The following is a 71804-nucleotide window of genomic DNA, read 5'->3' on the forward strand; positions in this document are numbered from 1 at the left end:
CATAGAGGAGGGCATGGTCTCCAATCAAAAGAATATCCCGGGGAGCTTCCCGAGGAAGAGGACTGCTTCTTTTATGGCATCATTTCTAGCTGAAATAATTAAAATATTCCTCACTTTTATACGGATCCCTCTCATCCATGCGCACCTTGAATTTCTCCATTTATCTCAGATGCAAACCACCTGAATTAAATACAACATATATATCCTGATGATAGCATCATTTATTATGTTTCAATCACATTACAGCAGATACAGAGATTTTCCACAACAGCATAGCATACAAGCTATGAAAAATAAGCGGCTGAAATCAATAAATAGAAATAAATAAGAGACCCTAAGCCTACATTAGCAACATTTAGAACTTCTTTAAGCACATGTATCATGAATGTATCAGTGAGTTAGTTAGACTTTTGGCAGCCTACAGCTTTGATAAAGTACAAAATACATATGATTCTTTTTTTTTTCCACTGACAGGGATTATTATGCCAGTATATGCTACACAAGAACATTTCATGTACACATTCTCCAAAATGTTCGAGGTTTTTCTTTTCTTTTTTTTTTAAACACTACTTATGGATCAGATTTAACCTAGCCTATTTTGTGTAGATACAATCACTATCACCAAATGTCCAGTTTTATGTACACTATGTTCATATTTACAGTGATTCTGACTCAACAGTGTGGAGACAAGGCGCCCAACTTATGGCAGAACTGAATTTACACTTTGGCCATTAGATGTGGAGGTGAGAGTCCTTTTCATGATTTTTTTTGTTTTTATTTTTTATTGATAAATCTGGATGGATAGATAGATAGATAGATAGATAGATAGATAGATAGATAGATAGATAGATAGATAGATAGATAGATAGATAGATAGATAGATAGATAGATAGATAGATAGATAGATAGATAGATAGATAGATAGATAGATAGATTCACTTTTTCCTTTGTTTTAACTGTGAGGATAGAAACTGTAGTAACCAATGTCCTTTGTGCAGTTCTTCTCACACTCTCTCGGTGCCAGCAGCTCGGATTTTAACGGGGACACTGTCTCTGAAACCGGCGTGGCAGAAGGTGAGATTCTCCTGCGTTTGGCCTGTTCAAAGATCCCAGAGTCGCTGGAATCGATGGACTTTATGGAGGACGGCGTCTCTATCCAGCTCGACTCGGACGTCAGGTCTTTGGGTTTGGTCTCTTCCGACGCGCCGATCGGTGACCTCTCCGTCGTGATGGCGTCTCCCTCCTCAGACAGGTAGTTGGTGCCGGCCCTGCCGCCGATGGAGTTAGCGGGCCAGCAGGAAAAGACCGAGCTGGATTTACTATTTACACCACAGTACTGCGGCGGCGTGCGTCCTCCCCAGCCAGACGGGTCTGCGTAATAGCCAAGAGGCCGGTTGGAGCAGCCTGCAGTCGGCAGGGGAAGAGCCTTAACTCCGGCCGCTGCGTAGGACAGCAAGGTGGCCGCGTTACCGGCGAAATCAGCGGCGTCGTATGCCGAGGCAGCAAAGTCCAGTCGGTTGTTGGCAGGGGTGACAAACCATCGCTGCGGGGGGGTGGCAACAGTGGGCTCCTCGGTTTGCTGCGGGGATAGCAAGCTGTTGCCGAGTGGGACGCTGCGCTCCGTGCCAGGACCAGTCCCCACGCCAGGGTGAAAGCGAGATTTGGCATAAGTGCTGACAAATTGGTCCTGCAGGAAAGAGCTAGGCATGGCATATCTCGCACCCGGCACGATCTGTGAACGCGGAGAGTCACCCGGTGATGGAGTTAGGCGGTCAATGTCGCAGCCTGTGTAGACACTGAAAAGATGGAGAGGCAAACAAAACAATTCAGAAACTAAACCGTGCGCTCTAGTCGGTTCTAGGAAAAAAAATGAAAAGATTTAGGTCAACGGAGACTGTATTTCTATCCAATTACAAGTTTAGTTTGGAGCCTCACATGTCAGAAGTTGAAGACTTCAGGTGGAATAAATGCAGGGTTTCAAAAAAAAATGCGCAGCGATCTTGATGCAACATTAAAATAGGAAAAAATGTTGAAATATGACAAGTTGCATTGCCAAAAACGCATCCCTTTGTTAGATGCGCAATTTTCTGTCTTAATTCCACAGTTTAATACTCTGTTCACTGATCAATGTGCGCAGTTCAATGAAAAACAAGCGGAATTCAAATGTAGAACACAGTCGTTTAGCTAGAATATAACATGATTTCAACGAATATTCAGACACCTGTTTTTAATTCTTGTCAAAAATTTATGACATTTCTGCCTCTTAAAATGAGAATTCTGCTCCAATTGCAATCAGTACAAAAGCACATTTTTAAAGCTCATGTTCGATTCTAAAAAAATAATCTCCTTTGATTCTTCTAAATCACAGGAGAATTTTCCAATTTGAAAACCGATTCCATGAATATTCTTCAGAATTTTAGAAATGCATGTAGTTTTTTTCATGAAGAAATTATTGCATTTTTCGTGTATTGAAAGTCCAGCAACATGTAATAAAACGCACAACAATCACAGCCGATTAACAAAGAAGAAAATAGACTTTAATATAATGATCTTACGTGTCGTAGTTGTCCCGAAATCCTTTAGCAAACGGATTGTGGTCAATTTTCAGCTGCGTAATCTGTGGAGAAAATGATGCAGAGAAGAATGAGGTGTGTGTCTGGATTTCAGGGCAAATTAGGGTAATTTTCACTAATAATTGGTTTTATTAGGCACAGTTATATTTTATGCGCTGAACTGTGCCAACAGAAAGGGATCGTCTTACTAGAATTTGAAGATTTTTTCCCCCTTAATTGCCATTAAACCCTAATTTTTGTCTGCTTCGTTTTAAGATAGAAAAGTAAAATAATGCTTCTTTTGAAAAGCACAATATTTTATGTATTGTTTCAGTAATTTAGACATTTGTTTGAGTGGATATTTGCTCTGTGGGGTCAGATAGAAAGTGCTCGTACATCGGTGTTCTGGTAAGCTGTGACGGCGATGAACTGCGTTTCTGTGAAGGTGAAAGTCTGGACTCTCCCCGGCTGGCTGGTGTCCTCTGTCCCATCCTCGTTCACTTCCACCACATGGAGCCTGGGCTGGTACTTGTGGAGAGACTGGAGAACCACCATCTGGAGATATTCAATTAAAGACGCACATCAGAAAGTCACTTTCGAAGTTTGGAGAGACGATTACAGCAGGAAAATAAACGGATTTAGCTCGTATTAATATCATTTCATGTTTATTATAGTAACACTAAACTACTGGTGCTGCGATGTAAATCCAAATATAGAAACATAAATCAGTACAGAAGGAATTACTAGTAACTAGGCGATGCAACAATCAAGAAATAAAGGAATAAAAAACATTCTATTTTCCAACTGTCAGCTTATTATTTAATTATTCTAAAAAGTATTCATGTTTATCATTGAAATATTTAATTTCCTGTAAAAGTACCTGTCCCGTGTTGTTCGAGGCACCTTTGTTGTTTGTCAGCTTTAGCTTTCCAAATGAGATTTCTTGACGCATCCAGTGCGCACCAGTGTTTGGTGAGTCCGGGTGCATGTAAACCCTATTCCCTGCAAAATTACGCAGAAAGCAAAAAAACAAATAAACAACAAATAGGACTAATTATGCCATTTTAAAATAAATTCGTTAGAAATTTGATACATACTGAGGTGGAAAACATGAAAGAAAGAAAAAAACACTGACTAAGGATTGTGTTTTTTTAGCTGTTCAATGCATAATTTTTAAAAAATTATCTGATACCTATCACATTTGTGTCTGCTTTTCCACATGGCACCCACTTTCCTCCTTGAAAACGCCAGTGGTTTGGATCAGCGAGTATTACATCCACAAATATATTGTAGTGAGCAGTTGGGTCGAGGCCAGAAATGTTGAAGCTTAAAAATGGAAACATTCGTCTGCGGAAAAAAAAATACAGATTTAGAAAACGCCTCTCATAACGAAAAAAAATAGATTTCCATTTTTTTCTAACAGTCTTCCTCGTTGTGTTTTTAAAGCCCGTTATTGTTTTTATTAAAAGAAAATAGCGATTTGATCGTAATGCACCTGCTTTTTAACTTTGGATTCAAAACGTTCGAGCCAAATGAGCAGGCGTTTGGACGGATAAACATGTGCGCGTACTCACCGTCCTTGCTTTGTGATGATCATCTCCGTTTGGTGCCTGTGAAACTTCAGCCACAGGGCCCTGTTGCACAGATACACCTGCGCTTTCCCCGGAACCAGTCCTGCCTGCGCCGAGGAGAACTGGTAAAAAGCCCCTCCTTGGTACGTGTGTCCATACTGTTGCGCGTAAGGGTAGCCCGCCGCCGGGTAGCCTTGCGGAGACGTGTTGGTTAGCAGGCTGTTGTAAGCTCCATTAGTTATGACCGGGTGATGGGCCATGTAGCGGCTGGGACTCCCGATAGAAAAAGCCGGGTGCGCTGGTCCATGCTGGCTCGGGTACGGGAACATGGCACTGGGAGCTGCTGAGACTGACTGCGGCTGGGTGGATGGTGAAAAGATGCACCTTTCTCCTGCAGATCCATCGAAATTATGACGGATGTCAGAGACTCCGTGAAGATCAGGAGAGAGTTTGCCCCTCTGGACGTCCCCTGATGCGTCCTTGGAGTCGGGGAAATTGTCTGCCTCTGACTGATTCGTCATCTCCCTAGAGTTTTTTTTCAGAGGTGAACTTCTCTCCAGGTTGTCACTTGCGGATATAATAGGATGGTCCTGCAACGAAAGCTCTGATCCATTGGAGCTCGGAAAGCCACTGCCCACATTCATAAATTTCTTGGAGAGATCACTCGCCGGCGAGATGCAATTCTCGACCTGCATAGCTCAATAGGAAGCTACTATTAGCTCAACCTATATCACAGGCTTTTGCACACGCCTTTTCCTAATGTAACACTACGAAAACGCCTTTGCGATGACTTGAGGTACCGAAGGCAGCAAATTAGCCAATTGACACCATCCTGCAATCAGGAAGGATTTTCTTTCCATCACTCTGCCTGCTTCGCTAATGAAACAAGTATTGCCATTGGTTAACTCGAGGCTGTAATTTAATTAGACAGCTCTTAATTAGGACAATCTGAAGAGCGCTGTGAGCAAAGTGATTTGTTTGTAGTGTGACACGGGCCTATATTTGATTAAAACATATGGACTCCAACTGTTTCTCCTGATGCACAAACAAGAAAACACACATTTAAAAAAATAGAGAAAAGGAAGTAATAGTTATGAAGATTGTTTTGCCGCTGCTGCCGTTATTTACCTTGATGCGCGTTATTTACCTATTTATGCGCCATGAGTGCCAAAGTATGTCTGCGGAAGAAACCAAGATATATTATTAACACGCCAAAAATGACAGTCCATGACAGGCAATGCATCTGATGCCTTAAAATGGTTGTGATAGCGTGAAATCATGGCGTCCCACTGAAGATGTGTTTATCAGTCCCAGGGCTGGTAAATATTTTATGCACTAAACTTATGAACCAGTGCACTGATAACAGGGCTGCTGGGGCAAATAGAGCTCACTGAGGGATCTTACAGCACTAACTGTGTCTGGGACTGATGCTTTATAATAAGAAAGTACAATTTATTTAATTTGTATCTTTTTGGAGAATTGATTATAATATAAAAAAGGACTATTACAGAGGAGGAAAAAAACAATTTCTGAAAAAATTTGATTCCAGGATGAAGTCAGTCAAATAAAACAGATCATACAGAACCACAAAATCTCCCTCTACCTGCAGTCCAAGCTGCACTGTGATGAATCAGGGCTGATTGAGAGGCTGTAATGAAGTGTGAGAATAGCTACAAGTTTGAGTGACTCAGTCCCTCTCCCAGAATTATGCTTTAATGCAGCCATAACAATTCACGGCATACATTGTTGTCAGTAGTATCAATCAAATTGACATAAAGAGAGAGCAGCTGCAGCCCGAATAAACACCTTCTGGCTTAACTTACTAACAAGGTAATTACCAAGTTAACACATACCGCTGTTCTGGGGGAGTGGTTGGATATACATTTCCTCACAATCCATGTTATGTATTTGAGAGGCTTCTGGAAATGACACTAGATTTTGAAGCTTCTGGTTCACTGGTTACATCAGAATAACACTGTAAAATGCAATCTTACTGAAGCTGCAACACTACGGTCATTTACTTTTTATGCAGATCTATTCAATTGTTATTATCAAAAAGGTGTTCTGTCATTTTCATGCATGCATATTAGAAACAATGTGCAATATTAAGGTGACTGTAAAATCACTAACTGATCATTTCTGCTTCAGTGAATAACTTCTGCTGTGATTAAGCAATAAGTGTGCACAGAACATTCCGAACCAAATAAAAATCCATTTTGAATTGGCGGTAACAACCAGTTTGTATCTCTAATGAACAGCCATGAATCTCTGAAGCTAACAAGAAGGGTCATTACAGAAGGGCTACTGGGTCCAGCAATCTATTCCTGTGAAACATGCAAGCACAGGCTTGTCTGTGCCCAAGGAAAAGAGGCCACTCGCTGCTCTACTCATTACAGGATTATGGTTCATTTCCATCACTGATCTTTAATAAGCAAAGTGGGTTTGCTTGTTTTGTTTTGTTTTTTATTTCCTTCCCCTGAACAAACCAATTGTTGAGTCACCTGTGCAGCAACTCAGTGATGTTTCCCCAGGTGCTGTGCTGCCTGTTTATCAGACTAACTTCTCTCCTCATTGGCTCAGCCAGCCAGTGGACATAACCAAAGAGGAGGGGGCTGATTTGTTATGCCGGTGGCCAGCATTGTCCCTCGGGGGAGATACAGTGCACTGTGGGTTAGGATCTCTGCCTCCTGCCTGGTACACACCCTCCATTGACCAGCTGAGCTTTTAATGCAGTGATTCGCTCTGATCTGAACATCATTTATGGCTATTTTTTTCTATTTCCAAAATATTATTTAAATGCTAATATTAATATGGAGGCATTTACAGTTTTTCTGTGTAGCATTAAAATGTATCCAATAGAAACATCCCTAAATAATCTGTGAAAATATAAAAATAACAAATGCTGATTCTAAAAAGCATTAGCAATGTTCATTTGAGCATAGCACAATGTGTTTTTTTGTTGTTTTTTTTCAAGCACTATATCGCCATTTTTTTTTTATTGTTGTGCCAAAGGAATCTGCTTGCCACCTGGGTCTAATCCAATCAATGTGAATGACAAGGAGAGAAAAAGCCTGAAAGTGAGCACCAGCTTAGGGACTTTACCTAATGCCCAGCACTGTCACTTCAATGATATGATCACAGCACACAAAATGACAACAAAATTATAGCCAGCAAGGATATGAGGACATAGTGTGCTACTCCAGTCAGGTGAAATTGCTTTTTCTGACTATGAAATGGCTTGTCTCTTGTCGGATGGGTAAACATTTCCTTGTCAGGCCAGTAATAAGGAATGAGGCACACTGGGCTGAACTAAGAGGATAGAGCCAAGGTTATTTGGGATTCATGACAGGTAGTGGCTTATATTACAGCAGCACTAAAAATTTCATGGGAATGCATTTAAGATGGCCTTTAAGTTATTTATATGTTGTTTGCTAGACGTCACATTGCAATTTCCATCAATAAATCAAAGTGAAGGATTTCTTTCCTTCCCCTTGGCTCCTTGATTTTTTTTTTTTTTTTTTTAACAACAAAACCTGTATTTACCTTAAGTCTGTAATTAACCAGCATAATCCGATCAAGTGTGGCGGTGCTTTGTGCAATGCAAACATAACCATTGTCCCCCGTGGTTTCTTGCCATCGGTGATCTGCTCTGTCAGAGGGAATCAGGGTGCTCTCTGACAGAAAAGACAGCTGGAGGCCTGCTAAGGGGCGGAGTGGACAGTTGTGGCTTTTAAACCCTTATTAGTCGTCCTCCCTGGACACACTGAGACACGTGTCTCCGCAGAAGTGCACTCCTACACCTGCTCATTATTGATGTCCTTTAAGGGTCGCCCAGTCAGACCAGACTCCAGCGTGATTCTTCACCGCAAAGCGCACAGCAAATTAACCTCAGGACAGGTGATCATGATGGTTCAGTGGAAATACACGGCTCCTGTTCTAATACCACAGCAGAACAGCACTAAAGGGATTTTTCACCGAAAAAGCAAAATGCATATGTGTTTTTATCTGGAGGAAAATTAATCAAAAGTGATACAATAATTAAAGGTTATTGAAAGACAATATAGATTTAATCTTTTTATAGCCACAGTATTTAGTACATCCTGTAATTTCCTTATTTATCAAAAGTATAAATTTATACAGTTTTCTCTTGCAATTTAGCTTTTATAACAGCAGAGATAACAAAGATCTCTGTAATGTGCATAATTTTGATTCATTTCTACAGTGCATCTATTCACATTTAATATTACTTAATATTTTAAACATTACTGCAAACAACTAAAATGAATTGCATATATATTTTTTTCAATATGCAAGTTGTTGCAAGGTCATTTCAGCAGCCCAGTGTGACAGATCATTAATGTGCTCTTTCATAGTCTGTCCAGTTGTTTACCATATTTATTTATCTCTGAAATTAGGCAGATGGCAGCACACATATTGTTTGAGTTATTTTTAACTACCATCTTTAAATCCCTGACAGTTGTTTCTACATCGCAGGAGAATGACAGCCTGTCAATTAACACGCTCTTGTGGAAACAACAGTATGATTCTATGGAAAAATCAGCCACCAGCTATAACATGCTGCTCTGCTCAGCTTCTCCTTTATAAATACTACAATCATGGGAATCAAAAGGATGGTATGTAAAATTCATACATAATTATACATGCGTGAATTCTGTGTAATACCATTTCTGGAGCAAAATAACACTTGTGAAATATTGTACTCCTCAGAGTACTATGATCCCTGAGAGTGAAATCCTACAGCCACCTCACGCCCTCTGATGTGTATTTTTTGGTTTAGCAAATTGCGAGGATATAATGTCAGGAAGCACAAAGTTAATGGAAGGGCTAATGTCTCTACCAAAACTTCTTTTATCACCTGCTACTGACCTGTTATCAACTGTTTGGTTTGTTGCTAGTCTCTTTAATTTTTAAAGAGCCTGTGTGACCCAGGGAGTGCAGTTGGGGTTTGTGACCATTTTGTTATTTCTGCTGCCATGCACTGTCAGACGTCTGCAAGTGAAGAACATGGCCACTGTCCCCAGTAAGCCCATGGCATAAAAAATTCAGACTAACTCTACTTTTTAAGCCATTTCTGATGAAAAGCACACAGAAATGAAACTGACTTATGCCAAATGAATATCACTGAATCACTGTGATTGTGAGGCTGATGTTTGTAACTTTGAAATTATTTATAAAACATCAGTTCCATTTTAAGAGTGGCCATGCCATGAAGTGTGCACTTACTCCTCTGAGATTCCTCGGAGGTTTTCCCGTGCACTATACGCCTAAATCTGAACAATAGAAAACCGAGGGCTTCAATCCAATACCTAAAGCTTTGCCTCCTTTTTTTTTTCTTCGATGTGAGCCTACAGTACAATGCTTAGACAGGAACTACTAATTACCCAGTCACAGCTGGGTCTGCAAATGTACTGTTTAATCGATGAGTAGGTTGACAAGGATGATGCGTGTTTAATAAAAAAAAATTATAAAAGAAAGAAAGACAAACACATTTCAGAAATCAGCTATTTGATTTAGCACCTAAATATTTTTTATCTTGAAATTATGTCAATGACAAACTAATGACTGACCTGCAATGGAAAATATGCTGCACAGAACGCTTGAAAGGAAACAAAATTCTCAGTTTGAAGAGAAAATATTTGGGGGAGAACAGGAGCAAACAGGCGACGGTCGTGTTACAAGAATAATCTTCATTAAAATCACAGGCAACAACACCAGGCCAACACACAGCTCATTGGGAATGCAGTGTGAAAAGAGAGGCCCACAGATTATCACTCTACGTAACTCATGTTTAATTTATCCAGGAGCAATATTGTCAAGAGCCCTACCATTCCAAAGAACTAGACGCTGATAAAAGCTGGAATAAGACTTAGGGAAGCCCAAAAATAACACAGGCTTCGAGTAAAATGTCGCAAAATGTAGTGAGCACACTGGAGAGGGAAAGCATTAGAGACATATTGGATATGTTTAGCACAGCTTCACAGTAGAGTAATATAGCTGGTTTAGGATTGTTAATATTTCAAAAGGTGACTTCTAAATGGAGTTGAGGATAAAGTGTTCACACAACAACCAGACATGATACAGTGCACTTAACCTTTGCTCTGATTTCAAAGTATGCCACAAAAACCTGCACATTGGCAGCAGAGTCTATAATCCTAAAATCTGGGAGCGAAAAAGCAAAAGCAGACGTACGTTCGACTATAAGAAGTAAACCTAAACCAATTTCTGTGTGCTCTATGGTGTGCTTTTTTTCCTCCTCCTCCTACCCCTCCCCATGGCTGAGTGAAATGGAATTGCCTCTCACATTCAAAGACAGCTCTAGGAAGGTGATAATAGAGCTACTCCCTGCTGTCTGCAGGCAGGAAATAGGAAAGTGGCATATGGGGCCAGGAACCAAATAGAGAGGAAATGTGACCAGGCAAGGGAAGGAACTAAAGGAAAGGTTAATGATCAGTTCTGAATTCTACAGGGAAGAGAACTATGTTCCAAGTTGAGAGGAAAAATAAATCTGACATGATTTACGTCTCCACCACTCACATCTCGGCTGTCACAAACAAACACATGGAGACTAGTTTATCTCCTTGACCAACTTTGCCAATAGTAAGGCTCATAGGTAGAATAAATATTGATCAATTTGTTTTGTTGTTTGAATTTTTAATCCATTCATACAGCTGCAAGAACAAGAGGGCAATGTATGCTGCAAAAAAAAGTTATAGAGCAAAGAATACAGTGCCATTGTTTCACAATCATTAAAAAGATGAGAAATACAGACAGTACCGTACACTCAAGGAAGAATCCATCTGCACAGCCTCACCAGTATACTCCAACAAGTGTGAACTACTGGCCGATGTCCTACTGTTGCCTTTATAGCAGCCCAACACGCTCACTGGCCTGCAGCATCTCCAAGAGCCTTTAGGAACTGATCCACTTAAAATGACCACGAAACTAAGCCGCTACACTGGGACTAAATTAGATATTGGACACCGTACACTGATTCGTGTAAGAGAGAAGGAAAAAAAAAGGAAAAGATAAATCATAGAATGACTAAAAACGGTTGCAGGGAATGTGAGGGGAAACATGAAAATTGTGAGCGCAACGCAGTGGGTGCATTATCATTTGGGGGATGTAGGACACATTAGCAGGGAGGGAATTTTTGCTTTCAAATTTTCACCCTGTTACCACACCTTGGTTGAAAGAGTTTGTGCCCTTTCACCACAAGGCAGGATTCCCACCCTTTAACTGTTCGTTGCGTGTGATGAAAAAAGAAAAGGAATCAAATTTGAAGCAATTTGCACTTGGTTTGTGCTGTTACAGAGCTTCTGATAACATTTATTATCAGCTGTCCGTTTAATTATAGGAGGGAATGGGTGACAGAGAGGACAGAATAAAATGAAAACTGACTGAAAATGTGGAGTTAAGAGCAAGATGTCACGTAAAGCGGAAATATTGTATGACTATTTGTTGAAACAGGTGCGCAAACACACAAAATGTAAAATGATGAAGACGTTTATAAGTAGAGCATCGCATATTAGCAGATTAGACAAATCCTGACATTTACAAAACAAGGTAAACAGTGGATTGGAACATCTTGCTGGCACAGACTGTTGTAGCAACAGCTGGACATTAGAGACAAAGCAACATCACAGAGGCCAGCTTTCTCCAGATCTGACAGCTAGATCATTTGAAGCTGACAAGATAACACTTAAATGCAAAGGTGACATGACAGTGTCTTCAGAGCCAGATGGATCAATACTCAGCTTGGCTCATCAGGATCTGAGCAGTGGTTCTGCAGCCATGATTTTTTTTTTTTTTTTTTTTTTTTTTAACGCTGCCGTTTTGAAAATAGGCTATCACTGTCTGGCACAATGTCTGGTATGTTATCAATGAGCAGATTTCCTTTCTTATGTTGCAACTGAAATATTGATTCATTCAATTTAACAAAACAGCCCAGGATTCCAGAGGAGACCCAGAACCTTTTACTTATTTTAAAAAAATGTTAGCATACTCCTTAATAGCGACACATGACAACGTGAAGCTGAGCTGTAGAAATGCAAGGTGTGATGATGAGAGTAGCAACCGGTGCAGCCACAAGACAGACACATGTCTAAGTGACTATCAAATCCTAAACTAACTGGTACGCATAATTGTGAAACTGAAATGATCAATGAGCTGTCAACTCGTAGTCGCAGTCAAAAGGCGCTCGAAGTAGCACACTTTTCCAAAACGTCCCCCAGTGATACAGCCAAGAAGTCCCGTAGATCAGTTAGAAAAACTCGGCAAGTTGCCTTGGTGACCATCCAGGCTGCACCGACTGGCACTATCTCTATTTTTTTCCCCCTTCACCCATCTCCATCTATACACTTAAATAAAAAATCAAACCTATCTTTCAAATATTCAACAGTCCCTTTTCCCTGGGAGAGGTAAGGAGCATTGTTGAATAATGCAGCCAGACAGGGATCTCCCAGAGCTGGTCTCTACAGGCATCACTGAGTAGGTCTGATCCCACTTGAGTAGCATCTATCGTAGTGACATCATCATTCACACAAGGAGATATGATAAGACAGTAGTACACTACTCTAATACTTGAGCCAACTCTAAAGCAGGCAGTGGTGTTACTCATTTAAACCAATCTACTGGCCATCTGTTGATGCTAAAATCACGGTCTGACTGCCATTTCTAAATCAAACACCATCAGTATGCCTTTATTGCTTTCTACCGAACATGTTTTTGAGAAAAAAAAAAGAAATGGTAGCTTGTGAGACAGTCACATATTCTCTTTTACCTTGTGTGATTCTGGTGGGTGTGTAAATGCAAAAACCACAGGGACAAGCATCTACGGAAAAGAAAAACATCTATATGCAGCAGCAGCAGCAGCAGCAGCAGCAGCAGGTCTCTACCTTGCAGATTAGGGCACTGGGAGCACTTTGCAGGTTGTTGTCACAGGTATGACGAGGGAGAATTGGGCCTGCTATCCCCAAGTTACACAAGGTGTGAACAAAATATGCAGCCAATTTGTTTTGTGCAGAATTAGAAGAGAAAAAAAACAATGCAGGTCTATGTTTTGTTTTATCTATATCTGTCGCCTTGCTTGCTTTAGATGGATGTTTACGATGTGTAATTCAGGGATATAAAAAAAAGGAAGAAAAAAAACTGTTGGAGGTACAGCTGAACACGTATGTTCTGGTTCAAACGGTTATTTTAACCGGACTGCGAGTGACATCAAATCAACAACTAAACACCAGACACAGCATCAAAAAGAAACTCATCCAATCCAACAAGCTCAATCAAATCACAAGGACAAAGAGAGAGTGTGAGCATTGGCACAAGAATTACCAATCTTGGGGGAATTGGCAAGACCAACAGCAAGCAAGTGTATTACATATGGCGTGCCATTTTCACAGCTTCCACAAAGAGAACACAAAAAGTGTTATATCTCACTATATAAGACTAATAAACAACCAGATATGCTGAATCTGTTCGATGCTGTAACAAAGACTTGAGGTAACCGGAGCTCGCGCAAGACTTTTCGCTCCATATCTGAGCTTAGAGAACAGCGAGACGATAAGCCGTTTTAGTCTGAGCTGAGCAAAGGCAGCAAATTAAGCCGTCCTCCCACTAATTCTATGAGGTGTCAGTCAGGAAACTGGCCTGCCAGGATGACTTTCAGCTCTGATCAAGCCAGATGGTTTCTTAACACTGAATAAATGAATTGATTTGTATGTAGCATCTCTAACAAGGTTCATATTCTTCTACACATGACACTAAGGTGGTAAGCATGAGAATAAGAGCTGTGATCTGCTAACCTTGAAGAGGTACATTGTGAATCTCTTTAGTCCTGTTAACATGAATATGACTAACATCTTCGCAGTGTTTGTATCTGTTATGTTGACAAAGTGCTAGGACAAGGCCTTTCTTGTCACAAATGTACACAAGCTGACACCTCAAGTGGTATCATCTCCATCCCAACCCACTACACTTTATTGCTATCATTAGATGGATCACTGCACTTTCCCTATGGTGTGAACTGCTATCAATTATGTAGTCATCTTTCAATTATTGTATATTGTGAAAGTACCTGCTAATGAATCGCGAAAGTACTGTGTTATGGTGTGATTGTACTGGGCAATAACCAGCTACTGTACACTTAAGCACCTTTTTCAATTAGATCTGGGTGGTGTTTTTTTTTCAGTCATTAAGCGCATTTGGTGCAAGGAGGTCCACCTTACACTTAGCCAAAGGTGTTTCTGCAGTTGCTGTTAGCCAGCAGCATCTCAGCCCCAATGCAAAAGCCACTGCTGTATGTAAGAGGACTCCAAAGACAACATGAGAGTACCCACTGTGATTTTCACTGGGGATTTTGATATTCACACCTGTGCTAGGTGTTGTTTGGGAGTCTGATAAGCATGTGTGAAACCAGAGGGGTGACTAGACTGGGGACCTTATTTGGAGGAAAAGATCTTTTCCTGATATATCTATCAAGGACAGTACTGTTGTCTTGTATTTTCACGCGCAACAATAAGAAGGGACAAAGCAAATCAAGCACAGTGTATCTTAGATACCAGCCATGTGTCTAATTGAAGCTGCACATGGCCATATGGCTGTGTGCGAAAAATAGAATGCCCAATAGCTGCATAAGGATTCAAGCAGCAGGTGGAAAAATAAAATATTTCCAACTTCATTGCCAGTCTGATAGTTAAACAGCTCAGGGTTTATCTCAAAGCCTTTGTAACAATTCATACAGAATTCTACTCAAATTTACCAAACGGTGTATAAGGCAAAATAATAATCTGTATATGAAGAAATCACAGACCTCATCATTACAGGATCAGAGGCTGAAAAACAAAGCATGAGAGTTGCTCCTCCTTTCTCCACACTGGTGATGTTCAGAGGCAGCCTGTTATTGGAGGTGTTAATTGGCAAATTCAGTACAAGTCAAGAGCATGTTCCCTGTCGTCCTCGCCCAGGAAGGCTAGGTCATTAAACCGAGAATGGATTCTTTCATGCTGCCTTAACCCTTGAATTGCAAGTTACCATTCCGCAAACATCCCCATGCTCAGTCCCACCCCCATGTGACAAGAAGAAAAACAACCTACACTGATTTAACTGTGACAATAAAAAAAAAAAAAAAAAACAGGAGGATGACATCTCAAGAGCCAGACTTTCGGTTGTACGGCAATTTCAAATTGGCAGCCAAATGTCTTCAAAAAGTTCAGAAGTGTACAAATATCAACACTCCAGCCCTCCACGAGTTAGAAAATAAAAGCAGTCCTCGATGTGGTGGCTGAACAATGTGAATTTCAGAACAATGGCATGATCAAACTCCACTGATCAGTGCTTTTGTGTTTTGTGTATTGAATGGACCTCTCATCCGCCTGAAATGTGAGCCTCCTTTGGGGTTCTGGGTGCGATCTCACCACTGCCTCTGTCATCACTTGCTGTGACTGCCAAATCTCTGCTCCAGAAATCAGGGCTCTCAGACCAGCACTGAAACAAACACAATGGAGAGGGGCTGTTCTGAGACTTTGCACAGGCAACGATGGCTTCAACACATTTAATCGAACACAAAGTCAGCTCCACCACTTCTGCACAGAGAGCAATAGGAGTCCAACGCATGGCAAGACAACTGTGAGGTGATACTCTCAGCTCGCAACGCCATGAGAGTTGGCAGTCTCTCATGCCAACGGTGACCAGTGCACGGGCAGTTGAATATGCTTCTCTCCTAAGTTGTTAATTATCTAGATGACACTGATGTGAAGAGGGCATTCTAGCCATGTGACCTTAATCCACTTGCTAGCTCTCTGTTGTGTTTCCATTTGATTAAACCCTTTAACAATCTCTTTTTTTCCCACTTGAGTTATATTTTCTTGGCAGTTACACAACCTAACAAACACTGCTTCAACATTTAAAAGAGTAACTGTTGAAAATAATGATTTAGTGGAATGATGCCTCGTCTGTCCATCGTCTACCGCAATTATAATCCAATTACTGGCCAATAAAGAAAATGTATGCTTGTTAGAGCTGAGTTAAAGACTGAAAATCACCCCAATAAACAGATATTTATAAAAGACTGTTGAAAACCTTTTTTTCTTTCATTTATATATGGGTTTGTAATGTTGTGACCATTATCAGTGTAAACAAACATCAGAAGCAATAGAAAATGAGTTGTTATCCACTGTGACAGCTTGTATTTAGGCCTGTCGAGCTGTTTTTTTTTTGACATACTAACAGGTTTCAGTGTGGTTTGCCTACTTTGTTTTAGGTTTTGGGGCTGTTTTTTTGGTGCACATCTGGATTGCACAATAATTTAACTGTGCTTTATTAAAATCAACAAATGCAGGTTTTTGGATGTTCTTATTCAAAACCAAGAATCCACAACTGTATATTATACCTTTAAACACTATCACTGTTGGCATCAGCACTGTTTGTAAGCAGATATGATATTTAATTCACTCTAAACACAGCTGAATGTGCCTAGCAGAGCAAGTGGCATCCTAAGAGATGTGCCGCACATAAATAAACTAGCTTTGTTATATGCATGTCATTTTCAGGATACAGTAATGCTAAATCCATTCTGTTTCATTTTTCATTCAATGACTTTGACAGAATTTACAATAAACAGCATCACATTTTTAAAACATTTAAAAAAAAAACATATATTGTAGTGTTTTGGTTCTTTTTTCCTATTCATAAGATCTATTTATATGCTTGTTGCTATGCGTTTTCTGTATATTTTTCCATATTTCTCTTTTTTCTGAGTTAATTTTTATCCTTCTAACTTCAAAGTTCCTTCTTAGACAGCATGTGCATTTGTAAAATATCATTAAGACTTTTGTAGTATATGTACAGTAGCAGGCAATAAAGTTACACTAAAACACAAAAACTTTTTCTGCTTCCTATTTATTATTCAAACTTTTAATGACACTCTCTACATTTATACTGTGCATTACACCACATGGTGAGCTAATATTCTGCTCAATGTACAGAAAAACACTCTCATCACTCCCAGTGCAATCATTTTTCAAGTACAAGCTGATAACACAGACCACAGAGATCAGTCTCTGTAGGATAACCTACACGCTCAAATAAGAAGTGGTAGAGTGCCAGCAGCTAAACCATGCATCAGTTTCCTCCCTCTCTTCCGGACCATAGTCCCCTGAAGCCAGTAGACTTCCCTGTCTCCCCGAACTCTCTGCAGCACCGACTGGTGGTGCAGAAGCACTGCTGATTAGCATGCAGTAATGATGGTGAGCTGGGCTCCATTGTTCTAACACCTCCCCTCTCCTCCGCACCAATCTGTCACCATTCAGTGGGCTAGAGCTGCCTCAAATGCTTCTCTCCACAAATGAGATGGATAATTAGTTGCCCCTCACGAATGCTGCACTCTTCTCACCCCTGATTGCTTTCACCTTCTTGCTCCTGGCAATTTTGACACCTTGTAATCAGCCTGCTACTTCTCCGTCTCAATCCATATCCTTCTCCTTTTTTTTTTGGTCCTCTTTCATATTTTTTTTATAGCTCTTAAATCTCAAATCTCTGGTAGCAAATGTCCCACGGACAAAGATGGATCTTATACTCCACTGAGAATGATGGCAATAACTACGCCTTAGAGCAAAAGTGGAATTTTACACAAACTGTTCACATTACTATATACACAAGTAAATATAGTGTACGGAAATACACACACACAAAAAAATCTAGCTGTCAGTACGAGTTCCCTCTTCCAAATAACAATGAATGACAACATAATTATGAGCAAGCAGCTGTTCATGATCCCAGAGAGAAAAGCATGCAGGCTGCACAATGTTCGACTGTTCACAGATTAACCAGAGAGGATCATTAGGGATATGTATTTGCCAAAAAAAAATCTGAATAAATTCTCCCCTCAGTGTTCATGATGAGGTGAAATGCAGAATTATTTGGTTTATGTCACTCCAAAATAAACACGAATTATGATTTGCACATTACGTTAGATCAATATGTAATTTTCACCTTTGTATATCCACCAAATGGCATGTATTTTCACTACTTGCATTTAAGTAGATAATGTGTTTGAGTAGTGCTCTTCTATGTTAGCCTAATGACTCATTAATTGAAAATAGTTGACAGAATTATAAACTGACATTTTTTACACCCTTCTGATCTATTTATGAAGCACAGAGAAAGACCCAGCGGCAAGTGTCATTTATGGTTGAAGTAAGAAATCAATCACTCTATTAGAGGATATTTGATTATTGGAAATGAGTAGTGACACTCAGTGCTTGTAAAGAGGAAAAAAAAAATGTTGTTTGTAGTCTTCACACCAGCTCATCTACCCAGCGCAAGTGTTACCAGCCCAATGCTGAAGGTCTGCAAGGGCCTCACTGCACAACAAAGTGTTCCAACACACAGCGTCCCCGTTTCTTCAAACATCATCGCACCGAATGGTGAAAATCGCGGCAATTTCTTGTGAAGGTGTGAACAAATGCTGCAGAAGTCGTAAGTCGATGCTACTGTTTAGGAGACAGATTTAGTCAAACAACAGGGAACGTACACACAGTGAAATGTGCACTTGACACACAGTGAGCATTCTACGTACAAATTACTATTCTCGTGTTTCACTGTGCAATATCTTTAAAATGTCATGAAATTGTCAATTTTCCATTTTTTTGCAGTGTTGCTCATAATGTAATTTAGATCTGGCATACTCAGTTATTGCTTTAAATAGCATAACTGGAGTAAAATCCTCATATCATGTTCTTATAAATGTGCCAACATAAATACAGTCAAAAGCTGCCTGAGATAAAAACCACATCTATATAGCTTGCAAGCTAATTTGATATCTAATTGAACAAGTTTTGTTGTAGACAGTCTTAATAAGCAAGCACATGGCATGCTAACTTTTAGACTGATTTCGAAGTTGGAAATATCTCAAAACCAAGAATGAACTACAGCTGTTTCAAATTATCCTGACTGACGTATTTAAAGTGGAGGAACAAAGGGAATTCACCTGAAAATAGTGCTAATCAACATGTCCACCATTCTCGAAAAGCATAATGAGTAGTTTAATGCATATTGTTGGCATTTGCTCTACATAACATATGGTTGTTTTATGACTTATAAAATCCCAAAGCCAACATAAACGAGGAGCAAAATGTTTCTGTAGAAAATATTGCAAATTTGAATGCATCAACTATCTCATCAGTGTCTTTTGAAGGAAATTGTTTTGATTTTTTCAAATAAAAATGCATAAAGATGTTTAAAAAATAAACCTGATGTATTTATGTATTGATACATTCACTGGCACGCCAATTTGTTATATATTATTACGTTTGCATGTTTGAAAACAATTCAAATGCTAAAAATTGTTGCAAGAGTAAATGTTGGTTTATTTGCTCTTATATACCATATGCATCATTGTAAAATCTCAGCGTGATATTAGAAAAATATAATGGGCAAGAAAGTGTACCATCAATTCTTCAATATTAAATAAATGGATTCAAGTCTTATTGCAGTGTCATTTCAAATCCAGTACAGCGCTTGTACTTCATGGCAGGCAGGACTAGACCATGAAAACAGTAAAGTCTTGAAGTAGTTGAGGGCTTCGCCCATCAGTCATTGTTCCACTGTCAATCGTCGGCTTCATTATTAGGGGAGAAATGCAAGTAGAGGTGGCTGTTCATTCGGTCCTGAGGAACCACAGCATGGCAGAAAGCACATTTATCCGGACTGCTGCTTTGAGGCGTCGCCAGCTCTGTCCCCACGTCAACTGCATCACACAGCTCAGGGCTCCAGAGAGGCTGTAGAGCAGGATGAACGCAAAAAAAATATTATTTATGCTCTAAACAACTCTTACAATGAATCTATTAAAATATGCTGCACCTATGGGCCTTAAAGTTGAAGTATCTGTTGCTTTTAAGAATACAAATACATAGTCTGAACAAATACTCAGCAGCAGCAAATGCAAACTGCTATTCGCAAGGGTTTAATTATCTTAATATTTATGTGTTCATCCAAACAATAAATGCCCATGTTGGTGGGATCCACACATTGAGCCATATAATGAAAAACTGGACCAGCTTTTAGATCTTACTGCAGGTCATTCACAATTTTTTCTTAGGCATTTATACACATCAGCAATAAAATCCCACTTAACCATCATATTTGTTTCATCAGATTCAGACACTGTAATGTGCTTCCATCTGGCTCTCATTTTCCAGCAAAGATGCCAAATATAACCAGAGCATCCACGCTTAAGTAAAAAAAGAATCAGCACACACTACACAGTAATACGTTTCAAGTTTAGCCAAAGGGATATTTTTGGACTTCACACTGTTTCACTCCTCCATTAGCAAAGACCAATCAGAAACTGATAATTTGCTACTAGTTTTCTCAGACCTTCTCCTGTGATTCTCACCTGCTGGGGTCCCCGCACACTCTCCTGGGAGAGCGAGGATGATGTTGAATGGGAGGGGGATGGAGGGTAGACAAAAGGCATGGGCAGTTCCACGGGCTCCTCCTCTGTCAGTGTGGAGGAGACACTAGTGAGAGGCCGCTTCATGGGCATGGTCAGACCAATGTGTCGCTCCGGAGCACTGTTCAGGAAGTCATATTCACTGTCCGCAGAGGGTGGGAATTTGACACTGAGTTTGGTGAGAGAGTCTACCAAGTCCCTGTCCTCCTGGCTGGCGCCTCGCGATGCTAGAGATTCAGGCAGGAGTGGGATATCCACGGCTGATCTCAGAGCTGTGGAAAAGGGTCTCTCTGCCTCTGCGGTACGATCTGTGCACTGGATGGGCATGGAGAACCGCTGATCTGTCAGAAGGCCAAAAAGTATGACATTTTACACAGTTCTTTCGTTCTCCTGTCAACATGCAGATGCAATCCACGTCTGGCTTTAAGAACATTTGAACTTGACCCCATTCTCACAAGCTGTACACATAGACAAATAGCTGCAGATCATTCCTATACTAGTCCTTTTAATATGTAGGGGTATATATATTTTACCAATCTAGATAATCAGTTAGATTCTACAAGTATAAATTAATAAAATATTTTCAAACATTTTAAAATTTTATTTGAATATCCAAGCTATATTATACATTCTACAGCTACTATCCAAAGCCAACATCCTGCATTTCTCAGTGGAATTATTACATTTGTTTATCCACATTATTTTCAGAGGTGGCCAGCCACGGTTCAAAAAGGCAATCAGGCATTCATGTAGTCCTAATTAAAGTGTTGTTACCTCATTAAAGAACAAAGCAAAAGTAAAGTCATAAGCTGTTACAAAATACACAAACCTATTTCAATTTGACAACTTTACTTTAAAACAACTGAATTAAGAAAACAAAAGTCTTTAGGTTCAGACTGTGCAAAACAGAAGGTAATATGTAGTAAATATTAATATTACCGTTTGATGTATCATTTCCTCCATGGAATCTCTTTAGATGATCTTTTTGTCTTCTTGTTAAAGACCGAATCTGTCGGAATTTGCCTTGAATTGCTTCAAATGCTTCCAGCATGTCCTGACTGGCAAATAAATAAGTAGAGTGTGAGAGGAAAAATCCATTCTTCAATTGTAATGTCAATGATTTTTTATTTTTTTTCAAAAGAAGTCTTGCAAGGAGAGACACATACTAGTCAACGCTGCTGTTGACTGGCAAATTAGGAGCAACAGCAACAGTGCCCATATTCTCCTGAAAAAAGACACATTAAATTTATAGTGATAATTAACAACAATTATCCAAGAGCATATTGTTGATACATCTGCAGTTCTATTTATACATCACAGATTTATATTGACTGATGAAAAAATATTTCCTGGCTGGTTAAATAATAACAGCAAAGCTCAGGCTGCTGAACGGTGCGGCGATATTATCCTCTAGCACCATCTGGTGAGGTAAAAGTGGATACACTGTGTGCAGAGAAAAACAGAGGGTGGATACTATTACAGCAGCAATGCAGGCCACATCGAATGCTTGTATAATAGGAAAATAAATAATTGGAAGCATGGAGAAATTATGAAAATGTTTGGAGATTCCCTTTTTATGTAAACTAGAACAAGAACTGATTGTCCCTTAAATATCCTAAAAGCATCTGCAAAACGCTTTCATAAAGAGAATAAAATGTCGTATTTGTGCTTGTGACCTTACGGTCACAAAGAAAATGCTTAAAAGTTGTTTAACCATACAGATTGCATATGGATAAACAACATTTTAAGCTTCATAACTGATGCAATACCCACTTGGCACCAGCATTACAACATCCTTTTGCACTGACACATATGCAGTAAATTTATGCAGAAGTATCTTCACCGTCTATGTATGTGAGAGGAAGCTGTATGTATGCACATCCTTAAATTCATGGGGGGGAGGCCTGTTTTGAAAGCCATCATACTGCTGTTGTCACATTGCTTGCTGTAGAAAGAGTATAACTGTGAACATACCGGATACTGTATTTTCCTATAAGTGCTGGCCCCATCAAGGAGATGGTTGCAAGGCTCACATTTCATCTCTCCTAAGAATCCAAAACAGTGAAAATGAACAGTTTGCACAGGAGGTAAAACTAGATCAAGCTGACTCAGCAGAAATTCAGATCCGTTCCAATTTGCTTATATTTCAATGCCCAGATTGCAATGCAGCGCAGGACTAAATGACCTTGTCAGCATTCAAGCTGAGAGATCATCTAGCACATTTCACTAACCTGATGGTTGCCTTGTTGCTGACAACTTTGCTTCCAGTTCTGTAATCAACCGCTGCTGGTCTTCTATCTGCTTCTGAAGCTCTTGAGTGTATTGCTCATAATATTCAGTCTGTAAAAAATGAGGTTTCTGTTATTTTTCTGGAACGTGTATATCCAGTCAGGTCATTGCTGAAACGTGACACATCTAACGATACAAATATAAGCAATAATCATGCTATTTAACCAGCAAAAAAGGAGCAAACGTACTTTCAAGTGAAGGTGACAATGCAAGCTACCCCGTTATGCTTTCTTTGTGCTATAGCTGTTAATGAAAAACATGAAAAAGCCGTTTTCTTGTCATTACCATTTTCTGCAGCTCCTTTTTGGCATTGTCCTTTTCGATGGAGACCTGGCGATAAGCTTCAAAAGCTTTGTTGAGCTGGTCTGCGATGTTCCTTTCCATGCCTTGTGCTCCACATTCATCACTGACACAGCAGACATGAGCCCTAGGAGGGAAATTACACAATGTCTTACAACGTACAATTACTTACAAATGACACATACTACTAATGACTAGTCTAGTTTGTTAGAGATTACGACTTGTTTACTTGTTTTATAATGTTTCTGCAAACAACTTTTCTTCACAGGCTTAAAACAATAATAAGGAAAGTTAACAAATCCTTACAGGGCTGCCAAATTATTTGGCGGATTTTAAATAAGCTACTGAGCCAACAAACTTGAAAATATCTGCTTATTAGCAAAAACTATTGGCAGGTCTGGTGGATTAAAAAAGGCTGTATTCACATTTCGACCACAGATACCTCCTTCTAGTTCTGTAAGAAACGGCGATGATGAATGATGACAAATAAATTAAGTTGTTCAATGCCTGTGCAGTATATTGCACCACAAAGTACAAGGCAACAAACAGAGTGCTTAGATTGTCTTTTCTTGTTAGGGCTGAAGTTCAGACAACATTTTACCAATTTTGGGACAAATGTAGCTCCACATTTACAGCTGTAAAAAGCTGTTTGAGATGATGCACAGCAAGAAAGAGTCAGGTGGCAGTTTCACCAAGAGCTGCTCATCAATTATTGAGCAATCGTCTTACTAAATGTCATAGTAACACAGTACCTGAAAGTGATACTACACAGCAGCAGCAGCTCCTGGAGCAGCACTACGAGCTACAGGCTGAGTTACAAAAACGACAATAACACTACTTGAGACGCAACAGAGGGTCATTTTAAAGTGTGAACCTTCTACACACAGTCCCGTATTCATTAAACAGCTTAGCCATAGCTCATTCAACCGGTGTTTGATTAAAACAAAGCGACCTAGCAAGAAGTCCACACATCAGTTTGCCTCGCTACCAGAGAGCGCGTCTTCCTTACCTTCATTCGAGTAACTGAAAAAGTCGAATTTAATGTTTCGACACAACCGCTGCGTCGTCCTCAGACGTTCAGATGCAGAGTTACGAAGCTCCGGAGAGGATATGGCAATAATGTATGTTTTACATAGCCTGGTAGAGTTGGGAACTTCCCTCGGGGAATCCCCCTGCTCTGTAGACTTCCGCCTTTACTCGATGCGGACCAATCAGCGCGCAGCTCGGAGCGGCGCTGGTTCAGGGTTCTTCCAGCCTACGCGTCTGCAAACCGACTGTTGTGCACAGAAAAACTGTCCCCAAACTTCAGCAATGCTGTGCTCTTTTGTTTTTACTTTCCAAAATCTTATTTCTTACACTATTTAACAAGTGTGACTGATTTACTGCTTGATTTAGTGTAAACAGATCTGTATCTGGCATCAAGTCCAGTCAACTTTATTGACACCCCAGTTTTACACACAACATATAGCTATGTAGAAATTGAAACCCTACCAAGATCAATACAAGAAATACAGAGAATGCACATATCACCAACACAGAACATGTGTCATAAAAGAACCAGACATCAATTCATATAAAAAATGTGAGTGAGTAGCTTGGTCTCCTAGAAACTGCTGTTCAGTGCTCCCTATTTTGAAAAAGGGAATAGTAAAAGGGCTGAGCTATATGCTACAAAACCTAACTTAAAAGTATTGCAGCACTGCATGTAAAATAGTGATCAAAGTAGTTTTCTGCAACAGAAAAAATAAGGAATAAATAGAGCTAAGAACTGCAGTTCAATGCTCCCTGTTGTGAATAGCAGCTAGAAGTAGAATCTACTTGCTATAAGATCAGAAGGTTCACAGTCCAACGTTTCCTGCTGCAACTGGTTGTACGAATGCGGTGTAAAGAGGGGGACAGTTAGGATCTACCATGAATATAAAAAGGCTTATTTTGGAGTGGTTTTATTTATGGCGCCATACTATATGAGTATGAGCCTATAAACATGACAAGATATCAACATAAGATAATATGGCAGAGGATGCTTTAGCTGATATTGTAGTTTAGTGTTCCAATCAGTAAACAAATGTGCATTTAATTAAGCTGATTTGCAATAAGTTTGAGGTTGTGGAGGTCTTTTGGGGGGCCTGGGGCACTTGGGCATTTGTTTGCTTTGCCTGCTTAGTGGCTAGTCCAGCCTTCAACAGTACATCAATAATTCAAAATGCACTACAAAAGTTATAGAAAACATATATATAGATGAAATAAAATATATACATATACGTCTAAGTGTGAAATAATAACTAAGTAGCCCTCAGAGGCCCCACTAGGCCTAGTTCACTATATTTCAGTAATTTTGTTGATTTGATCGAACTTTTTATCAGTAAAGACAAATTTAAATGAACAATATGTAAACAAATGAACACACATGGGTACACATGTACACATGCACATCTTTATGTATAATGCATACCTATATATGTTGTAGATAAGAACGTGGACACTGTTTGCACATATACAGGATGTGCACACACAAAGTCACATGTAAATTCAGTTAGATATGGGACAACAATTATGCACTAGACAGAGATAAAGCAGATATTGATAATCCAATATGAAACATAGGTGTATGTTTTTTTAGCATGAGCATATACTGCAATAACATACAATATTGATGTGCCACGAATTTATGATTAATGTCCTTCCTGTTACAAGACAGCTACTGCTTCATCATTTCTCCAATCACTCACTGCTTCATATATTTTCCATATTTCAGATCTGCATCATCTTTGGCCTTGACTAAATGCACACGTCCCAGACCGGCCCAAGCAAAGAGCGACCCAACAAATACCAGCAGCATCTGAAGAGTCACCAGTAGATGGCAGCTAAGAAAGCCTTTTTGAGCTGATGTGCACTCTTCACTTCTTCATCTGGAGGTTACTGAAGACCCTGAGAGTACAGAGGAGGCTTATGATGTGAGGCTATACACACTATATAAATATATTTTATGCACTGACTCATGGACACGTGTTAGTATCTCTTGAGATGTTTTTCCTGCCTCATTAGCTGAGTTTCTAACACAGCTGGGTGTTACCTCACCATGGCCTGATGCTGGAATTACTGATTAACATCTTCACTTCTTTCCTGTGAGAAAATTTATCTGGTCTGAAGTTTCACTTTTTCTTCCCAATTGTATTTAAATGAGCCTTTCACTTTAGTTTTTACGTTTTTACAGATAGAGAAGTATGCATTTTGGTAAATGAGCTTTCTCAGTGTCTGATTTAATCCAGAGGTGCCAACAAATGACAGAGCAGGGTAAGTGCATGAGCATTTCTTGTCTCCATTATCGGTCTGAGTATGAATTAGTGCAGACCTTCATGTGACCTGTCCATCACGGTGGGACTCCAGCGAACAGGCTCCTTAAAAGGTCATTTCCCTCAGTCCTTTTCCTGAGGTTCTCATCTCTGACCCTCACTGACATTCCAAACCTCAACCTCTGCTCCTCCTGAGAATGACTTACAGACCCAAAGTGCCACAAACAACCCCGATTCAACTCTCGAAGACTTCCTCGAAGAGAACACCAGGACATCTTAAGGGTTTCACATATTTTTTCATGGTTGCTTTGAACTTATGGCAATCTGACATAACCCCTGTCTTGTGGTTCTTGTAAACAAAAAAATGTCATTGAGACTGTGGTATACTGATAAGCAATGATGTTACTAGAGAACACTGAGTAAGGCATATGAGTCATTTCAATGACCACATAATCATTCACCTCAAGTACCATTTTCTCTTTCTGTTCAGTCCTCAATTCTCATTTTGTTCATATTTCCTAAGGAGGACATTCTATTACACGACTGGCTGCTCAAGGCATTAATATGTTACAGAAAACATCAGAAAACAACTGAAGTATTTCTACAGTGTATTCTTTGCTCTTCACCAACTCTGCACAGCGTGTCTGAGTGAGAATAAACCACACTAAAGATGACTGCAAACATGATGAGACAGACTCTGTTCCCTTTCATATGGTGATCTGCTCTGTTTGATTTCTTTTTCTCTTTCTGGCTGCTTGCTCCAAAGTAAGTACTGAACGCACTTTATTCACTCTCCCCCTATGCAACCCATAAATCACAATTGCCTCCACAGAGCTCCACAATGCATTACTGTTTTCTAGGCACATAGGCAGAAAGGCGTGCACGCCGTCATTTATCTCGCATTTCACAGTGAAGAATTTCCGTCAACTATAAGTGCATTTCCTGCATTGCAAGACCACAGTATAAGTGCACTCCACAAACCCATAAAAGCTGAGAGAAAAGTAAGTCAAAGCGGAATACAAAGGTGCTGGGTGTTGACTGTAACCCACTGATAACCTTCAGACCTGTAATCAGTCTCTGTTACATGCAGCCATTTAAAACAGACATATACAGTATACCATAAAGGGAGCAGAGACATGTTTTTGTGTTGAGAAACGGATGTCCTAAAGCTATTTTTGCCATATACCCTGACCTCACTACTTACAAGGGGGCATCAGAAGTGCAGAGAGGCCTCATAAATTTCAGTACAAATGATCTCTAGGGAGATGTGTTGTCCTTCTCGAGCATCACCAGGGTATATATTTTTTTTTTGCCCTTTGTCCACCATAGGAAAAAATTATATATGCTTCATTGAATTACATATACCGGTCATCTCTGCAATTAGCAGGATCAAAAGATTATTTGTATGCACGATACCCTGGTGCCGTAGCTGATGAAATCATCTAACATTATATGCCTGAGGTGGACAATCTCATTTCCCTTTGTGATGTGTCAGTGGTGAAAAGGATGCTAGGCATGCTGTTATAGGGGGGTATTTGAAATACACACCACACTGGAGCCTGGCTCAGCAGTAAATCTTGAGCCAATGAAGGGTCCATCCATGTTTCCTCCATGTCCAGGAAAATAAACAATGTGCTGTAGGTCTGCAGAAACCTGAGATCAGACAGAGGGCAGAGCTGAGGACTCTGGCATGCAGTGGGAGGAGGGGAGAGGAGGAATGTAGGGGAAACACAGATCAGATTTCAGCAGCCCGGGGAGAGGTGAAGGAGAGTGAAAAGAAAACCTGGCTGTCAGGAGACCCACAAACTATAAAGGAAAGGAAAATGATCAAGCTGATAGCGACAACAATGCCACAAATATCTTCCTAAAAATGCATGGTATTGTGTAATTTAATCAATCAAGGCACATTGTTTAAACTATTTATCTCGTCTATGAAACGATGTGTTTTTTCCTGAAATACGTGAAAGTAGGTGTGTAAAACATCAGAGCAGACCAGTGAGCCATTTTCCATCAGAAGCTAAAGCTGCAGACAATACTGTTTTGAATGCGACTCTTGCCTCAGGGGCTTCCTGCTATTTGAAGATGGTGGGATGAATATGTTGAAAATCTCTGAGAAGATTCTGTAGTTCGAAGAATTTTACACAATTAGTCATTATAGTCCCAATATTTACAGGGTCTTTTATGATTGTCAGCTGCGAGGACTTTAAAAGACCTGATATAGACTAAAGGATTTATTGATATAATATACCAAATCCCTGGGACAATCACAAACAGACAACAGCTCTAATAGAAACATCTGGTCGTAAATCCCAGTACTTGTTTCTGCATCAGTTGCGACCTAAATAAGATGTTGCTCATAACAGTTTTGACTACAGAAATAATGCAAGAAGACTTTCCTGCCTGCTTATAGTTTCCTGATTGATAGCAAGAGCAAGTTGTCTCCTTGTTCCTGTGCACACAAGAGCTAAACCACAAACCTCCCATTGAACAATATGTAGTTAGCACTTTGCGCAAGTTAAGAAGCTTGAATCAAACTAAATTTACCATCAATAGGTTTAATCCAGCATATATTCTTTTTCTTCAAGTATCACTTAATCAGTTTGGTGCAAAAAAATAAAAAATAAAAATCAAAGCATGTGTTACTTTTGATGACACATTTTAAAACAATCTTGTAATTAAATCATATTTTAGCTTATTTAAATGTATGTCAGTGCTTATTTTGAGCAACATTCAGTCCAGGTGAGCCAACAATTTATTACCTGGCTCTGTTCAAACACATGCATTGATTTTTAATTCGTCAGCATAAGATAAGGCATTTTGGACGTTCAAAATCAATAGTCATGTGGCAAAGGACGGTCACGATGGTGTGCGTTCCCATGGAGGGCGAGATTCAGCTGATATGGATGTGATGGGAATATTTGAAGAACTGCATCTTCATGGGAAAAGTTGGAAGAATTAACACATTTTCCCACAGTATTAGTATTTGGAACACCTGCAAACCAAAAGTGTGCTTGTCTGAACATACTGTGGAATATTCTCAGATGGCTGATTATATATAGACGTAATCCCATTAAGCTGTAAGAGCACACTATGCAGAAACCTGGGTTTTAATTTTATCATTAATATCCTACATACAGTATTTGCTCTTCTTTGCTCCTGACTAAATACTAAACACATATTGGATGACTGGTGTTGGTATTCGGTGATTTTGCCATTATTTTCGGAACTGAGAACATTCAACCTATCAACTAAATGTTAATAGTCCTACTGGGCAGCATATACCTCAGTAATGTAGCTTTGTAAGGTAAAATAGCACAAAAAGTCAATGTAAATGGTCCAAATCTACAGAAGTGAATGGGTAAATGAGGTTAAGGAGGGCTAGGAAAGTCCCTGGCCGACCTGTGGGCATTTCGGCTCACATAAAGAGTCCTTTAATGCTCCTTTCTATTCCAGCTCATTAAATTTTTATCAATTGGAGACTTGGACTCCAGATAGACATTTTTTACAAGCAACAAGAAAAACAACATGTATTCATGCTACAAGTTATCTGACATTGCAAACAGCGTCAATCATGTTTATTTGTCGATTACAGTGCATCCTAACACTAACTTCTGTAGTGGACTTTATAGAATGCAGATCTTATGATTCTGATTAAAAGAGATGGTTGGACTGATCTGAGATTTGTCAGCTGTTTACAAGATGACCAAACAAAGCTTGCAGTGTATCAGTGAAAATATAAAAATGTTGGCTACAAAATCAATTTTTTTATTTATAATGCTATAATATAAAAATTGCCTCAAAGCCAAATCGACTTTGGGGATTTTTGTGTTTTTAACCAAAAACAAATATGTATTTATCTTAATAATGGATTTGACTTCAGCGTTTTTGGCATAAGAGTTTAAAGTCACTGGAGAGAGGACTGTGCTTTTCTTTTTTATTCTAGTTTTCTCTTTTAAGACTGTTGTGATTTCAAGCGTGCCACAGATGGGAATTGTTCAGAAACAAAAACTTTTAGCGAAGTGGTGATGGCTGATTGTTGGCTACTTCCACCAAAGTAAACTTTAAATCATTGTCAAGGTGAAAGCATTAACTGCTGCGGTGAGAATGTGAACAATGGCATTATGCTGAGGCTGAACAGCACCATACAATGTTTACAATAAAGTTTGAAGAGTTGCCTGGCAGCAGAATGTACACAATGGATCAGCCCAGTGGCGCTGCTCTTTATGTCGGTGTCAGGCCTGAAAGAACTGCCTTTGTACACATATTACTCCTGTGGGACATTTGACATGAGCAAAATGGAGGCCAAGCGCCACAATTAAACTATTCTTGCTTCTATTTCCTCTCTAATGCATTAAAACAACCTAACAAAAGTTTCAAATGTGCGCATAAAAATGTCAGTGACAAGTATGAATAAAAAAAAAATACTCCTACAAACCACTGTATGTGAAGCTGATTTTAATAACTAACATAAAAAAGATTACGTGTGATATTACGTAGGCCTATAATGTGTCAAAACATTTCCAACTCTGTCTTTATGGTTGTTTTTATAGCACTATAGTAGTAATAAGGAAAAACTCATGTCAGGAATCTATAAACCTGAACTGTAATGTATCATCAAGCTTCAGCATGTCTTTACAGAACGCAATGACCTGTTTATGAGATGTAATAATGAACATTTCTTGGTGGCTGGTTGCAGTGATTTTCAATTTCTTGCTTCTTGGAGTCATAATTTGCTCTGCCTCATGTTTTCTACATTAAGTCAAGCCTGCAAATGTCACTCCAAAATTAATGAGTATGTCAGACATTACCTCACATCTGCAGTAAATGGTGCATAATTATGAGCCTAAGCTGCCTTTTTATATACATAAATAAATGGGCTTCAAGTGTTCTAATGTTGTGTGACCCTCATAACTGTAAGCATTTGCTCACCTTAACAAAATGATGAACACAGTATTAGTGAAATGGACGTGACAAGGGATGACATTGCTGTAAACAACAGCGTGATGGTATTCAAGTCCTCTAATGCTGTAATTAAAGCACAGATTATGGACCACATGCTGAGAGATTTCAAAGGATTCTACTAAATGCTATTAAAGACTATCCAAAAAATCTACATGTATAATCAATTCAACCATAACGTATGATGTATTTCTTTTTTTTCTTTCTTTTTTTTTTTTTTTTTTAAAAAGATCTTCTCCAATTCTTCATTGAACCACTAAAGTCATTCATTCATTTTTGGATAACAGAGAGGAGCTGTCATGAACACCACCCTTCACCAGCACCTCAATTAAAGACCATAGAATGTCGCCCTTTTTCTGTGTGACACACACTTAGGCACTCACAGACATTTTTTGTGGGTAATTTACAGCCACGAGTCAGAGGAAATGAATCTGCTGCTGGCAAAGAGGGGTTACACACCCTGAACCAACCTTTCTGTCTAGCCTGAGAGGTTCAGAACTGTTACTAACAGCTTCCTGGAGCTGCTAAAACTCTGTGCAACATTGACTGTGGCACTGCCACTTGTCAGGAATCTTACACGGGGAGGAAGTGAAGACAAACGTCTCTCAGCCTTTCACAGATTCAGCTGTGAGACTGTAATTGCTGTTATAATTTGCGAGGACAACACAGAGAGCAACACTTTTTCGTATACCTGAGTTGTTTGCTTGCAGAGACTGTTTTCATTAGTTCAGGAAAGAGTGAGAACAAGTAGCGAAGTAGCACAATGTCCTAAAATAACCCTACTCTCTTATTTCCCTTGGAAATACCCAGAGTATATGGGTGTGTGTGTGTGTGTGTGCGTGTGTGTGTGTGTGTGTGTGTGTGTGTGTGAGAGAGAGAGAGAGAGAGAGAAAGAGATATAGAGCGTGTTGTATAGCTATGTGTACAGGTTAGGCCTTAGTGATCTTGTAATCTTTGCATCTATGCGTGTTTCTACCCGTCTCAGTTATTATTCATGTGCAATCAAAACCTGCACTATAATGAATGGCTGTTTCCTTCAGGGGAATTACATGCACTCTGGATATCTGTTTGTTCCTCCATTGCCATTTCACTAAAAAGGCACCTTAAAATGAGTTAATGGTATATTGTAGATATTGTAGCCTTTACATTTAAACAGGATATTAATTTCAATTTTGTTTTGCTAAATGACATTGACAATAGTTTACTTACGGATAATATTAGGTTCATTTAGGGATTATTACTTCTACACAAACACGGAGATCATAGATAACCTTTCTTTTTATTGTTTCATAGAAGGTGGTTGCTCAATTGCCTCTCTGTCTACCCTGCCCCCCGCCTTTAGTATCCTGAGGGGAGTGCTGAATCAGACCTCTCTCCCTTTTCCTCTAATGCTGACCTGTTGACTCCTGTTGGCCTGGTGAACTTCTCTACAGGACTGGTGACCTTTGGTTTCATTTAGGTTGACTTACCAGATATCACATTTATGAATTTACTTTGGACCAATGCCTTCATTAACCGGATACTGATATCACAGCAGGTTCACAAGGACTATTTCAGTAATGTTTAAGGTTCGGGGCCCCATTTTTATATTATATATGCAACTAAAGCACAGTATGTCCCAGCAATGTTCTCTATAGTAATTGCTCAGTAGTTTAACGAGTTAGTGAAAGAGAATACAAAACAGCTGCTACCCAAACCGAAATCAGGAGACTCTAGGAAACTGTTTAGGCAGGCTATAAATGCAGAACAAGACAGTGATTATAGCATTGTGCTTGTACGTTTTTAGAAGGTCGCCATTAATTCACATTTTCTGCCACCAGTGTTGGTTTTCCAATCAGAGGCTGACAGTGGTGGGTAGATTGCCTTTGATTTATAGCACAGCCTGCCCCTCTTACCTGCTCCAATAAAGACAAACCCACACACACTCAACTACCCCCACAACCAGCCATCGCTCACATTAAGAGGGTCTTACTGCACGAAATCCATAATAGAAGCCACCTCTCCTTGCAAAATTATACTCAACCACAAACGGATTGGTTCATCAACACAAAGAAAAACATATTTGATTAAATTCCTCAAGTGCGACATATTCTTAGAGGTTTTGCAATTTAAAGATCTGGTGCCATGATTCTGTTGCTCCCAGTGAACGTAGAATTTTTCTATCTTAAAAGCAAACATGAAAAATGTCCTAGTCAATCTGAATTATCTTAAAAAAACAATCATTCTTTTTTACTGCTAAATTTAGGTATTAAAACTGAGTGCTGCGAGTGACTGTGCTGGATAGACACAAAAACTACACTTTACTGGGGAGGTGGGACAATAGGAGGATGGGCTTTTTCTTTAAAGGCAAATAAAATCTACCTTCCTACATACCATCCATTGAATTAATATTTATCACCAATGTCTAGTTGCAATGATCTAAAATTAAATGCCACAGTTTGCAAATTTTATATTAAGGATAGATCAGTTTGCATAATGTCATGAGTATTTTTTGTTAAACTAAGGTGCTGTCTGTTTTGCCACTGTGATTGGACGCTTATCCAGATGTGTGAGGAACCGTGAGTTTTATTTCTGAATGTGATCTTTTCTTTAACCACATCTCATTTTATGAAGACAAGAAATGTAGCTATGCCTGTTTACACCTGATACAAATATGCGGCTCAAACACAATATGACATTAACTTTCTCTGATTTGCGGCTTGTTTGAAACCACATCAATCGCATGACTCCATAATATTGGCGCTCGTGTTATTCATATATTGCTACACATGGCATCCTTCACTGTACTTAATAACTACCATTATACAGAAACATGGAACTTGATTTTACTTGCCCGTCTTCATGCAAAGACAGAAAAAAAACTGACAAAACTATCACATCCAGGACCGGCGGCACGGTGGAACGTTTGGTATGCATCCGTTAATACACAAACAACAACAGGGGTGGACGACGCCTCTAAATAGCGTGTGTTTGAAGAACAAAGGCAGTGGAGATAGTTTGAAATACGAGAAAATGAGTTTAAATATGCGAAAATATATTATTTTACAATTCGTTTAACAAAAGATGTGAAAGTTGCAATTTATTTTGGCAAACAAGTGTATCGCTCTCCCCTACAGCAGAAGACGGAATGGTTTTTCCCACCGTAGCAGCGCCCGTCCTGCGCAGCGCCTACTGCAAATCAATGAAGCCAGTCAAACGGACGGGGCTGGGCGGTCGAAGTTGGGACAATTTACGGAGGTTTCTGTTGCCGGATAGTCGACGACAACAAGGATATGTATACAGCGAATATGCGTAGAAAGCTATTTTCTTGTCCTTTAGCGGAGTAAGGAGGATACCCATTTCAAACAAATTCCTACTTATGCGTGTAGTTTGATGTATTTCGATAGAAATTTGTAGCTTAACAAAACTAAACCTTCCCCTCCACCTCCCCGTTCCAACTGAGGATGATTTTTGCTAATACTGGAAACCCGCTGAGGACTCCGTATCGCAAACAGGTAAATACACAAATATTTACCAAAGAACAGACTGTATGTCCACACAGCTGACTCCGTGAAGTCGCAAAATGGGTCTGTTTGACAGCAGCTTACCGCCCGATTAAACTTAATGTAAGCCAAGAAAACTTAGTTGTGACATTTGAAATAGCTAGGTTGTGTCCCAGTGGGTGATGTAACATCCAGATAGACCACTTCTGGATAGTGAGAATACCTGCTGCTCGGGTTGTGGTTCAGGTCCAGTAGTATTACAGACATACAGGCCGATGACATGAGTGCATGCTCAATGTTGTGGCTGCTTAGCAAAATAGTAGGCTAACCCTTTCCATTACAATCTCTCATTTAGTTTTTTTTGTTTTTTGTTTTTTTTGTTTGTTTTTTTTACACTAGCTGGCCATTAACACGACTTTACAGTAACTGAACCAAACATAACAATGTCCATGTTGTATGTGCTTGTTGATTTGGACCTGTTTATTATTTTGGTTGGTTTCTGTTTCATTAAGCTCTCTTTTAGTTTCATTGGTTACCTTGAATAATTGGAGAATACACACCATACATGCAATTAATTCAATGTGTTTTCTTGTTTATTGGGCTTCGATCTATTGTACACAGTTACACAGCATATACGACTAATTGTCCACTGATGAATTATCTTTGGCCCAGTTATATATAGATTTTGAAAACTCCCTTTAGTCAAAAGATTTGAATAAGCATATTTACTCTGCGGTGCTCATGCTGTTATCCTGTGGCTAGAGCTCCATGGGCGAGGCCTGTTACTGGAAACCCTGTGTATATTTCCAGCTAGGATATGACGGACTCTGCTGGTCTGGAGCTGGCTGATAAGATGCTGTCCTCTCCCCATCTTAGTCTCTCACAGTCCTGCATCTGAGTAGTCAGGCAGCTGTATGAGAACAAAATTTACTTATAAGTCTGTCAGAAAAGGCAGTCAACAGAGTCCCAGACTCAGAAAAATAAGGGGCAGGTTGGCATTCTCTTTTAAGACTACCTTGTCTTGTGTTGGTATGAACAGGCACTGAAATGTATATGATGCATGTCTTGTTTTTTTTGACAAAAGTCATTATATGACATGTATTTGGTACATTTTATGATGCATTTTTGTCTTGTGAAACTTTTTTTGTTGTGCTTGTTCTCCTCATCTCCTTTCCTGCAGTTCAAGTCAGTAGTGTTTTTAAGTTGTTGTCATTACGTTACAAATATACTGGAAAAAAACATCACCCTAGCATTAACATGAAATTCAAAAATGAAAATTAAGCACCCAAGATGCTTTAGCTTTACATTTTTTCCAGGATATGAGTCATAATTCAACACATAATTAAAGAATCTTGTCTTTTTAGAAGCTGATAATTAACTGGAATTTCAGTCATTTCTTGTATTTCAATGAAATCTTATAAAGATTGGCATCTACAGTATCTCCTTTAAGACTGAGCTGGCATGATGACACATGGTAATTTGGTATTTAATGGTTAGTACATTTTGGCAAACAATCTGTATTCCATGTTCCCATGTCCCAATAGTAGCAACTGTTGCTTTTGAGGCAATTAATTAAGACTGAGGCCAGAAAACTTGACTTTATCAAATCTCTCCAGGTTATTCCTTACTGAAAGTATGTTTATTATTTAACTATGTCACACAGACCATGCTTTATAAAGCATGTGATTGATGGTTAGTATGGAGGAAATACGGACTTCTGCCACCAATCAGTTGGAAAACAGTAGGTCAAACTTGTTTCATGGTGAAGGCACGTGAGGCGGTAACAAGAGAAGATCCTAACCCTAGGCTGAAGTCCAGACTTGGGTTGCTCAATCCTGTCACCACTTCATGCTTGGGATTCCATCAGCTTCCTCTCAGCTTGTGATTCCTCAGAGAAGGGGTTGGGGGATAATCAGTGTCAGATAATAAGGAAGAACACAGATCTCCGAAGTGGATATCTCTGTCTATCTAGGATGTCTGTGTCTTGTAAACATAAAGAATAAAGTTCTCAATCGCTAGAGGAATACTGAGAGTTAGAAAAGCCTTGATTAATAGAGAAAAGACACAGTTGTACTGAGAATCACTCCAATCCTCCTTAACATATAAATAAAGTTACCCATTAATGTGAGCAATAAGGTGAAGAAGTCTAGCACTACACCAGATGTGACTGCAAATAGCTTATTTGACACCATGAGGCATTGTGGGATCAGTGTGACACTGATGTTAGAGATAGAGGTCCCTGTGGACTGATTGTGCTGACTGTGAAGGTGTGATGGAGATTGTTCTGCACGCACAGATCACGGCTGAGTAAAACATTAATCCTCACTGGACAGAAACCCACATGATACAACTGTGATGGTGTCCAGTGTCCAGACAGATCATTTTTCTCCCCTTTTATTTAGGAGAATTTAAACTTATAATTTAACTTAGCCATGTTTAGATATATTTGACACAAAGCAATTATATGGATCGAACATCCAACATGACCTGCAAATGAATTGAACCTATTGTTTCCTCACCTACTCCAGCCACCTCTGGTCCCATCGTCACATCCCATGGCGCCACCCAGCCCGAGCACCAACAGCAGCACCAACAACAGCAGCAGCAGCAGCACTGCAGGCTGGGACCAACTCAGCAAAACAAACCTCTACATCCGAGGTCTGTCCCCTTTAACCACAGACCATGACCTGGTCAAGCTCTGTCAGCCGTGAGTACCAAATTTCCTCTCATTATTATCTGCTATTGATCTACCATGGATTTTTTTTAGCCTACTTAGTCTAGTTTCAGTTTGCGGGGGCAGTCACTTATTGACATAAATTTGTGAGAGTACAAATGAGGGGTGAAAAAGTTAAATGTAAGGTTTAAATGTGCGACCACTATGTATTTATTGTACTGGCATTTCTGAAAATGTATATAATATTTCAACATACACAGAGGCAGTACTGCAGGCTTCACTTGAATATAAAATGAACAGTTATCTTAAAGACCACACATGGACAAAGACGGATATAATATTATGCAGCTTAATAGCATGCAGAGTACAAGAGCAGAGATTTCATATATCGTGTGTGGATGTGAGTAAGCGCTGGGCTTTTCTACAGCTCTCTTTGTGTGCTGATTACTATATATATGCCAAGCAGAGAGACTGCCCTGGTGCTTCAGAAATTTCATTTCCTTTTTTCCAAGGCCCCATCTTCACAGTATAATACTGAATAAGATCATTTTCAATTCAGTCTTTGCTCCTGTAGAAATATATTGCATACTGAAATTGACCTAAGCTGTGGCATACACACCGACTGGCCACTTTATTAGGTACACTTGTGTAATTCTGAAAGTCCTGTGCATCACCACCACCCACTATGATCCCAGTAATAAACATAAAGAAGAATGATCGCCTTCTTGCTGACTCCAAAAAACAAAAATTGAAAATGTAGAAACTTTGGGGAATTTCTGGCAACACTGTTGTAGTGGACTGCATTACATTGTACAGGTGTACCTAACAATGTGGCCAGTGACTCTCTCTCTCTCTCTCTCTCTCTCTCTCTCTCTCTCTCTCTCTCTCTCTCTCTCTCTCTCTCTCTCTCTCTCTCTCTCTCTCTCTATATATATATATATATACATGCATACATACATACATACATACATACATATATATATATATATGTATATGTACGTATGTATATTTTGTGGTTAAAGCTGGTGGTCAAAAAAGGAAAATACCTGTCTTTGAAATTGTTTTTCATTTTCCTATTCCATTGCTTTTAAATTCTTGCATGGGATAACTTCTAAGATCTAAGAGTTTCTAAACGCCCTTGAATGCAACAGAGATCATTTTCATTTGTTGTGATGTGCCTATGCATATCACAGAAGTCTGTTTCACCACTTCCTATGCAAATCTGGGAGCAAACATGACTTTAATTTTCTTGTGCATTAAACTTTTCTCACAGGATCACATTTAACAATGTTAAAGTGGCGTTAGGTAACAATATGTACAAAGTACACATAAACACACTTAGTTTTGATGGTGCTGTACTGTAAGGACGACATGCTCTTGCAAAACGATTTGAGATTAGACATTCAGCAAAAAGAAAGGTCATAAGGTCATGCACTTTCACCCAGTTTAGCATCTATCATAATCCCCAGCTAAAATATCCTCCTGGTTGACTGTAGGGTACATTGTGGCTTGTATCAGTGTCACTTTAGATTACATAGCTCAAAAGAGTCACACTTAATTTACATTACTTAAGCTTTTTTTGAAGGATTTATTGCATCATGAAGTATATTAACACAGAGATTAACAAGCAGTTACAGAAAATAATTATAAAGCTCATGAATTCATCACATTATGAAGAACGTTTTACTCCAAACAAAAACTAGCCAGTTGTGTGGAAGATCACGGAGATGTAATTTTTGAAATAGCTGTCTTTGGTTTTTATGTGTTTATGACAATTTTATTAACTGATTTTTTTCCTACACCGCCACTAGTTTGACAAAGCACTGAAAAATGTACATGGAGAAGTACCTAATACTCTCATCACTGCTGAGACTTTTGTGAGAGGGCAAGTTTGGGGTTTTTCACTTATTAACTTCAAGATTGTTTTTACCAGCACCTGCATGAAAGTGTCTTTTAAGAAATGACTAGCCTGGTACTCTGAGATTCTCATCAGCGCTTTCCTGTGGTCTGCATGCACACTATTACAGTTCTGTTGAAACTATGGCAACAACATGCCCCACACCAGCGTTTTGAATGCCATGATGTCCTTTGTTTTTGTTTTGCGGTGGTGGCATTGGTATGCCTATCTGTGTCAATGTTTGTGAAACTGTACACAACCTGCTAAAAATTTACAATCTATACAATTCAACCGTTCTGTCAAAATAAAAAATAAAAACGGTATTTATATTCTAATAATATGCCTTTACATATAGATGACTCCCCATGTAAAAAAAAGACAGTCTTTCATCATCCCAGCTGTACAGGAGCTTTGCCAAAATGGTACCCAAGTGACCCAGCTGTTCCCAAGAGCGACTTCGGTGACTCTGTATAGCATTTGATACGGTGGTTTAGTTTGGCTAAAGAAAAAGGGGCTGTTTGAGATTAGAGATTGGTGCTTTGCACACATGGTGGGGTTTTCAGCACCACATGGAAACCACTTCCTGTTTCTCATATTTTTACAGTGATGTCATGGATTGTTGCTCAACCCTCCCACTGTGTGTGTGTTTTATAACTGGCTGAGTCTGGTATATAATCCTGCTAACAATACCTCGCCTCTCTGCTCCTCTCTTAGGTATGGCAAAATTGTATCAACAAAGGCCATCATGGACAAGACTACAAATAAATGTAAAGGTGTGTGATGTTCTTTTTCTCTTTCCAACTTTGTAGGAAAGAAATCTAATGGACTGCCCATGCAGGACGGTCTGAGGGAGCATATGACTACACTTTCCAAAAATTCCCCCAAAATGGTAGACATCCAGTTTGTTAAGTCTATTGACACATTGTCATTCAACAGCTATGTAGTTTCAGCTTGTGTTATTTTAAGCCACAGCCCTTGTCTGTTGGTGTGACACTGTTCTGCATGGCTCCTGGGAAGAAGTGGCCGACTCTTCCCCTTCCTGTTCAGTGGCATTGTTGCGTTTGTTCCAGTTCTAGTAGACTGCCCATCTGACCAAAGAGGGACTTAGTGATTCTCTCTAGTGGTGATGGGATTAAGAGATTGCTTTGTCACTCTTTTCTGGATTATACAGATACCAGTTAATTGAAGGCTCTCAGTGAAAGGGGACACCATTAAAGACCTTGTAGGGCTCTGCCTTAATTTTGAATAGAACTCAAAGGTGGCTTTAGCAATAACCTTGTGTAATCTAAAATTTCATTTCATTCTTTATTTGACCAAAGTCATTGTTTTCAAGAACATTTTAGTAACAACTAAGACAAAGATTCACATCAGACTTTTAATAATATTGTGACCCATTTCTCAGTTGAAGGAATCCTGGCACATTCGCCATAATTTATTTTGAATAGGTTATATGTCACAAATGCAGTAGAGGCTAATGACTATAGGTACACCCTGTTTGTACCCCCCAGGACAAAGAGCTGACCTGAGCCGCTGGTATCTGCACCATCAGCACTGTTTTGCATCTACTTACACACACCCACAGTACAGACACACACACACAGACACACAACTACACATGCAAATTGATGGACCTGCAGTATATAATCCTGAGGCTTAAATATACACACTAAAAATTATAACACACTGTATGGTGCATTTGTTATAGTAATACATTATACTAACTAATGAACTCCCAGTCTACTACCATGAATCACAGAGAGCCCATAACACACAGTGGTTCTACCATTATATGTGCTAGATACAACATATTGTCCTAACTGCGCTGCCTGTCTCCTCAGGATATGGCTTTGTGGACTTTGACAGTCCTGCTGCAGCTCAGAAAGCCGTTGCTGCCCTGAAGACCACTGGTGTCCAAGCTCAGATGGCAAAGGTGAGGATTCATTACAGACTAATCCTGATATCACATCCATACAAGTCACCCAGTAACGCTGTTGTCCCCGATCTGACTGGTCAGGCAACTTGAACCTAATCCTTGTGGTATTAAATAGCACGATTGGAATCATTGACTGCAAAGTATATGCTCCACAACCACTGGTGTGTTGACTGCTCAGTGACTCTGAGATCACTAACTTGAATCAGGGTGGAAGCAGCATGTGTATGTATTTGTGTGTGTACTATATGTGTCCATGGAACATTTTAGGTGGTAGTGTAATTCAGCACTAGATTTACTGAGATATTCACGTCCATCCATTTTCAGATGCGGCACGTGCACCAATCTGTTGCAGTTGACTAGTCAAAGTGTGCATGTGTTTAAAAGGCGTTTCTATATCTTTATTGATTATGTAGTTAAAGAAGGATTCTGCAAATAACAGGATCAATAGAACAATAGAAGGACATGCTTTATGTTTATTCTACTGGACTACAGTCACACAATTTTGAGTAATCATTAATGAACAAAATAACAAACAGTGGGTTGTTGTGGTTTGTGTTGATTAAATGTGATTCCATTGAAGTTAATATTCAGTGAACTGTAAGATCACAGTTACTTTTTTGTTTTGACAAGCAATTAACTGGGTTTTTATGCCACTTAACAGTAGGATTCTACTGAAAGATTTGCTATATCAGCATCTCCACCCTCCACCCACTGCTCTCTGAGCTGTTAGTGCTTCATCTGTCTCTCTTTCTTATTTGTGGCTTTCTTTCTCTCATCTCATCTCATCTTTTTCCATTTGGTTTTCACCTTCCATGAAGTCTGTTTGACTCTTGTTGCAGAAATAGAATAGTTAATAGTGTCAATACATAGCACATTTGTGCCAAGTAATCTGCTTCACTCTCTGTGTTTAAATGTATTTGTTATTTTGCTTATGTGTTCTCATGTGGTTTATAATGTATACAGTAAAGTTGAAAAGTCTGAAAGCACATAAAAAAATCTGTCATATTTTCACCAAAACCTGGGAATAATCAGAAAGTTTGAGGATTTAGGAAAAACAAAAAGTTTTAACATGTATAAAAAAGAGAAAATATTTTCGATTCTACTCTGTTTTTAGGGCGCTAATCAAACGTAGGCAAATGTGAACTCTTTAGATAAAAGGCACAAAGTTTTCTAAATAAAGACTCCAATCAGCAAAATCATGTGAAAACAAGGCTGTCTATTAGTGGAAGGATAGGAAAATGAACGAACTGTGAACCACTTCTCTGGAGGGGAAACAAGGTCAAACATTTGGGGTGGGCCTAGACATACCAACATTGCACAGAAGATAACTGGAAAGAATGGAGCAGAAGGGTGTATGTAAGGAGAGCGTAGAAAAACAAGGGGGAGAATGACAGTGAATCAAACTCATAGTGAAACACGGGGGTGCGAATATCCAAAGATTCATACTGTAGAATTACACAGTCTCACAGTCACCTGACCTCGACCTCGGTGATCAACGGGGTCACCGGAAGACAGAGAAAGCCAAGCATTCCTGACATCACAGGAAGCTCTTTGGAACTGTGTCAGATCACGCTGGGATAACACAGTTTATCAGGCTTTGCACACACTTGTGGAGTACATGCCAGCTCAAGTGCATGCTGTCATTAGAAGAAGGAGGGCAGACAAATACTAAGATTTCCTAAAAATGTAGGTCCTTTTTTTCAGAGTTTTTCACTAAAATTGTTGAGCTGCTGTTATCATTTGTAAATGAATGTTTTGGATTAAATTCCAAACAATTATTTTTACTAGTGGTCTCAGATATTTGGATCCCACTGTTTTTTGTGTTGTCAATCAAGTGTTGCATGCATATGTGTCATTGATGGATCCCAAAGTTATTCTGTCAGCTGACAGCCCCAGCCAGGCTTTAGTGGGGCTTCAGTCGTGAATGGCGTCATCAGTCAGACTATAGGCCGTAGAGACTGGTGGTGCTGACAGCAGGATGACGTACATTATCCATCATGTGGATGTACTTTCGAAGCATGTCTGTCCATGCTGGGAGTAGCCTTTTGCCCACTCCAGAGAATCTTATTACATGCAGTGTCTCCTGGTAAAATACTATCTTACTAAAGCCCCTGTGCAAGTCAAGTTGGAGTTTTTGAATGTTGCCAGATTAATATATAATATAGGATATTATCAGATTAGGGGCTTTAAAGAAAGGCTGTATTACTTTTGACATTTTACTGGTCTCTGGCCACAGAAGAGGAAGTAAATAATGTGCGTTGTTATGGTAACAGGAACTCAGGGAACAGAGAAAATTAGTTCCCACACAGCACTGAGCCTCATTTCCTTGTCTGGGGTTCTGTGGGGCTTCTTGAGATGCCTTCCTGTAGCCATTTTACTTTTTAATTAAAATAGAGCAGCTCTGAAGGGCATGCTTAAGTTTAATCTTTGTATTGTGGAAGGTAAATGCTATTATAAAGTGTGAGCCTTTCATGCTTTATTCTGACTGTTGCAGAAGTTTGTTTGGGCTTAATGGACTCTCTGACAAAGGTCCCTTTTCCTGTTTTTTATCTGCCCAGGCACCCTTCAATAGTCTTTCTCTCATTATTATTTCAAAGGCAGGTGGTGGGAAGTGATCAGATAAGAGATTCCCTTCTTTTGACCTCATGTTACTTCACTGGATGTCTTGTGATACTTCACTGTGTGTTTAACTTTTTGTGAATACATACAATGGATGTACGTATCTGACATTTGTTTAAATATGTAGCAAACTTGATTCAGTATCAAAAAAGAGAAGCTGTTGTTATTTAGTTATTGCATCAATAAAACGTAGCCATTCATCTCACCCTCAAACCTCATTTTAAAACGTCACAAGTAAGACTTCCTCTCTAACAGACACTATGTGATAGTAAATACCAGGTCAAAGGTAAGCTTGGAAAAAAAATATAATCAGGTAATGCAAAGCGGAAAAGGGGTCAGCTTTCTGTTGTTAACAATTTATCAGTGTCCTCACTGGGGGTTCATTTAGGTTACACCTGTACACTGTCAGCTCAGCTGTGCCACATAAGACTGAAAAGGTAAATCATTTTGTTCCTGTATTGTGCTTGAGCACACACATGTATGCATATACTCATCTGGGTAAAGTAGGAGACTGAAACACAACCATGCCCCCCCTCTCCATCCTCTCATCTGTCCTTTAATCTTTTTTTGGGGCCAATTCCTCTGACTGAACACATTGCCTGGGTTTGGTGCAGCCTAAGCTGCAGCTCAATCATTGTCCTCTAAATGTGAAATGTTGATTTTTCTGTCACTGTATTACTTTTTACCATCCAACCTGTCCCTGTTGCTGACTCTGAACAGCACAACACTGATGAATATTAATGGAAGAGGCTGCTCCCCAGGGACTCCTAGCCGTGTTTTATGTTTCTGCTGATGCTATTAAAATACAGCATAAAATCAGCTGATGTGAGCCTTAAGCCAACATGGACTGCATGTAAATCTCTACTTATCTCTGTTCATAGTGACCTTTTATTACCTAAATCCCCCACAGGAAGAAACTGTGACAAACAGAGACATGATAACCCAATTACTGAGGTTCGTCTTAGAAGTATGATAAACATTTAGTCATTTCTATGGATAAATCATGTGGAATTCGCAAGGAAACTCCCACTTCCCTTCTCTCTTATTCCTTGTACTTCACACATTACTAATGCCAATGTGAATGTGAGAATATAAAGGAATGTCTTTGTGTTTCAAGCATTTCCTGTAGTGTAATTACAGTGCGTCTGTCTACCTCTTTTATTTTTTTCACCATGCAGCAACAAGAACAAGACCCAACAAACCTCTACATCTCCAACTTGCCTTTGTCTATGGATGAACAGGAACTGGAGAACATGTTAAAGCATTTTGGCCAGGTTATATCCACTCGCATCTTGAGGGACTCCAGTGGAGTCAGCAGAGGAGTTGGCTTTGCAAGGTAGGATTCTATGAACTGGAAACAGCATGGAGGGACAGTTTTTTACTGGTGATACACGTAGAATTGTATCATAAATAAATCAAAATGATGTCAAATAATATACATTTTTCTGAGTACATTTAATAAATTGTATCCAACTGAAATGATTGACAACCTCCTCTGACCTTCATTACCATTTTATAGGTCTTGCAGAACATTTGCTGAATTACTCTATGATCAAACAAGACATTTTTACAAGAGTAAATAATAAGAGACTACTGTTTGATCAGTGAACGTAGTAATGCCAGTGCCAGGAATGAGAAACAGATGGCAATTTTCCCTCCACAACCTTCTGCAGAACATCTACAGAAAAACACTGTGTTAATTTAAATACAATCGTTATAAGAATACCACGATTAACGTCATGTCTCCCAATGATAAAGGGACATTTTAAAATTTTACACATGAAATGGTTTGAAGAAGATTAACCAGAAATTATTTTTGTTGATTTCTTGTCATAAAAATCTAGAAATAGTTTTGTGTCTAAATTTCATACTTAAAAACACATGGCGATCATGTTGACAACAAGGTAGAAAGTACTGTTCATGTATGGACAAATGGAAACTCCTTTTAAAAAATAGTTTCACAATGACTGGGTGATTTAATTATAGTGGTAATGTTGGCTTCCACCAGTCTTACTTGCATAACCTGACATCTGACTGAAATACTTGACAAAACCAGGGTCATGGCTGACAAAACAAAAATATCATAGCATATCATGGGAATTTTTGTGTGTGGGTGTGTTCTAATAGGCGTTTGGCCAAAATGACGATGACTACACAAGTTGATCCTACAACATGGACTCCATAAACTAGCAGATAAAGATATTTTAGGATATACCACCACTTTCATCAACCCTTAAAGGCACCAGTTTTAGGAAAGCACCTGCTCTCTTCTGACTGCAGTTATTGTTCTGTCTAATCGCTAATTTACTCTGTGTGTCTTTTCCAACTTCAGGATGGAGTCAACTGAAAAATGTGATGCAGTCATTTCTCACTTCAATGGAAAGTTTATTAAGACACCTGCAGGCGTCCCAGGTAAGAACATACTATATAATTACAGATACAATTAATTCTAAATAACATGTGAAACAGAATAAAAGAAGAATGGTTACAGTCTACTTAATGTTAAAGGGCGGAGTTGCACAGGCAGGAAGAAGTGGTTGGCCAAATGACTCATGCTTCCAACAGGAGTCAGAGAGTCTGCTGCTAAAGCGCTCATATACACTAAGCCCTAAGTGGCAGAGCATAGACAAAGAAAGCGAGAGAGAGCTGCTCTGTGTGGCCTCCACTCCCTCTCTAAGCTTTTTAATTGGATTATTAGACTGAAATAGTCTCTGCTGGCCTTGCCTCCTTTAGGAAGGGGAGGGGATTACAGCTCCACAGCTGCCAAATTAGATGTCTGTGTTCCCAGGCTGGCTAGTAAATGTGTACTCCCAGTCTGCAGGGAGTGAATGACTGTATACCAAGCAATGACAGACAACAATGTGTGTGTGATACTGTTCGTTAAAGACAAACCCTTTACTTTATTTCATTGCTATTTCTCTCTTTAGCCCCATCTGAACCATTGCTGTGCAAGTTTGCTGATGGCGGACAGAAAAAGAGACAAAGTCAGAATAAGTTTGGCCAGAATGGTCGGCCCTGGGCAAGAGATGGTGATTCCAGACTGGTAAGTGTTTCTCAGGATGGTGTAAATAAAGGACAAATTTAAGGTCTTCAAGTGTTATAAATATTACAACCTACCAAAAAAATGAAACTTCATTGTTCATCGTTACCGAAGTCATTTTAAGAAGTGGTTCTTAAAGTTCTTCTCCAGTCATTGATTAAAAACTGAAAACTAATCTTTTAGTATCAGTGTTACATATTTAGATTGTTTTTTTCATGAAAGTAATTCTTTTGTGCCTTAAAATGGCTTAGATGTAACTCTACACTGTTGTTTCCTTTAGAATGTGCAGATCAATGAAATCCTTGCCTCTCTTTCCACCCAATGCTTCACTCAAACATTATAAAACTACTGTATTCTGTGCAATGGCAAGTTGTAACACTGGAGTGATTCTGTCATAAAGGTTGGAACCAGAGACCAATTCTTAGGAAGAGTGATGATAAGAAAAGCCCCACCCTGCAAGCTGAAAGAATGAGTTTCTTAGGGTTTTTTTTTTTTTTTTTTTTTTTTTTTTTTTTATTTAACATATAAAGGCCTTATTTCTCAAACTGTCATTGGTACACTGCAGCTTCAAGGAGGAAATGCTCAGCCATGGCATTGACTACTTATTTTGCTCATGATGTGTCTTCCAACATAAAAAACCACCATATCAATATTTTAACAAGGTTAAAACAAAATATTCAACTAATGGGGTCTCTAATCTTTTAAAGAGTGCAACCCCCTGCCACTGACATGTTTGGAACGAGAAAGTTTAGGAGTGCAGAAGTAATGCATTGATAAGTAATTTAAAAGAATCATTTAAAAAGGCCACACTCCTTTTACATTAAACTGACAGAATATAATATGATCTACTCTTCTGTTACGCTTCTGCTGCTGTGAAGAGACTCTCTTTTTGACAGGAAGTGTAGAGATCAGGACGACCTGGTTGTTCTGTCTCAGAGTTTCCAACAATTCAGCTAATTTTCATTTATATAGCTAATTAGTCTCAGTCATTGCTACAATTAGGCTGTGTAAAACACAGAGTTAGTGGAAAAGACGGGACACAAAGTTAAACACAGACATGCAGCTAAAGATGTCAGGTTTCTGTAAGTTTGTATTCAACTTATTTAACCAATATTTGAGAAATTGTTTCCACTTTTTCCATTCCTTGTGGATTTTCTTGCATGCACAGATAGCGTCACTGAAGTGAGTGTATCCTCCAGGAGTGTTTCTTTTTAATATCACCACAGTTGACACTCTGTTCCTCTCGCCAAGAACACCACACTTTACTGAGTTAGCTACGTACTGCTAATTAGCTGTGTTTTAACTTGTCACTTCAGACTTGCTCAAGGTTACCTTAACTCTTTACAAAAACAGCCACAGTTTGTGTAAGTACATCACTCCGTTTGTATAGCCTCAAGTTGGCTAACTTCTGTTTAGCCTTGCTAACAGTGCAATTCACAGTGAGCATTAAACCTAGCACTGCAAAGAACTCTTCTACCCGTCCATGTCCTCTGGTATCTGGCCGCTCTTTGAGTGACAAGGACAAGGCTGAGCCTGAGTGTGTGTGATTTGTTGTCAGATCTTTCAAAAGAGTGGAGGACAGCAGCAGCGCTCCGATAAGAACAATACTGTGAACATTCATGGTTTGTAGAAAGATAAGCAAGGTGTTGTTGCATCAGGTGATCTTGACAGCATATCCTTTTTGCCCCTTTGTCGTCAGGCAAGTGGGAAGCTGAAGGTAGAATGCCCCTTCCCACTACTGGTCCCAAAACCAGCAAGGTTTGCAGGGTTTTTCCTCCCTCGAGAACCAGCAATAGTTAAAAATTCTTTCCCATCTAGCCAGACTTTGTTTAAAGTTGACTCACTCACTCACTAAACCTGGAACAAACCACATGTCTACCCACATCATGGTGACTGACTATGGACAGAATTTGGATTTGGATGGTGTGGTTGAGGCTAGACTGGTTGACCTGCCAACAGTGGAGCCCTCTTTGACATCTTATCTAACACCCACATGTAACCAGCGGGTGTCCGGACCCACAGCCCTTTCCTACCCAGACACTGCTAATTTTCCACCTGGAAAAAATGTATCAGGCTCAGACATACACTGACCTGGATCGGAGCTCTGTGTCCATTCTTCAGACTTATCAGGTGATGTTTTTGGCAGAGCTTGGAGGACAGATACCACCAGAGAGTGAATCCAATAATGTTGTTCTATGGTGGCACACCAGAGAACAACAGTAATAATGGTCTCTTATTAACACACTCATATTGGGCAAAGCTTAAGCTGTGCAATAAACACTATTCTAAAATGGTTAGCAAAATTCTTGGTTCCTACTTCATACAGCAACCAAAGGATAGGACAGCCATTTTTCTAAATGCAACTATGCTGGGGGATTAGTTTTCGACAACTGATCTCACAGATGCTTACTATCACATAGAGATTTATGATGTCGCAGTCTTGTGTGTACCTGGTGCTGCTGTATAGTCAGTCATTGGCCTCCTGCACCTTAAAAAATGTGTTCAGGAAGTAGCACCTCATCAGGATGAAGGATTCCAAATATTTTAATATCTAGATGATTGTATTCTGAAAAAAAAAACAGAACATTTAGTTCTATCATTCATGCTTTGGGTTTCACAGTGGATGTCTGAAAAACTCACACTAAGGCAGCAGTTTTTATTTCTCAAGCTGAGGAGATGTTCTGTTACCTGCTGGGCACATCTGTCAGAGCACAGAATGTCCCATTTAAGCACTGCCTTTCTCATTTTCTGTTAGGACACTGACAGAACCTTCTGTAGCTGCTGGACATATTCACTCCATAACATGTATATCCAAGGTCTTTGAGCTCCAGAGCTTCTTCTCCTTCTCCCTTTGCATCTGAGGAGCAGGGACGGTTTCATACCCTGCGTCCTTTGTGCACATTACGAATCTACATGGACTTTACTAGGAGTGTGCATTTACGTGATCAATTATTTGCCTGGTTTGCCTACTCAGCCAGAAGCACTGTCCCAGCAGCAGCTCTCTCACTACATTGATGAGATTATCTCCCTGGGTTATACCAGCAAAGGTGTCCCCTGGCCTCAAGGTTTGAGAGACATTTGACCAGGGCTATAGCAACACCATAGGCGTTGTTTAAAGAGCAACCTTTGTGCACTAGCTAATTAGTCACCACGATCCTAGTTTGTTAGGTTTTATCATGAAAATTTATCAAAGATGAACAAAAGTTGGAGGCGTACCTTTCATGTTGGCAGCTGCTCAGCATTGTGTCAATACAGGGGCTTTTCCAGGCTCAGTTTTAGAAGGGAGGAAATCAGTGATTTTGAGGGAGAGGACTGTGGGGTTGAAACAGGCATGGCAGATGTTACTTATAATATTTATCAATGTATATGTATTTATTTATAAAATTTTGCAGGGAGGGGTGATTTAGATATTGTAACTGTAGAGTGACTGGCAGTCTGGAATAAAAGCTATATACATGCATTAATGCACAGAAAATAAGCTTAATTAAATTAAAACCTGGTGGAGGAGGTGCCTAAAACAGCCAAACAGAACAAAGAGGAGAAGGTGGGCGTACCAAAAACCCTCTATGCTCTATGAAAGAAAAACCCTGGAATTTATGTTGTACAGATTGGGTGTTGTACCCAGTGAGCTGAATGACAAGGAATTATAAATTCTGACAATAACTTGTGTGCCCTGAAAGAGAGGGACATGGTACAACAGCATTTTTCAAACAACTTACACAGGTTGTCTTCTTTAAAGGCATGAATCAGTGAGTCTGGTGATACCTCTTGCAGTATGTGTTGTACCTTGTTCCCCTCCTTCAGGAAACAGAAGTTGCAGTCCTAACTATTTTAAATGTCAAATAACAACATCTGCTGTTCAAGGTATACCACAATATGTTGCAGATTAAAAAATATATGCCTCTACTGAAGCCACCAGTTCAAGGGTGGGGTTCCTGTTTAAGCCTAAAAACCGTAGTATCTCTTTCATGCTCTGCATAGTTTGTGATTGTACTGATCAGTATTTAGAACCTGCATCAAAAATGTGGTATGTTGCCCGAGTTCAGGGTGGAATGTTTTATTGCATTTATCAAAAAATCTTGTTTAGTCTGCGGCGCCAGTTCTTAGGCTTGAGAGCTACAGAATGCACAATATAGATAATTCTATTGATGTTTGAAGTTGCAGGCTTCGGCTGAGTTGCTAATCTCGTGTCCTCTTTCTCTCCAGGCTGGAATGACGCTCACATATGACCCCAGTACAGCTGCTATGCAAAATGGGTAAATTAGATTAACGTATACAGCATATTGCACTGTTACGGTCAACATATTTTATTTCTACCACAAACAACCCAACTGACCACACTTCAATCTGTGTCCACAGATTTTTTCCACCACCATTCAGTATTTCAAACAGGATGATTGCTCAAACGTCCATGTCTCCTTACATGTCTCCAGTTTCAACATATCAGGTTGGAATCCTCTTCTTTTAAGGACAAATGTGTAGTTTGAATCATGTAAGAAGCAAAACTTTCAGAATCATTTCATTCAGCTCTATACAACATATCTCAGCATTTATGTTTATAAACCATGTGTCATCAAAATTCAGTGACTTGTCCTTTGGGGCTTTAGAGATGTAGGCCAAGTATGTGACAAAGGCCACTGTGGCCTTTCATGCTTGTTGCTGTGCCAATGGCCATAGCATGTGATCCCTGGAAATAGCATCTGCTCAGTGCCAGTGTGCTCACAGAGTGTGTGTGTGTGTGTGTGTGTGTTTTTTTGATGTTCCAGGTGCAGAACCCATCCTGGATGCCTCATCAACCCTACATCATGCAGCACCCAGTAAGAACCAGATCTGTCCTTGCACTCATTATCACTGTCTTCACCACAATTCTCTGTCTTTTTTTTTTTTTTTAATCTTCTTCTTCATCAAAACATTTCCCTCTGTGGTTGTAACAGAATTGAAACATTTTTGTGTAAACAGACGGACACAGTATGGGAGAGTAGTAGTTCCACATAAGGTGACACTGATCCTTGAGGATTTTCAGCACTAAAATGTTTGTGTAGGAATATAAAAACGACTGCTTTGGAGAGGCTATATAAAGCCGTGTATTTAATGACAGATGCTAAATATCTTATAACAGATGGGTTTAAATTGAGAGAGAAGAGTCCTGTCTTGGTTTGGAAATGAGCCAGCATAGATGGAAAAAACACTGCTTGGTGGATCAGGCCTTCCAAGATGCTTACAGACAACTTGCTCAACTTGCAACTTTCACCTTCTGCCGTGGGCATGAGATTAGTCAGTTTCTCTTTGCCCGAAATCTGGTCCCACAAAACTCAATATGCATTTCATCCCAGTTGTCATGCATGGTTGTTGTGGCATTCTGTCAGTTTTGTTCAGTGTGTTTTGACAGTATTTTTGGTTAGAAGAAAGATATTCTTCAGATGATTTTGTGTATATACCAGCTGCATACTTACCTGCCCACACTGTTCTTCCAGGGTACAGTGATATCGCCCTCTATGGACCCATCCATGTCACTGCAGCCTACTTCCATGATGGCCCCTATCGCTCAGCAGATGAGTCACCTGTCTCTGGGTAGTGCAGGAACGGTGAGTAAATGCTGCATTGGATCAGAAATTTGTTCACACGTTATATTCCATAAGAGCTTCATTTAACTGCAAAATGTATAGATCACGAATACGCTTTCTATGTGTCTCTATTTGTCACAGTTTATGGCTACTAACACAGCTATGCAAGGAGCATATATCCCACAGTATGCACACATGCAGACAGCAACTGTTCCTGTGGAGGTATGTTCAGTATCTTTATTTAAAATCTTTATTTAAAATAAAAGGCTCAGTTTTGTCAAAAGTGGCAGCAGCAAAGGATTAAGGTTATCTCACTCTCTCTCTTCCAGGAAAATGGAACACATTCACAAGTGGACTCATCCGGCAATCATTCCCCCTATTCCTACCAACAAACCAAGTAGTGCTGAGGTAACATTTGGACAACAGCTAAAACAATCATGTCTACACATGCAGTGGACGCTAAGGATCTTTCACTGTTTTGCGCAGATTTTGCAAATGTTTAAGCGAGACTATTTTTGGTATCATTTTCAGAGAATATATCTGAGTTCATGAAATGATTCAAATTATATTTAAAAAAGTTTTATTTTCATACTAGAAAACGTTTATTTTTTACTAGGGTTTGCCACAGCATACAAGAAAGAATCATGTGACTAGTTGTGCAAAATACTTGGTAGTAAATACGTCTTTTGACTTTTTCTTTCTGAAGTTTTTTTTTTTTTTTTATCCAGACATTTTGAAAATGATGTTTTTGTGCTTGCTGTGTGAGTGTTGCTATGGTGAAGTGTTCAGTGTTGTTTTCTTGTAAAGTGATTTCTCTTAGAATTTTAGATTGATCTTGCTGTCTGAGTAAAATATGCCTTAATAGTTTTGATACAGTAGTTGTACAGACCACCACAGAGCGGCAATAAGCAAAAAATGTTGGAATTTATTGCCTGTGAAATCAGATTTTTTTTTTTTTTTAAATGTGTGTTTTCACTTTTCCCCTCCCAAAACTAATAGAAAAGTAGAAGAAATTTTAGAAAAATGCAACGAATTCAATGACTCCAGATCCGATTATTTTATTGGATGCAATATTTATTTAGGCCCTACATTTTGTGGATATTGAAAATGTTACAAATTCCGCTGAAAGGTCACATTTTTACTCTTGCCTTTTTGAATACTTGGTATTGTAGAGTAGCTGAAATCGGTCGGGTGGGGGAATAAGATGGGCAAATCTTTTTCGTTTGTTGGTTGTGCTTTTGCTTTTTTGGGTGATGTTAATTGTGTTGATGGGGTTTGTATTTTTCACTTTGATTTGAAAAACTAACAGGAAAACATGGACGTATGATTGTGAAGAAAAAAATCGAAGCCTTATATTAGAACTTAGGCAAAAATTCAGTGAGTTGGGGGATAAAATGAGACTAATATGTGTATTTTATTGCACCTCACTCTTTGATAGGAAACAAACAAACTTGGCACTTTCAAATGTAGTTTACGTCACCAAAGATTGTTAGATAGTACACTGAGGAAATAGCATCATTTATCTCTTTAACCAGGACATGTAACTCTGCAAACTAGATTGCAGTTTGGACAGTGTGCCTTTTTTGTGCATTTACCTTCAGTTCTCTTAACTATTAGTACAGTACAGACACACGCAAGCATGAAGGAAGGCTCCAAGTGCCACAGATGACTTTCATGATGACAGGAAAAATGGGAAATGCAGCATTATAGTAAATATAATAAGTTAAAAAGACAAAATATTAAAACTGTCAAATGACAGTGCGTCTGATACGGCAAAAAAGGTAATTCTTTTTTGAAAATATTGGGATAAAGCAAGCGTTTTGATTAAGGTGTCCTCCATTCAGCCTGTGATTCGACCTGGTGGTCAGTCAGATCAGTTATCTACCTCAGAGTTTTCTTTCTTCTCTGTATTAGGTCGGGTTAGCAGGTCCAGCCCGCCCTTCACGACCAAATGCCACACTCAGGAGCTGGCCACATACAGCTGTTTCCTTTCAGGTTGTTTTGAATACTTCTTGATTTTCCTCAAACCTGTTTGTTTTTTTTAAATTATTATCTCTTATTGTAATCACAAAGAAGGGGGGGCAACAACACGTTTCTACTAATGTTCACACATTCACTTTCATAGCTTCTCCTTTTATGGCATCAGATTCCAGAGCCTGATCCAAAGCTTTTAAGATCAACAGAGCTTCGTGGCGTTCACTGGATCTGCACTATTTTCAACAAACGTGTTTGTTGCTTTGTCTTGGGTCTAGAAAAAGCAGCATTTCCTCTGTAGTTAGCTGGGGTGCGTGAAAAACGTAAAGGACCGCTGTGATGATACTTGAGATTTCTGTGTAATGCCTGAGACTGACAAGTAATACTGTCTTGTGAGGTTTATGCTGCTAGTGGTGTCTGAACCAAGTGCCATAGTATCTGGGTCAAGAGTTGAAGAGGTGCATCCATGAAAAATTGCTCATATAAGTAACCACCATATTGAAAAGTCATTAAGTTATATGAAAAAGTTCTAATTTATGAAGATTTTTTGTACAGACAGACTAAGGAAATAAGAGATTTTCATAGAGCTATATGAAAGTTTTTTTTTTTCGTTTTTTTTTTTTTTTTTTTACTTGTGCCACAGTTACTAGAGGTAACTTGTATGTACAGTTTAAGGAATCTCTCTTCTGTATGTTTGTTTTATAGTGTTTGTTAAAGCCCAAACCTTTTTTTCAATAGATTGTTGCCCAAGGTTTATTCTGTTAATTTCTTTGACGTTTTTGAATAAAAAAAATTAAAAATCAATTAATCTGTTGCAAGTCCAGTCATTATTTTTAAGTGAATCTTGAGTACACCTGCTTTAATTAAGTGTACCCAGTTGGTAACCTTTCATTGATTAATGATGACATTATGTATATTTTTTTAAAACACTTGAACAATAAATTTGAATATGATGGTTGTTCCTGGAGCTTGGCTGCAGTTTCAAAGGGCTGATATCCAAAGACGTCTCTCACTTTGTCTCTCACTTTCACTTGATGTTTAATAAGGAAGCTGGCCTTATTAGAATTTGCGACTACCTAAAAATAATGTCTTGCTCAAATTATCTTTACAAATCATGTAAACTGGCAAACACAATTATATACTGAAAGAAACATGGATAGCTCAGTGATATCTGGCTCTGTCTGAACATCTTATTTTTAAATACACAATAGATTCAAGATGGATTTCCACCGACCATTTAAATTGGAAGAAAAGGAACATCTGTTTAGTTCCCTCGTCAACGCAGCAGCTGACAAAGGTCATTTTGCTGTCAGTTTCCTCCCAGAAAGCAGACTCCACTAATGTGACCGTGGCCATCTCCTACCTTGCACATTAATCAGTCTTTCAGATATCCACTTAGTGAATTAATGAGACATTATTATCTCTTGCAGCTGGTTAGAAACATTTTTACCATGGACTGAAAAGTTGCCATGATTCAGAGGAGATGCTTTCCTTTAATATGTGGTATAATATGAAGTATAGGAGGAGATATATTTCGTGCATTAAACTCATCCCATATTAAATAGCAATCAGACAGTTCCAGTTGTCTGTGATGTCATTTATAAAAGCTAAACTGAGGCTCAGTCTTGTTTTGATACAGGAAAAGGAAATTCTTCCGGCATATCCCTCTGAGGAAGACATTAAACTACTTGTATTGTTGAGACAGACTACCAATATTTATGAATTGCTACGCTTTCAACCCAAAAGGTGAGGACCTATTGACGGCTATATTAACACTGTCACATGGTATTGTTGACAACATGCATGGCCTGGACAGGGTGAGTCTGGGTATCAGGGGGTATGACGAGGGGTGGGTGGATGGGGGCACTGTGGAAGCTTGGATGTGTCCGTCTGTGATCAGAACTTACCACGGCAGATGGGTCCCCACAGTGTCCTGCCGAGTGTTGTGCCACCCTACGGGGAGCCACCAGCTCCAGACGAGCAGCAAAACTCACGCTCCAGCTGTCTGTGTTTGTGCCACATGCGCCTACAAGCAAACGAGTCGAAACCCGCTTTTCCCCCAGAACAACAACCACTCTTCCTCTGAGGCTCTCTGCCCTCCCCTTCCTCGCCCAGACCCATTTCAATGTCTAGGAAGAGGAAGCAGCTTTTTCCTATACACTAAAGAAGTAATCACAAACTATTCTCACTGTGATTTTTTCAGGCTGCACTGTTGTGTTATTGTCGCACTAATTATTGTACCAGACTGATGTCTAAATAGATACATTAATAATAAAAGTTGTACTTCCAGAGGGTGGACACAGCAACACAACAAATGTAATCAACTGCACTAAATACAGTTTGGTTGGTTACCACACTATTAAAAACACTCTACTAGTAGTAAAAGTTCTGCTTTCAAAAACTTATTTGGGTAAAAGTTAGGGATGTCCTATAATATCGGCCCACTGATATTATTGGCCCGATATTGGCATAAAAATGTAATATCGGTCAATATCGTTATCGGGGGTTTTTTTGCCTATCATGAAAACCGATAAAATAATGCCGACACACAAATGATGACATCATCAAACTATAGATTCATAGAGGGATTGAGGGAGGAAAAGTGTGAGACAATTTAAAACATGGCATTTTTTCTATAACTTAAGTTGAAGTAGTTTTCTTATTCTGCACAGACAATGTTTACAAATGGAAAGTCTTGTTGCATTTGAGAATGCATCCAACGGGGCATCACACTAAAATTAGGCATGATGTGTTAATTCTACAATAGAAGATATGTGATGTTACCTAATATTAGTTAAATAGCCAACATATATCGGTATTGGTATTGGTTGATATTGGAATCAGAAACTGAGAGTTGGACAATATCGGCATATCAGTTATTGGCAAAAAAGCCAATACCAGACATCCCTAGTCAAAGTATGGTGGTATTATCTGCAAAATGTAAGTCAAAGTTGTCACTGTGCAGTAAAATGTTCAATGTAACTGTTTTGCTATTATATATATGATGTTTTTAGATTAATATTGCTGCTACATTAATGTTTATGTCACATGTTACTGCTGTAGATGTTTAAGGTTAAGTTAATTTTCACTACTTTATAGACTGTTCGGCATCTAATCTACAATCTCAATGCAGCATGTAGTGGATTGAAAGGTGATATTGTGTATAAGAAGTAAAGTTCTAAGTAGAGTCCTTGAACAGATTACACTACCAATGATTGGTATTTAATGGCCATTTCATAAATAAAGCTACTGTTACAAATATTGTTTAAGGTGTATCCTATTAGATAATGTCAGCATAATAGAAACCTCTGAACCACAACAACAGGGATAAGTTTGTTACAATGTCATCTTACAGCATTTACAGAGAACATTTGTTTGTTGTCCCCTCTGAGTCTGAGTTGAAGAACCCTGAGCATACAGCACCATCTGCAGGCTCCTGTGTGCCAGTCATACGAAATCTGATCCTGGTGGATTATAGTTTCTGTTGATTTATGATAATGCAGCAGCCCAGTCACCAAGGAAACATTTCCATACTGTTGCGCATCTACTTAAGTTGTCTAGATGCTGGATTTTTATAATGAAAAAACAAACAAACATAGAAAATAATGTCTAATCCTCTGAATCCAAAACACACCGGCAGGTTGAAATGTACAGTATGTATTATTTTTCTGGCATTGTAAGTTATCTGTAGGACATTCCTGTGTTCTTTCTCTACTTGTAGTCATGGTTACTCCAGGCATATATTGAGCCCACAGTGAGCAAAAATAGAGCAAAAAAAATCAATAAAATTAAACAAACAAATAATAATAGTAATAATATGTCATGATTATTATTATTATTATTATTACTCCTGCTACTATCATTATTATTATTATTATTATTATTATTATTATTATTATTATTATTATTATTATTATTATTATTATTATTATTATTATTATTATGTTGTTGTTGTAAAATAAATAACCAAGGACATTCAATTTACACATAAAGGTGCGGGACTTTATATAATAATAATAATAATAATAATAATAATAATAATAATAATAATAATAATAATAATAATAATAATAATAATAATAATAATAATAATAAATTAAATTTTAGTTTTTTTGTTTTGTTTTTTCATGTGAATTATGGCATTATAAGTTTACAATAAGACATATTCGAGTTTGCTCTACTTCTACATGTGGTTGTCTTGTTTCCACAGAGGTACTGGACTTTATATTGCCAATTAACCCACAGTGAGAAAAAATGTAGGAGCAAAATATATATTAACCAAATAAGAAAAAAAAATAACGACAATTATTATTATTATTATTATTATTATTATTATTATTATTATTATTATTATTATTATTATTATTTTATGTGAAATACACAAAGAAATTATTTTTTTTTCCTTTTTTGGTGTGTGAATTATGGCATTACAAGTTTGCAACAACACATATTTGAGTTCGCTCTACTTCACTTTTTCATGTGGTTGTATTGTTTCCACAGAGGTACTGGACTTTATATTATCGTGAAAAATTAACCCACAGTGAGGAAAAATAACTAAAATAAAACTACTACTAATACTACTACTATTACTACTACTACTACTACTACTACTACTACTACTACTACTAATACTAATACTAATAATAATAATAATAATAATAATAATAATAATAATAATAATAATAATAATAATAATAATGAGAAGCTGCCTGGTGTTTTATAGCTGGAACTGCTTTGGTCTTGTTGATAGTAAAACACCATTTCAAAGCAATAATCCAGTGGAGATGAGCTGCTGGATTCGTCCAGACCGTGTCGGTGCGGCGCTATGCTGCTGAGTGTGGGAGGGAGGGAGTGTGAGAGGGAGGGAGGGAGTGTGGGAGGGAGGGAGGGAGTGTGAGAGGGAGGGAGGGAGTGTGGGAGGGAGGGAGGGAGTGTGAGAGGGAGGGAGGGAGTGTGAGAGGGAGGGAGGGGGTGAGGGAGGGAGGGATCTGCTCACTGACAATCCAACACTCTCACTAACTAGTTTGGAGCTCCAACATTTCTTGTGTTCGCCGTCATGGAGTTGCGGAAGGATCATCTCGGATCACTGCTGTGTTGTGTGTTCGTGCTGTTTGCTCACCTGCAGCTGGCCTGGACGGGAGGTTAGTGTCAAATCTTCTCTCTAAGCTGAATAAACGCGATTTATTTTATGAACACAGATCTGTCGTTGTGCGCCGTTACGCTGCGTAGGCCCGTGTTACAGTAAAGTGTCCTGAACTGCTGTAGCGTTTGTTTGCTGTACACTCTAACTCAATAACACAGGCGAGGAGATTAGGCCTGAAGGTTATTAATCAGTTGTCAACTTTCCTGAATGTCGACACTGTTGTTGTTTTGCATTTGGCAGCAAAACTTCTGAACCCACGTTTGCGCACGTAACTGCGTCCCAGTGCTTGCATGTGTTGCGAAACATTTATTTGCAATAAAGAGAGCGTGCCATATTAAAAACGTGCTTTTTCTTTCTTTGCATGTTGCTGAAGGAGACATAATAATGCCCATTTTGCAAGGAAATCATACAATCCCACTGTGTAGATCGATTTCTGGATAGTTACATGGAGCAATAATTGGTAATACTGGCATCTAAATGTGTACAAAAGTTAACAAAAAGCAGTAACTGTGAAAAGTCTTTGTTTATTAGACATGCATAGATCAAAAGAGGTGAAATAATCGGATCCTAAGTGCTCCCATAGAAACCACAAAGAGAACCGTCTAGAAAATCATGACAGCATTTTCCAGATACAGTCATTGGCAAAGAGGAACAGTGATCACAAGTTGAAACTTACCAACACTGTGGCAAAACTGTAGCAGCTTCTTAAAGTTGTGTTTTGACCATGTTCGTGTAGTTAATTTTCTTTCTAAACCTCCCCACAGTGATCCAAGCAGCTAAAATCAATTGTAGATACACTGCAGACTGTAATGTTTGGCATTTATTGTTCTTGTTGATATGATTCAGAACAATCAGTTTGGACTTTAAAGTGCCAGATTTGAGTGTGTCAGTTCTGAATGGGCTGTATTTGATGTATAACCTTTTCATAACTCTTACAGCTCGTAACTGTTTTGCTTTATTGTAAGCTCATGCACAGAGAAAGTCACATGTGGCTCAGAGCTGATGGAGAGTTGTTCCCTGCTTTGCCAAAACAGTTGTGTTCATTCTAAAAAAAAAAAAAAAGCAGGTGTGCGCTGGAATACCAGAAAATGGCAAACAACTTGGTCGACCAAGGAACACAAGTGTTGTGGAGGAGCGGGAAATCATTTCCATGGTGAAGAAAAACCCCTTTATGACTGCAAACCCCTTGGGAGACTCAAAAACAAAAAGACCAGATGGCGGTTTTACAAAAGCACACAAAAAAGAGACCGGTAGAGTTCTGGGGAAAACACGTTATATGGGCAATTTAGACAACAAGAAACCTCTATAAAAATGATGGAAGGAGGAGAGTGGAGAAGCAGCTGGTGACCCAAAGCATGCCGCCTTATCTGGGAAACATGTCGGGGTGTGGAACCAACAGGATGAAGGCAGACGTGACCAGAAGCATTGTGTGCTGACGTTCAGGCAGGCACTTCAAAACTCAGTGGACAATGTTTTAATGTGCAGGACAATGATCTAAGGTGGAATATCCTCAGCTGGCTGAGCTGATCACCCGATTTTAGACCCAAGGACTCAGACTAAAGGCAAACAGACCTACAAGAACATCATCAGGGAAACCATCAAGCATGTTTGACCCCACAAACTTTGGGAATTATACGCCACCATTCAAAGGTTTGGGATCATGAAAAGCTTTTTTTTTCAATGGAGATAATTAAATTAATCAGAAATATAGTGTAGACATTGTGGTGTGGTAAATGACTATTCTAGCTGGAAACAGCTGATTTTTAATGGAATATCTCCATAGGGGTACAGAGGAACATTTCCAGCAACCATCACTCCTGTGTTCTAATGCTACATTGTTTTAGCTAATCGTGTTGAGAGGCTAACTGATGATTAGAAAACCCTTGTGCAGTTATGTTAGCACATGAGTAAAAGTGTGAGTTTTGATGGAAAACATTAAATTGCCTGAGTGACCCCAAACTTTTGAATAGTAGTGTATGTTGAAATGGGTATATTGGGCCATTCAGTTCTTCACCAATTTTAGTGCAAACCTTGAAACTCAAAGAGCCAAAAAAAAAAAAAAAAAAAAAAGTGTGTAACTGTCCAAATACTTCTGGTCTGGACTGTTGGTCAGGTGCCAGTTCTTTCTTTCAGATTGCCCTGCAGACGGACGCACTTGGGTGCCGTTTGGAGACAGATGTTACCACTTTGTCCACGGAGAAGAAGACACCATCAAAAGCTACACTTTTGGCAGAGCAAACACCCTCTGTCAAGGCTTTGGTACGTGAGACATTTTAATTCCAAATATTCTGTGAAAGACAAAATGTGCAAATGGGTCATATTCTTAACATGAGTGTGATCACGTTTTCATACCTGCTGGGCTTTTTCTAGAGCTTTTGACCGTCCAGAGTGCCGAGGAGAATGACTTTATCATTAAATATAGCCCAGAGGTGTGGAAAGGAGAGGTCAGCATGTGGCTGGGAATGTATTATGACACAAACAGTAAGTACCACATGACCAGGGGACTGTGAGATAATGCTGGCTGGTTTCTTCAAAGAAAACCTGATTGTCAAGAAGAATGACTACTTAAATTAGAGTTTTTCTTTCCTAAATTTTAAAAATACTGTTCTAAAACCCATGGACCATCTGGCACTTTTCTACAAATTTGTGAACAGTTTTAGGAACTCTTTTAAGTGTTGTCAAAAGAAAGAGTGTGAAACTTCATTTTGTGCCAGCTCTTTCTGAAAACTTGTATGACATCAGTGACTCGTTTTTCTCTTTAAATCTTGACACAGTTTCACAAAATGTGTGCAGCAAGAGATGCTAAGCTAACAGACGCATTAATCGCAAATCAGTTATTATTTTGTGTTGTGACACGATTAAGTGTTGTGTTGAGGGATATCAAAGCAAATGTTGCCGTTACCTGTAATAGTGGTTGGTATTCTCGCTGTATGGAGTACTGACTGGTGTATCTTTCCAGCTGAAGATATGAAGTGGTTCGGTGAGGACCCAGTGAGATACACCAACTGGGAGAAAGCCTTCCCATCAGACCTCCTCCCCATGGAAACATGTGTGGCTCTGCACAGCAACACTGGAAAGTGGGAAAATGTCAGCTGCACAGAGGATTATGAGAACGGAGTGGTCTGCGAAACAGCACAGAGTAAGATTTAAGTCTTTGTTTTAATGCAACACTTGCTGGGTTTCTCTTGATGGCTCTAATATATTGTATTGACCTCACAAAATATGTTTGGGATTGTTGCCTCACAATGCGTTTTCTGTTTTTTTGGCTTCTCTCAAGAAGAGGAAACCAAACAGAGTAAGTCAGCCTTTGAGCTCTTTTTTCTCCACTGTTTCTTTGCTTATTCCTTTGTGATTTTGTGTTAACAGTTGTGACCTTCCTTGCATTGTTATTTGTCCTGCGTTAGAACCTAGCGCACTGCTCTCCGCCCTGGTCATTCTCAGCGTGGTGGCTATCGTGGGAGTCTCAGCAGTTATTTGGTTTCTGCACCAGAAGCACAATCTCGGCTCCACTATCCTCACGGCATTCGAGTACCACCCTCCATTCCGAGTCCTGGACACGGACCAGTCCTGCCTGGTGGAGGCTGAGGAGACCGACAGCACACCATAAGAGAACTTTCCCTGTCTTCCACATCAGTAAACACCGAGCCCTCCCGGCTCTGGGTGTTGATGCAAAGAGAAGTCCGCTCTTAAAACAACTACTCGAGCAGTTTTGGGTCAACACATGTCAATGGAACGACTCAGAATAATGTAGTGTGATTGGGAGAAAACTGATACCAATCCTACTCTGATACTAACCCCTTCACTCTTGTGCTTTTTTCATCACTTGCACTAACTAACAATCATCTGTAAATTTCACTGACTGGTGCGTGATCATCACTTGTCACTGAGTGTAACATCAGGTTAAAGTGATTGTATAGCACATACTACAGAATGCTTCATTAACTTTTGAGATCGCTATTTCTCTTTAGCATATTAAAAGAAACTTACTGTTGCTTTTTGAAAGAGTAAGGGATTATATGAAAAGCAGAGCTGTTTCTGTTACAGTGATTTGCATTCCCACAAATGCGGGGCACTAAAAAGAGGGATTAAAATAAGAAAGATCATTATATGCAGTGGAGATTGAGATTTATTTTATGTTTAGTTTCAATTATGTAAAAATGCTGGATTCTACATTTCATGTAACTCATCCAATCATGTTTTCATTATGGCCTCCCTGCCTGTTAAATGCTCAAACTCCAGCTTGTCCCCCAGGCTCTCTGTCAAATTCAATAACCTGATCATCTAATGAGGGATAGTTTTAAGACTTTAGAGCCACGAGAGGAATTATACAAGTATGATGAGTATATTGACCTTTAGTTATAAAATCAAAGAAATGTCACTTTAGCCAGTATTCTTTAAAACAGGAATCTTCAGTCATAAGCTATGAAGGGCACATTTAGATGGATTTAAATCCAAACAACAGCCCAATTTACGCATGAGCAGTTGCATATAGATGTAGCCAATGAGGTCAAGTTGCATAGTCTATAGAGCTAATTTGTGTTTTTGAGGAAAGCTATCCCGAAGTGAAAACTTGTCCTAAAGTAATAGTGTTATTCCAGAGACATTCTGACCAATGTCTCTGCATTTGGTCAACTAGTTTGGGCACAATGTTTTTGATTTTTTTTTTGTTGGCCAAAAGCACACAGCTTGCCCTCTACTGTGACATTATAGCCAGTAAGTATGAAACTGTTGACATCATCTGTCACGATAATTCTCTCCATCCAGAGAGTGCATCGGTCATTTTTGTATTGTTTAACTGGTTAGAAGATTCAGTCTATTTTTTTCAAATGTGAAGTGTATTCTTGCTCCCCTGTGAAATACAATCTTGGTATTATTTTTTAGAAAGTTATAATAAATCGTCCTGTGAATGATTCAAGACAATCAGATTTTGGTTATGTGTTGGGTTTATTGTAGAATTATAGAAGGAGACAACTTCTTCAGGTGACCCATCTTAATATTGATCATTTTGAATAAATTTGCACAAATTTTTTTCATTTTCATTTTGTCATTTTGGGTTATTGGGGGTAGATTGATGGGTTGAATTGCGATAAAAATGAACTCAAAGTGTGCAAAAAGTGTGCAATATATGAGATTCATTTGGCAGGATCTGAAGCCTTGAGTGCTTTCATAATAAAATATGTTTCACTCTTAGAGGAACTTCTTTGCTTTTATGTAATTAATCTAAGTCGAAAACTGCTACTAGGAAGCATTTCTTATATTATGTCGCCAGTAACTTATAGCCTTTGGTTGTCCAGCAGTGCAAGATGAGAAAAAGGACTGACTCCTCTCCATTCTGTGTGATCTACATAGAACATTCCTGCTAAATATATATGTCAATGCATAATTAAGGCGAAAAAGATGAATTAGGACACCAAAATTGGGGATAGAGTCTAATTAGTTCTGAAAGGATGTCTAAATCACTGTCAGCTGAAGTGTCATTCCTTCTAAAAGTCCAGTGGCTCTGTTGACATCTCAGTGTCGCCAAGATGAAACAGAACTGAAAGAAGTCAGCAGGATATCTTGTTTTTTCACTACTTTCATGCATGTCTAATTTTAGACTTCCAAGAAAGACTCATCAAAGAAATTCTTTTCAAATCTTGGCAGCAAATTTCTCTTTGTTGAATATGTTGATGTTAGATGTTTCACATTTGGTGATGGATTGACAAAGCCAGTTGTGGACCAACATGTACGTATGTAGAAAATCATACAGTAACCTTTATTTCCTCTGAGCATTTTTGGTAATTTCTAGATTTGGCCACCAGGTGGGACAGTGAAACACATTTCTGTCAAGTGTGTTTATCCCATCCCTGTCACTGCAGGGAAGGAATGTTATTCCACAAATGAATTAGATCCGAAAACATGGACAATTAGAGTTTGATACACAGAACATTTATTGTTGGACAATAATGTATAAGATGACTAGTTTCTAAAAGTAACATGAGTTAAAATTTTAAGGAAAAACAAAGTTTAGAGGTAATAAATACAAAAACCTGAATGCATAGTAAGTGTGTTTGTTATTAGTCTAACTATAATTGATTGTTGATTTAAAAAAGTTACATAGCCTCGATGTGATTACCAATAAACACTTGATGGAAGAAGAGGGTCAAAACAACAGAATAGGACCGTTGACCTACACAACAGGGGCTTTGCGAAGTAGTTTAAACTGTGGCAGTTGTGTCATCGGGGATGTGTGATGCTGTGTGTAGTTGGAGATGTTAAATTCTAATCAAACACTTTAGAATTTAGGAAATAATGACATTCATAAAGAGGCATCTTCAATGGAGCTTAAAGGCGTCTATATTCTCATATGAATCAAAAACTGAAACACAATTTGCTATGAGTCTTGCGGGGATTGGCAGGTTTTGATATAGCAACAAGTAGACAACTGAAACTGTATAAACTGGTAAAAGAGGCCTATATTGTCAAAAAATTCTTGTTGAGAAATACAGAAACACTGATTTTAATTTCAGTTATGTGCATACAGCTTGTCAAAACTACAGATTGTGTCTTTCAGAATGACTTAATTGGTTAAATTGCAGCAGATATTTATTTTCAAAACACAAATTTACCACTTTTCATAAGACCAAAGAGTGATACATCCTCATGAATATGCAATGAGGTGTAATTTATTAGCGTTACAAGCTGACTGGTTTGATAAATGGAACTCTGGATGATACATTTAGAAAGGCTGGAGTGTGATTGTAAATGTCCCTTTTTTCCACACAGTGTACACAGTCTAGCCTGGTTTCAGACATGTGGATTGCTGCCTTTATTTAAATTTTTTTTCTTCAGAATTTCAAATAGAATTATTTAAGGCTGATAATCAGTCTGTATAAGGTCTGCTGAACTTGCACAGTAATTGTTTGCAAAGCTACTGCAAAATGTTTCAATAAAGAGAAGCATTCACAATTTCTTGCACAGGCAATTATGGTAATTAGAATAATTATATTTTTTGAAATAAGAGGTAGGGTTTTGATTGAATTTCTGATCAGCCTTTTAAGTTAAATAACTATTAGTTTTTGCAAACAGATTGCAACATATGTAATTCATCCCGTTACATCCCTAAAACATATCTCTTCTCTTTACCTGGAAAATATGTATTCTACTGTCACTGAGTGGCACAAAAAGCTGTAATGGCCTATTTTCACTAAAATAAAAGCAGATGAATTTCATTCACACATCTGTCACACCACTGCTCAGGGTAGTAAAAGGTTGACACTGACCCAAAATGACTAATTAAAATGGACATTGGTATGCATGAATAAGACGGGGCGTACAGTAGCATGACAGATGGAATAAAAATGGGAGCCATGCTGGATCACAAGACGTAAATTCATCGGGCATGAAGATTATCAAATTATGTGCCAATAAAATACAAAATGGACCACAAATGAAACGCCTGTCTTGCTCATAAATGTAGCATTGCAAATACTTAGAAAGGAGCCCTGACTCTGGCCTTTATGTAAAAGGATTTTTTACACAAAGGCCAGATCTCATTTCTGCCTTTTCAGCTTTGCACTCCAAACCCTGTGTCTCTTTTTCCTCAAGACTCTGTTGGGTATCAGTTATTACTGTTTGATGTCCTCTTCTATTCATGTTCTTGTGTTTCCCAGAAAAGGTGTCTGTACACAGAAATACGGAGCATCTGTTTCTCATGTCCTGCTCCTGAAAGTCTCATGTTTCTCCCCCATTCACTATCCTGGAACATGCTCCAATTAACAGAGGAAAACAAAGGCTATGCACGCTCTGCTCTCTGACCAGCCATTCTAGACACTCCATTTTATGTCAGACAAGAGATGCCACACTTCCTATAAAGGATAACCTTGATTCTGTTAAAAGTCGCATGTATGATATGAATTACTCTATAGAATGTCACATGCGGATGAATTTATTTGGCGTGATGCTGTAAAAATTGTGTTACATTATTAATTTCACAATGCAGTTTCAATCTGACTATAGGCTTACATTTTTATATCAGGCAACCCACGTGGTGATGCAGATTTTCAGGACTCAGAGTTAAATATTCCACACACACAAAGCTTCAAACTTAAGAGATGAATGCACCCGGTTTTTAGCTCACACACTGTGCCATTTTCTAAATCAAATGCATGTGCAGTGCTGGAAGGCTTTGGTGTTAAAGGGATCAGAGCATTGTGTGCTGACATGATTAAAATCTGTATTATTTAAATATGTCAAGCAAAAAAATAAAAAATAAAAAAAACTGCGGTAGTGAGTCCAACTCTTGTGCCTTAAGGGTATCCTGAGCTTTCTGATAAAATAATAATAAAAAAAACAAACGCACATCTTAATTTGTTTTCTGTCAGTCTCTGGAGAGATCATCTTTGCTGTGTCTTTGGTATCTCATTATACTTTCTAATCAAGACTCTTTAAAAATCTCTTTAAAGGGGACAGACTATTCGCCCTTCCCCCAGCATGCTGCTTGCATTGCAGCCATCAGCTGTGACTTATTATGTTACAAATGACCAAGGTAGGCTGACATTTTGATTTTATGTGATCGCTTCCATAGCTCATTCTCTGCCATTAAAAATCCCTGGACCACAATTTAATCAAATCATTTTTTTCCCTCCCTCACCATCATCTTTAGCCAGGCTTGTGCTTCACTCAGTCCAGATAGTTGCTCCTGTGACTGCAGCATCTACAATGACGCAGAAGGGAGAAAAATCAATGCACACAGGGGACAATGAGCAGGAAAAATAAACACGTTTTAAATTACAAATGCTGATCAAGGATTTGTTTCTCTACATCTTTAATTCAAACGTGCCTTTGTGCCTTAATTACTGTATCCAATTAACTGAACCTCACATCCAGTGTGCTTTTGCAAAAGGCGCAGTGCCTTGAACTGAACGCAGCTTCTTCGTTCAAAAAAAAGGCAACATGGTGCAACAAGGTGTAATAACAAGTCAGCGTGGTTTTACCGCTGTTTTAATGTGTCCTGAAATAAATCTCACTGCAATGATTGTAACCTCCCAGAAGAAGCTGTTACTCAACTTACAGTGTTCTAAGAAATGTATTGCAAAATTATGCATAACATGTAATATTTAATACACTTAATTTGCAGCATCACAACACATTTATTTTATGGGTAAAATGCTTCCGTTACACTGTATTATCAGTGTTTGTTGTTGGGTGTAATTAAAATGCACCTCTTTTTGTTGCCTGTTGCTAAATGTGTTCCTGCTTAATGATCAGAAAAGATCAGATGCTTGTCCTTGACTAAATTGGGTCACTTTATTGGATGAACACAGTATTTTTTTATTTATCTTATTTTAGCAATCATCAAATTGCATTAATGCGCTTGGTCCTTAGGAGCCCACACTTTTAGACAATTTAAATGAGAGAATTTGGCAAGAAGCATACAGAATCATTTTCACTGATGAAACAGTAATTCCCCTTAAATAAAGACTGAAGGTGCAATATAACCACACATTTATTTTTAATTTCATAGAAAAACATCCCTTCATTTGCAGTCCAAGCTGATTTGCACCCTCTGCACTGTCACACAGTAATAAAACATTTTCCTACTTTTTGACATACATGTTCTCATTCATTGGTTTACTGCTGAAATATGTAGACTGAACAAAATACAAACATTATAAAGATCACCTTAAAAAACAGCTTTATTCAGATTATTTATTCCACAGATGACAACAGAAAGATCAGAATGGACTGTTGCCAGCTGGATGCAGGTATTTCAGTTAGCACTGCAGCCATAAACTTCAATTACCACAACTCACCTGTTTGTCATCTCATAAATAGTTTCAGATAGAGTTGTATGACAGACAATCCGCCACATGTTGCTCTAGCTAGATGTCTCCAACTGCATAGATGTCTTGATTTGATCATTTATTTAAAGTCTATTCCTAGCAGAGAGCTCACTATTTATTAATCAGTCAAGCGACATCTGCATTTGTTATTTAACATGCATCTGAGCAACGTAAGTACCCTTACAGGGCTAAGGCACAGTGAGAGGCTGAATGTGATGATAGTGGCCCATTGTAGTTTGTCAATACACTTTCCTACTTCAAACGAACTATATGTTTGGCAATATACGTGAGAAGGTAATTTAGTTTTTAGTAGGAGTGGTGCTTCAGACTGACACACAGTACTCAACAAATGGCATGCAAGAAGACAAATGATCAGTCCACAAGTAACATCGGCGATCTCAGTAATTCTATGCAGATGTGTGACTTGTTACTGACTTCACTCTTGATCTACCTATAATCTTTTCCAATACTTGGCTTTCTCATGACAATCATTCTGTTTTAGATATGCCATATATCTTAACAACAAATACTGATTCCCCTATGCTATTGACAGAATTTAATAAAATATTAGATGCTGCAATTATTTATATCTTTTAGATTTTTTTTAACCTATTACTATATCCTTTTTTAAACTGTTATTGCATATTACTTTTTCCCCACCTCATCTCTGATCTTTTAATGTGCTTGCTGTTGTTGGATGATGCTTTAATGTCTCAAACTTTGCTTGCACTACAAAACTGTTACATTGTACCATCAAATCTTCACATACAAAAAAAAAAAAACAACCCCCCCCCCTTCTTTTCCCTTCTTTTTGGTTATGAATCACAAAACAAGCTATAAGTGTGCATGCATTTTAACTTTATTTTTCTCACATTTTTAATTAAATAATTCATATTTACCCCAGGCCATTATATAGGCTTGATTCCAGACTATACACAGCTGGATGCAGGGTTGTGCTTTCACTGTCCACAATAGGGATGGAGTGGGAAATAAAAGCAACATGCACCTGTCAGTGAGAGCAGCGTTTAGCCACTATAAAGACCCCCTCAGATCACGGATAAAATCGCCGGTGTCGTGGGTCAGTCTGTGCACTTGCAGGCTGCAGGACTAAAAGTTTGCGGCGAAGAAGCCGAGCTGACGTCACTTCTCTGAGTTGCTGGCAGAGAGTCTGAGCAGCGTCTCCTCAATCTGCGATTAGACACCGACACGTTCAGTCACACTCCCAGCCAGACTCAATTACTGACCGGGGCTCTTCCATTCATCTCCTCCAACCTCCCTCCAACAGCGCCAAACTGGGAAGTTAAACCGACACTTCTTCCGTTTCTCTCTCTCTCTCTCTGTTTGTCTGTCTAGTGAAGGAATACGAGGAGGTTTTTCGGCGATAAGGTGAGTTCACAACCTTGGCTCGTTGTTGTTTCTCTCACATTTGTGCGGCTAACGGCTAAGCTAACGCTGTTTGGCTACCGAAACCGGCAGCATCCTCGGCGACACTTGCCACACTCAACCGCTCCGTGAGTCGATAGAAAAAAGAAGAAAGTTGTTGTCCGAAAGTATTTCTAGTGTTTTCTGTGTATTTATGCCGCTTTAAACTTCCCCCAGTTGTCATTCAACTTTTAAAGCAGTGCTCTTTAACGGACTTTAGCAACTAGTTAACGTTGTTTTTGTCTTCGTAGCGGATTCACCGTAAATGATAAGTTAGCTTGGCAGCTTGGCAGCTTCTTGTTAGGTAAAAAGTACTGCCCGTTTAATGCTAGTTTCCTGTCACAATATGTCATGAAATTAGTAGTACAGGTGGGTTTTTATTAATGTTAGAGCTTCTTCATGTTTCCCTACAACGAATGATTTGTTATCAGTGTTAAAAGCTGGGCTGTCCGCTGCTTTCTTCTCCCCCTTTGGATCCTCTTTTCGCTGCTTCCTCCTCAAAGAAAAGCTGCAGCTGCGGTCTGGACTGAAATTTACCCTTTGAGATTATGACAATACCCTCCATTTTTTTGTGCTTTCATATTAACAACAAGGCATTCGCCATCTTGGGCTACTTAATATTGCACTGTCTATTTAAATGGGTGTTTACCTGATGTAGTAATGAAACTTTGGAGGAGAAAAGACATGAAAGATTCAGCCATTAATTTCTGTCGAGGTAAATTTAAAAGCAAATTTTTTTCACTCAAACTGAATGTGTTCTGGAGTTGTTGAGTTTTTGCTGGTGAGATTTTCAAACTGAT

The 71804-nt window shown here is 38.9% G+C and overlaps 5 protein-coding genes across 8 annotated transcripts in view; 3 read left to right on the forward strand and 2 right to left on the reverse strand.

Moving 5' to 3' along the window:
* Window positions 1–203: 203 nt before the first annotated feature.
* Window positions 204–16071, reverse strand: tbr1b (T-box brain transcription factor 1b). The gene is made up of 6 exons (XM_023281067.3): window positions 4127–16071; window positions 3745–3899; window positions 3433–3554; window positions 2949–3107; window positions 2556–2617; window positions 204–1796 (listed from the first exon to the last, which is right to left on the reverse strand). The coding sequence occupies exons 1-6, from the start codon at window positions 4816–4818 to the stop codon at window positions 953–955; spliced, it is 2034 nt and encodes a 677-aa protein (XP_023136835.1). The 5' UTR covers window positions 4819–16071; the 3' UTR covers window positions 204–952.
* A 3411-nt stretch (window positions 16072–19482) lies between these two features.
* On the reverse strand, window positions 19483–24365 carry tank (TRAF family member-associated NFKB activator). Its single transcript, XM_023281071.3, has 8 exons — window positions 24190–24365; window positions 23166–23307; window positions 22823–22931; window positions 22566–22636; window positions 21758–21816; window positions 21531–21649; window positions 20535–20932; window positions 19483–19917 (listed from the first exon to the last, which is right to left on the reverse strand). Exons 2-8 carry the CDS (start codon window positions 23262–23264, stop codon window positions 19747–19749), a joined length of 1026 nt encoding a protein of 341 aa, XP_023136839.1. The 5' UTR covers window positions 23265–23307; window positions 24190–24365; the 3' UTR covers window positions 19483–19746.
* A 10236-nt stretch (window positions 24366–34601) lies between these two features.
* Window positions 34602–55419, forward strand: LOC111575741 (RNA-binding motif, single-stranded-interacting protein 1). 2 transcript variants are annotated; one of them, XM_023281049.3, is made up of 14 exons: window positions 34602–34926; window positions 37443–37621; window positions 40200–40258; window positions 41324–41415; window positions 45216–45373; window positions 46370–46449; window positions 46965–47080; window positions 51284–51333; window positions 51437–51524; window positions 51844–51894; window positions 52552–52662; window positions 52783–52863; window positions 52971–53049; window positions 54556–55419. In XM_023281049.3, the coding sequence occupies exons 1-13, from the start codon at window positions 34876–34878 to the stop codon at window positions 53040–53042; spliced, it is 1188 nt and encodes a 395-aa protein (XP_023136817.1). In that variant the 5' UTR covers window positions 34602–34875; the 3' UTR covers window positions 53043–53049; window positions 54556–55419. The 2 variants fall into 2 exon arrangements, with proteins under 2 accessions (XP_023136817.1, XP_023136816.1); XM_023281048.3 differs by having other exon boundaries at window positions 34603–34926; window positions 52971–55419.
* A 4178-nt stretch (window positions 55420–59597) lies between these two features.
* Window positions 59598–64948, forward strand: cd302 (CD302 molecule). Its single transcript, XM_023281056.3, has 6 exons — window positions 59598–59756; window positions 61892–62017; window positions 62129–62239; window positions 62718–62897; window positions 63036–63053; window positions 63163–64948. Exons 1-6 carry the CDS (start codon window positions 59672–59674, stop codon window positions 63363–63365), a joined length of 723 nt encoding a protein of 240 aa, XP_023136824.2. The 5' UTR covers window positions 59598–59671; the 3' UTR covers window positions 63366–64948.
* Window positions 64949–70704: 5756 nt separating this feature from the next.
* LOC111575749 (bromodomain adjacent to zinc finger domain protein 2B) overlaps window positions 70705–71804 on the forward strand; it is a 50426-nt gene continuing 49326 nt past the window's right edge. For 2 of the 3 annotated variants that reach the window (XM_023281061.3, XM_023281063.3), the window contains exon 1: window positions 70706–70968. The gene's annotated coding sequence lies outside the window, so the exon portion shown is untranslated. Of the gene's footprint in view, window positions 70969–71804 lie in introns of all 3 variants that reach the window. The other variant, XM_023281062.3, reaches the window with a different exon arrangement.

The sequence above is a fragment of the Amphiprion ocellaris genome, chromosome 11 (assembly GCF_022539595.1).
Source record: "Amphiprion ocellaris isolate individual 3 ecotype Okinawa chromosome 11, ASM2253959v1, whole genome shotgun sequence".
Taxonomy (NCBI): domain Eukaryota; kingdom Metazoa; phylum Chordata; class Actinopteri; family Pomacentridae; genus Amphiprion; species Amphiprion ocellaris.

Coding starts and splice junctions, on each gene's coding strand:
- tbr1b (XM_023281067.3), bottom strand. CDS start 4,818: ATGCAGGTCGAGAATTGCATCTCGCCGGCGAGTGATCTCTCCAAGAAA. Junction 3,555..3,744: donor AGCAGACACAAATGTGATAG/GTATCAGATAAT, acceptor GTAATTTTGCAG/GGAATAGGGTTTACATGCAC. Junction 2,618..2,948: donor CAGCTTACCAGAACACCGAT/GTACGAGCACTT, acceptor TTTTCTCCACAG/ATTACGCAGCTGAAAATTGA.
- tank (XM_023281071.3), bottom strand. CDS start 23,264: ATGGAAAGGAACATCGCAGACCAGCTCAACAAAGCTTTTGAAGCTTAT. Junction 22,637..22,822: donor AGCAACAAGGCAACCATCAG/GTTAGTGAAATG, acceptor TTGGATTCTTAG/GAGAGATGAAATGTGAGCCT. Junction 20,933..21,530: donor AGGAAATGATACATCAAACG/GTAATATTAATA, acceptor GCCTTCTGACAG/ATCAGCGGTTCTCCATGCCC.
- LOC111575741 (XM_023281049.3), top strand. CDS start 34,876: ATGATTTTTGCTAATACTGGAAACCCGCTGAGGACTCCGTATCGCAAA. Junction 52,663..52,782: donor CTCTGGGTAGTGCAGGAACG/GTGAGTAAATGC, acceptor TATTTGTCACAG/TTTATGGCTACTAACACAGC. Junction 52,864..52,970: donor CAGCAACTGTTCCTGTGGAG/GTATGTTCAGTA, acceptor TCTCTCTTCCAG/GAAAATGGAACACATTCACA.
- cd302 (XM_023281056.3), top strand. CDS start 59,672: ATGGAGTTGCGGAAGGATCATCTCGGATCACTGCTGTGTTGTGTGTTC. Junction 59,757..61,891: donor GCAGCTGGCCTGGACGGGAG/GTTAGTGTCAAA, acceptor TCTTTCTTTCAG/ATTGCCCTGCAGACGGACGC. Junction 62,240..62,717: donor AATGTATTATGACACAAACA/GTAAGTACCACA, acceptor GTATCTTTCCAG/CTGAAGATATGAAGTGGTTC.